This window comes from Polypterus senegalus, chromosome 1 (genome assembly GCF_016835505.1).
Source record: "Polypterus senegalus isolate Bchr_013 chromosome 1, ASM1683550v1, whole genome shotgun sequence".
In the NCBI taxonomy this organism is placed as follows: Eukaryota; Metazoa; Chordata; class Cladistia; order Polypteriformes; family Polypteridae; genus Polypterus; species Polypterus senegalus.
In genome coordinates, this window is record NC_053154.1 from 305,900,750 (window position 1) to 305,961,697 (window position 60,948).

The 60,948-nt window shown below is 39.4% G+C and overlaps 1 protein-coding gene across 1 annotated transcript; it reads left to right on the top strand.

Moving 5' to 3' along the window:
- Positions 1-17,662: 17,662 nt before the first annotated feature.
- Positions 17,663-52,728, top strand: LOC120514597 (alpha-1A adrenergic receptor-like). Its single transcript, XM_039735076.1, has 2 exons — positions 17,663-18,888; positions 51,847-52,728. The coding sequence occupies exons 1-2, from the start codon at positions 17,970-17,972 to the stop codon at positions 52,203-52,205; spliced, it is 1,278 nt and encodes a 425-aa protein (XP_039591010.1). The 5' UTR covers positions 17,663-17,969; the 3' UTR covers positions 52,206-52,728.
- The last annotated feature ends 8,220 nt before the right edge of the window (positions 52,729-60,948 follow it).

Here is a 60,948-nt window from a genome sequence, read left to right on the forward strand (position 1 = left end):
AGATAAGCAGCTTGTGCCTTCCTGAACTGAATTAAGGACGTTTAAAAATGAATGGCTTGATAGACTGATATGCATTACATTAGAATTAGGGTACGGCTGACTACAGTATTTATTTTTTCAGTACTGCTTTTCAGAACAGGTAATATTAATGGTAGGCTTGTAAACCATTATCAGTCTAACATTTCACGTGCTCTGCTGTCTTGTGCACTGTCACACTGTGTGATGGACATCAGGGATGGATGGGCATCTTGACTGGGATGGTTAGTGTTTATTGTCCTGCTTCGGAGCCCACCATGGTTGGAAGACATGGATGGATGGGTATTCCAGAGTCATCTTTTCTCTGTTGCAGATGACACCAGTATTTGGTGTGTATTTAAGGAAGAAGCCAACTGAGGACATGTAAGAACGTTTATTTCTTACACTACACACTCTGCTGTCCTTATGAAGTTATGCACCAGGGCCTTCCCGTTCTAACTCTGTCCTGTTTATCCAGGAAGCCCTCTTCTCTCAAGACAGTAGCAGACACCTTTGTATGAAATCTCTGTTTCTTGCCTATAAAAACAATAGACTGACATGTTTCTTGAGAAAGCTGTTTCATTTTTGCCAGTTCTGAACTCAGGAATAAATTTTAGGAATGCCAGGACCTGCAATTGAACAGAATAACAGGTTCCAAGAGTGCTAATGCAATTACAAAGGTTTCTCTAATAACCAATTCGAATTTATATGTTGCTAATTAAGGATAAGCTAAGGGAGTTTACCATTAGGACACATGAAGGAATAGCTGTGGAAAATGGGGCTGTGTGGTCAAATGTAAATGATGAATCAAAAATCAGTCTTTTCAAGACATAATAGCCATTAGCAACACTGGGAATGTCTTGGCTAAAATTTAAAATAATTTTAATAGTATCTTGATAAAAAAAGTAATTAGTTTCTGCTGAAAACATAAAAATTTCTAAGTCTGTCCAAACCTTTGACTGGTAGTGTAACTAAAAGGTACTGTACTGAATAAAAGGGGTAACTCACAAGTGAAACAGAAATTATTATTTTAAAGGAATAAAATTAAACAAAACAAAATAATAAAACACGTTTTACCTGTACTGCACTGCTCACACTCATGTCACCACAGTTCTGTCCATCACTCTCTTTCTATCTGGCTTTCTTCATTTCTTTGTTCTCCAGATTCTGGGCAAATGTCCACTATGAGATACTGTAAACAAAACCATTTTAAATTATTTAAATTAATAGGTTGTACAGTATATGACTTCTGTTTTTAAATATCCAATTTGCATTTCTATATCAAATTTTCAATTAAAATGAAAATAACCTTGAACCTTGAAAGCAGAAGCAGGAAGATAACAAACAGACAGAAAACAATATAAAAGATAAAACCCAACTGTCACAAATCCAGATCTTTTATTGTATAAAAATTATTATAATTCAATTAAAAAATCAATTGTTATACATCCAGATTTGAAGCATCAAAGTCCTTAGAGTTTACCATGAAACATGCATGGCCTCTTACTGTACCATAAATATTAAAATCAACACCATGTAATTAATTTCCTAAGAAACTTCCACTGTTTTTAGGTTGCCTTTGTTCTCAGGTCTGATTCAAAAATCTGCCTTGGGTTAATCATTTCAATTTAAAACCGAAGAACATAAAGCATCATTTACACCTTAAGTTGTTTGAATATATCTATTTAATTAATTAGGCATATACAGTATAAATGAAAGACCTATGTGTGTGTGTGTGTGTGTGTGTATGGAGTAGTCCTCTCTGTTCACACTCAACCATAGCCACTAGATGGCATATGCATGCACTTATAAATTTTTTCGTTGCTTGCATGCACCTCAATTCTCACTATGAAAAAGTCCGCTATGCTCATGCTCAACCACAGCCACAGTGTGTGTGAATTCAACAGAAGATGTAGAAGCTTATACATTTGATGGCACATGCTTGTACTTTTAAATTTTTTTGGCACTTACGTGCACTTCACTTCTCATTCAATCCAAGCAGACAAACTCAGCTTTGTGGTACATGCACTTTGTACGTTCAGACATCAAGCTACCATATGTTTGCCTGAGACAGATTTCACCAGGTCCCATTCAATTTGTGCCACAGCTGCACTCGACTACACGTCCATCTCAGATAAGATATGATCTGTACCGGACCACTAAGCTGACACCTCTGCAAGTTCACCAATATAGTAAAACTGCTAAGGAGTATTCACAGATAGCTCATGTATAATATACAATTTCAATCTTCTATCTGCACACTTAACATTAATAAAGTGTCTGTGATTAACCCATTTTTATCCATATTTCTTTTATTTTTTTAAAATGAAGTGTGATAATGGGGACATCATAAGAAAAAAAAATGTACAATTTTATATAGCAAAATAAAACCAATAATCTAATAAACAAACCCAAAGTTTATTCATTTTGTTAATGTTTCAGCTTTCATCCATCCAAAAACAGATCTAGTAATCCAACCATGCGGCGGGCTGGCACCCTGCCCAGGGTTTGTTTCCTGCCTTGTGCCCTGTGTTGGCTGAGATTGGCTCAAGCAGACACCCGTGATCCTGTAGTTAGGATACATTGGGTTGGATAATGGATGGATGGATAATCCAAACAAAACATTCATTTTGTTAATATCTCGGTTTTCAATTATGCACGTGAACATGCTGGACAGATTTGATCTCAACATTGTCTTAGGGACACCCAGAAAATCCTCAAAATTAGCAGCAGGAGCAGAGAGGACCGGGGGACTTTACCAAGACTGGCTGAGTAAACGGTGGTGGCAAATCTGAATTAGCCTCAACTCATAATTGATTATGAGAAACAGAACACATTTTGACTGAAAAATGCCCATCCTCAAGCCAATAACTGGATGTTGACTGGCCATTGATTTGGAAATCTGCACCAACATGCTCGTAAAAAACGTTCAACTGCACACTGGTCACAGCTTTTTATGTGATTTGATGCACTACTGTGGCTCCTGACAGTAGCATTGGTTCTTCATCAGCTGTTCCTGACCAGCACCAACTGGAATGTGCAACTGTAGAAGAACAAATCAAGTTAATCTTGTTATCACCACCAACCTGAAAAATGTTTAAAGAAAATAAAAGTATAAACACATGTGTAGTGTTGTATAAACAAAGAAGAAATACCACATTGCTGGAGTATGTTTTGAGAATATTTCTACTTTACCGAAGTAAAAAATATTTTCCGTCCACTTTCAATTTTGCTTCAATATTAAACCATAATATACAAGGGCTATGCAAGTATGCACAATGTTTTACTCACGCATTCAGTTATCTAAAATACCAACTATCTCTGCTAAAATTTGCATATACAAAGAATCTGGGATGACTTTTAAATATGCACCCCTGGCACTAACACCTTCTGAACTACACAGACACCTTGCTGCACCTCACTGCAGTCCACAGAACAGGACAGGTCTGGATGTTTGGGGCAGGGATGGACTAATGATACGCAATCTCAGTCTAAATCACTCTTAGTTCTGATGCAGCCTCCAAAACAGGGTGGGGCTGGATGTTTGGGGAGGGGCTAGATGTTGGAGACTTGTAATCTTAGTCTGTTATTTCCAAAGCTGGTGCTGTTGTGTTCAAATGCTGTCCTCATGTCAGCCTGATGAACAGGGCAGGGCTGATCTGTGGGCTATAGCGAGATGTTCTTGAGCCTTCATGATTTGTGGTTTACTCACCATGTCACATGTCTTTTCACATTATCGTGGGTATCATAACTCCAAAACAGAATGTGAACTAGTTGGAAAAGTGTGAAGGAATAATCAAAAGGCTTCATTTTTGAATATAAAACAAGAAGTGACAAAGTTTATGTAAAACATTTTATTAAATATTATTAAATAAAGTGCAATTCCTATTTAGGATTTGTTTTGATGACTGTGACAGTGTGGACAGAATTGCAAGAGCTGCTTCAAAATGTTCTAGGTACTTTAAATAGTACTGTCCATTTGGCATAGGAATACACAATGGCTTCAAAAATAGATGGAGACTTATTAGCAAGTAGCCTCTAAAGATTTGAAATTGGACATCAGAAAGATATGAAATACTGGGACTTGGGTTGCATGCACCTGAAAGTAACTGCTAGAAAGGTGGTGCTAAAAACCCATCACTTTAACATGGCTTTCTCATAGCTTCATTTTAGTTTAACCCTGATATTCTGTATATGCATTTAATTATCTTTTTTTTTTTTTGTTGCGGCTCCAAAATCCGTACTAAACCCTACTTTCTCTGCTGTTCTTTTTCCAATTTTCTATGGTACTGATCTGCATCACCACCACCCGATCAAAGCACCGTGATGTTTCTATATTGGTGGAGTTCCACATGACCATCATCGTCTAATTCTTCCACATGGAGCCTGAAAACCATGAGGACTGATTGAGACCATTGATGTTAGGTAGAATTTCCTAGTGGGGGCTGGGTGGTCTAGTGGCCTGGAACCCCTGCAGATTTTGTTTTTTTTTCTGTTCTCCCTGCCCATAGGACCTTACATTTATTCTATGTTAATTAGTATTTCTACCAGACGGTTGTGGCGAGTGCCCTCTTCTACGCGGTGGTGTGCTGGGGTGGCAGCATAAAGATGAAAGACGCCTCACGCCTGGACAAACTTGTTAAGAAGGCAGGCTCCATTGTAGGATTAAAGTTGGACAGTTTAACATCTGTGGCAGAGCGACGGGCACTAAGCAAACTCCTGTCAATCATGAATAATCCACTGCATCCACTTAACAGTGTCATCTCCAGACAGAGGAGTAGCTTCAGTGACAGACTTTTGTCACTTTCCTGCTCCACTTACAGACTGAGGAGATCGTTCCTCCCCCACACTATGCGACTCTTCAATTCCACCCGGGGGAGTAAATGCGAACATTAATTTTATTTTAATTCTTTTCATTTTTATTACTATTTAATTTAATATTGTTTCTTTGTATCAGTATACTGCTGCTGGATTATGTGAATTTCCCCTTGGGATTAATAAAGTATCTATCTATCTATCTATCTATCTATCTATCTATCTATCTATCTATTGCCTAATTTATTTTTATATTTTGTCTTTTTTCTCTTTCTTCATCCCGTAAAGCACGTTGAGCATTTGTATGAAAATGTGCTATAGAAATAAATATTGTTGTTGGTGGTGATGATTCTGTCATTGCATTAAGCTGCAAATATGTTTTGTTATCCTACTCCCCTCCACAATGCTTTGTCAAATACTCAATAGGGAGAAGGAATGAGCTCGATGTGGACACTGGGGGGACACACAAACCACACACAAAAAGTAACCTAAACCAGGAGTTTAAATCTGATTCAACAATGCTATCCTTTATTCTACCATTGATTTATTACTTTTTATTATCTGGCTGATGCCTTTATCCAAGGTGACTTACACCATTTGAGATACAATTGGTTACACTTCTTTTGTTTTTTTTGTTGGAGCAAAGGCAGTTGAAGTGACTTTCTTGTGGTCACACAGTGCCAGAAGCAGGATATGAACCCACAATCTCATGGAATGAGGACTAAAGTCTTAACCACTACACTGCACTGTCTGTCTGTGGAGCGTAGAATCTATGGCATGGATTCAACTCTTCCATCCATCTTATGAATCCATTAATTCCACATCTGTGCGATACAGAGCCATAGTTGATCCTCGTTAGACTCATTAAGACAAAGAGGTGCTTAATAATTTTTTTTTGTCTATTTTTCTTGCAATAGTAATTCTGCTCTTAGGTTGATAATGATTTACAGACGTCCACCACTGATGACATTTAATATGAAAACATCTGCACAAATCACTATTATATTATATGTTTCAGTATTGTCACATGCACAGAGTACAGTGAAATTGTTGCTTGCATGTGGTAAACAATACATCAATGGCCATCTCAGGGACCATGATCAGTGACTATTACATGTACTACCTTACCTCATATCGTAACATAACAAATACTCTTAGAATAGCAGCATAACTTGAACAGGCAATGTCCCACTAATGCACCATTTACCATCATTGTCAGTGAGTAAGATGTTAATAACTCAAACTTTGTCCTCCTTTGCGAACAAAACTTTGCACCAGTTATAAAACATGAACTTGTGTGTTTTCCACCAAAATGGGTGATAGGCAAAGGACCAGGAGATGAAAGGAAAAAATTGTGGGTCAGAAAACAAGGAAAGATCTTAACTATTGCCACACAGATGCGTTTGGGAGACAATGCCAGGGCTCAGTTGATAGTAACTACCCTCTGAGCCAGGAGGTGGCACAGTCATCTAATGCTCCTCTTCTACCTTCCTCTGCAGAATGAACGATTAACAGACTGGCATCCGATGATGTCACTTCTGATTTATTGTCTACTGAACTCACCTCTTCCTCTGAGTTTCCTGTATAAATCACTATCTTGGGACAGTTGGGAGATGACCATCCCCAAATAACTAGGTTTTGTCCTTTTTATTTACAGAGTATCATCAAAATATAAGGGGATCACCTTGGTGCCCCAAACCTTTATGATCTCTTTTTGTCTCTTCTTTAACACCATAATTTATCTATATAGTTGTGCTTGAAAGTTTGTGAACCCTTTAGAATTTTCTATATTTCTGCATAAATATGACCTAAAACATCATCGGAGTTCACTCAAGTCCTAAAAGTAGATAAAGAGGAACCAGTTAAACAAATGAGACAAAAAAATTATACTTGGTCATTTATTTATTAAGGAAAATGATCGAATATTATATATTTGTGAGTGGCAAAAGTATGTGAACCTTTGCTTTCAGTAAAGTGTGACCCCCCTTTGCAGCAATAAATGCAACTAAACATTTCCGGTAACTTTTGATCATTCCTGCACATCGGCTTGGAGGAATTTTAGCCCATTCCTCCGTACAGAACAGCTTCAACTCTGGGATGTTAGTGGGTTTCCTCACATTAACTGCTCGCTTCAGGTCCTTACACAACATTTCGATTGGACTTTGACTTAGCCATTCCAAAACATTAACTTTATTCTTCTTTAACTATTCTTTGGTAGAGCAACTTGTGTGCTTAGGGTTGTTGTCTTGCTGCATGACCCCCCTTTCTTGAGATTCAGTTCGTGGACAGATTTCCTGACATTTTTCTTTAGAATTCTCTAATATAATTCAGAATTCATTGTTCCATCAAAGAAGGCAAGCCGTCCTGGCCCAGATGCAGCAAAACAGGCCCAAACCATGATACTACCTCCACCATGTATCACAGATGGGATAAGGTTCTTATGCTGGAATGCAGTGTTTTCCTTTCTCCAAACATAACACTTTTCATTTAAACCAAAAAGTTCTATTTTGGTCTCATCTGTCCACAAAACATTCTTCCAATAGCCTTCTGGTTTGTCCATGTGGTCTTTAGCAAACTGCAGACGATGTTTTTCTGGAGAGCAGTAGTTTTCTCCTTGCAACCCTGCCATGCACACCATAGTTGTTCAGTGTTCTCCTGATGGTGGACACATGAACATGAACATTAGTCAATGTGAGAGAGGTCTTCAGTTACTTAGAAGTTACCCTGGGGTCCTTTGTGACCTCGTTGACTACTACACGCCTTGCTCTTAGGGTGATCTTTGTTGGTCAACCACTCCCGGGGAAGGTAACAATGGTCTTGAATTTCCTCCAATTGTACACAGTCTGTCTGACTGTGGATTGGTGGAGTCCAAGCTCTTTAAAGATGGTTTTGTAACCTTTTCCAGCCTGATGAGAATCAACAACACTTTTTCTGAGGTCCTCAGAAATCTCCTTTGTTTGTGCCATGATACACTTCCACAAACATGTGTTGTGAAGAGCAGACTTTGATAGATCCTGTTCTTTAAATAACACGGGGTGCCCACTCACACCTGATTGGCATCCCATGGATTGAAAACACCTGACTCAAATTTCACCTTCAAACTAACTGCTAATCCTAAAGGTTCACATACTTTTGCCACTCACAAATATGTAATATTCGATCATTTTCCTCAATAAATAAATGACTAAGTATAATATTTTTGTCTCATTTGTTTAACTGGTTTCTCTTTATCTACTTTTAGGACCTGAGTGAAAATCTGATGATGTTTTAGGTCATATTTATGCAGAAATATAGAAAATTCTAAAGGGTTCACAAACTTTCAAGCACAACTGTACATGCAAAATTGAACCAATTTACTCCCACTTAGCTTTAGTACAAGCTGCAAGGTAGATATCAGCCATAGACAGGCTAGCAATCCATCACTGTGCAATAACTCAGGGAGCTATGATAGAGTTGTCATTTCAGTAAACCAGCACTTTATTGAGGTAAAGAAGGAAAAGGTCTACCTAGACACAGGGAGGACATGTAGACTGTGCACAGATAACCTGCAAATCAAATGCTGTTTCCAAAACTTGTGAGACAACACTCCCCACTCCAGCACTTTGGCTTTTAACATTACTTTTTTTCAGTAATATAAATGTATCTTTAAATAAGTTATAATAAATAAGCTCTAATGCATGAAAACATTAAATATAAAAGTTGACTTTTTTTGAGTTCACACACCTATAGACTGTCTTGCAAAGAACAATCATTTAAAAAAGCAAAATTGGCACTGCTGTTTCCAAATAAACTTTATCTAGTCATTTTAACTGAAACTGCATTTAGAATGACAAAAATAAGTACATAATCAGAAATTAAAGGAAAGAAATCAATATCAAAATCTAAACAATTACAAGAAATATCTGCAAGCTTTTAAAATGAATGACGCACACCAGCTTTTATCTTTGAAGGGTATTAATTAGCTAATGGGTCCAGCTTTCAGTCTTGACATCCTTTAATGTATATTTAGCCTTACCATTACAAAGAATCAATTAAAGACAGCTAAGTTTAAAAGCTTCTTGGACTTGCATTCACATATAAGCATGCCTGAATAGAGAGTGAGCAGAAAGTCATAACATATTAAAAAAAATTATAAAGAATATATTAACAAATTGTAAGATAACCAAAAGAGAGGCTTTCTGAATTCAGAAAAGTACAATTTACGTGTTCCTTATATAATGATGATGATGATGATTAGCAGTAGCAGAGTATATTCAAACATACTTTTTAAATTATATATATATTTGCAGCTGGAGATCCACAAAGGAAGAAAATGAATCACATATCAAAAGTAGTTTTTTATTCATATATATATATGTAATTTCTTAAAAGAGATTTTATTGGCATGCCTTCTTTCTGTCTAATATTTCCCATTAAAATGAAAGTGAGATTTCTATCAAAGTGATGTTAAAACTATTATGTCCTTTGTTGTCAGCTTCATTTGTGTCATTGTGGTAGGATCGTTGTTGAGTTTTGAGAGTAAAGTCTCTGTGGCCAGGGGAATTTGAATCATGGTTTATAGCAACATTACATCAAATGAGACCATGATTTCAACATCATCAAAGGATATATTATTCGGGCACTGCAATGCCATCTCAGTACTATTAATGAAATAATCTGAATCATATATTAAATGTTTGAGCATTTGATAAAGTCTTATGGATAAGTTTTATGTTGGCCCACCTGTTAGGCTGAGCAGAGGTCAGAATTTCAAAGGGGTTACATGGATTTTTGGGCAGGTACAGGAAGTTATATATATATATATATACATATATATATATATATATATATATATATACATATATATATATATATATAGATATATATGGAAGAGAAGGTCTGTGATACGGTTTGCATATTTACAGCTGGAGATCCACAAAGGGAGAAAATGAATCATGTATCATAAAGTAGTATTCCTGAGCTTTCAACCCCTGCCAGGGGCCTTCATGAGAGGATAATGCTTAGACTTACAAGAATCAAAGGCAATATATAGCAAAAATTACATGGAGGTGGGGGTGGGGGGTTAAGTCAGTGTGATGGGGGGTGGGGTATTGGTTATAAAGTTTTATTTTAAGATTTAAACTCATCAATAGTTCGGCTTGACTTAATGTTGGAAGGGAGACTACAGTACAGTAATCCCTCCTCGATCGCGGGGGTTGCGTTCCAGAACCCCACAGCGATAAATGAAAATCCGCGAAGTAGAAACCATATGTTTGTGTAGTTATTTTTATATATTTTAAGCCCTTATAAACTCTCCCACACTGTTAACATTATTAGAGCCCTCTAGAAATGAAATAACACCCTTTAGTCAAAAGTATAAACTGTGCTCCATGACAAGACAGCGATGACAGTTCTTTCTCACAATTAAAAGAATGCAAATAGATCTTCTCTTCAGGAGCAGAGAATTTCAGAGAGAGAGAGAGAGAGAGCGCTCACAAAGAAAAGCAAACAATCAAAAAATCAATATGTGTGCTTTTAAGTTTGCTGCTGCATTTTTAAAGGAGCGTCAGTATCTTCTAAGCAAACAGCCTCTGTGCAAACAGCCCCTCTGCTCACATCTCCTCCGTCAGGCGCAGAGAACGTCAGAGAGAGAGAGCGAGATTAAAGCAAACCATCAAAAAATCAATAAGTGTGCTTCTGTAAGCACCGCGATAAAGCGGCATTTCTTAGAGGTGCGTCTGTATCCACTAGGCAAACAGCTTCTGTGCAAACAGCACCTCTGCTCACAGCCCCTCCGTCAGGCGCAGAAAATGTCAGAGAGGGTGAGAGAGAGGCAGAGACAAGCAAACAATGAAGCTACGCACTGGATGCATATCTTATAGCATTGAGGAGTTTTAGTTAATATGTAATACATGCTCTGATTGGGTAGCTTCTAAGCCATCCGCCAATAGCGTCCCTTGTATGAAATCAACTGGGCAACCAAACTGAGGAAGTGTGTAGCATAAATTAAAAGACCCATTGTCCGCAGAAATCAGCGAACCAGCGAAAAATCCGTGATATATATTTAGATGTGCTTACATTTAAAATCCGCGATAGAGTGAATCCGCGAAAGTCGAAGCGCGATATAGCGAGGGATTACTGAATTCCAAAGGGTTTCGGCAGCTACAAAGAAAGTCCAGTTTTGAGACGTGAATTAGGAAATGTGAGGAGCAGTTGTGAGGATGATCTAAGTGACCAAGGGGGCCAAATACGGTATGGAGTTGAACAACTGGGAGAGAAACAACATCCTCCAGCGGGACATGAGAGGACACTTGCCCTGGCTGGCGATAGGGCCACAGGAGCAGAGCTTATAAGCTCAACCCTGTGGGGGCTCCATGGCCACTGCCAGGGGGCGTCTGGAAAATCCCAGAACCCTGGACTGCAGGAAGTGCTGCCTGGAAGAGAATCCGGGTGCACCTGGTGTGCTTCCGGGTGCCCATGCAGCACTTCCTCCACACCAGGAAGTGCTGTAGGTAGATCGTCAGGGAGCATCCGGGTGCAACATAAAAGGGGCCACCTCACTTCATTCATGACAAGGACGCTAGAAAGTTGCAAAACTAGAGATGAATCAGTCAGAAAGGAGAAGGAGAGAGTGATTGTCTGTGGCCAACACCTGCAGAACCATTCCCTTTTTGGGGGTTGTCTTGCTGTTGCCTCTCCATGTCAAATGTCACCTGTTGTCACTTTCATTTGTACTAAAGCAGGTGAAGCTGATTCACAATCACTTCTGCTTCCTAAATGGACAGACTGATATCCCTGAAGATTCACTGACGTGGGTTAGACTGGGACAAATTGTGTTTGTTAATGGTGAAGCTCATTTGAAAAATTGTATTTTTAATGTTATTTAAGACAAAGCAAAAAAGCTGCATTGATTAATAATTTTATTAACTACTTCATTCCTTAACTGCCACCATGAGTCAAACGGCAAAGTTAAATGACCTTTTATACTATGCATTCAAATATCATCATGTTCTCACACAACACCCCAAGAAATTCTTTCTCTCAGATTTATTAAACTAAAACTAAATACTGTACTTCCATTGGCAATGAAACATCTCAGAAATCCAATCCCATTTTTGAATGATAATAGTTGCTTCAGGTTTAAGCCCCAGGTGCTCTCTATGTGGAGTCTGCGTGTCCTCTCGGTGTCAATGTGGGATTCCTCCTGGTGCTCTGGTTTCCTTCCACTGTCCAAAGACATGCAGAATCTGTCTGTGTTTTGGATAAATGTGTGTGTGTGCGTGTGTGTGTGTGTGTGTTCACCCTGTGATGGAGTGGCATTCTGCACAGGGTTTGCTCCTGCTGTGCACTCTATGGTTGCTGTGATATGCTCCAGCTGCCTTCAGCACCCCTGCTCTGAATAAACACATTTGGAATATGGATAAAAAGAGTATTGTTTCAACAATATGTTAGTCCCCCTTTTTTCTCCTTTAGTAATATTCATGTGAGAAAATATGCTTGAAAGGAAACAAAAATAGTTACTTTATATTATATGGCCATTGTTATCTGTCTCTTTATGACTCTATTGCCACTTGTGATGAAATAATATTCACACAAAAACAATAAAGTGATGGGGAATTGCCCCGTATATTGCTTGAAAGCAAATTGGTCAAAAAATTGATAAAAAACCAAGACAATCGACATTAATGGTTTGTTGCAAGTCATTTATATACTGTAGAAAATGGCTGAAGGGAGTGATTTGGTAGGAAGTTGCGTATAACGGAAGTGACGTCATCAAAGATGGACCGGAAGTGACGTCATCGAAGCTGGAACGGAAGTGACGTTATCAGAGATGGACCGGACGTGACGCCATCAAAGCTGGACCGGAAGTGATGTCATCAGGGCTGGACGGAAGGGTTATTGAAGAGGAGCCATTTTCACCAGTGATTTGGTTTGATAGTGCGTGGGTCTGTTTATTTTTCTTCTTTATTTCTATAAAGGTAGAGAGAGAGGCATCATTACCACAGCTTAATCCCCCATCTGTTACAGTATCGCTCACCTTTGGGCTTGTTGAATGCCTCCTAAGTGCGCATATGTGACACACTATAATAATGGTCCTCCTCTTGGGTCCCAGCATGGCACATATTTTCTATTTTAGGTCCTCACATTAAAAGGTTTAAGAACCCCTGCCATAGAGGAACCATTTTTGGTTTCCAAAAGAACAATCCACATAAAGGTTCCAAAAATAAACTTTTTTTTAATCATTTTTATTAATCACAGGCTCCATAAACAATCATAAATAGATGATAACAGATTTGTAAAGTATCAATGGGATTATGATTTTAAACGGGCTACTAAGTTCATATTTTCTTGGTTTGTGAGTATGGTTCTGAGTAGCCTATTATACTATACATTAAAGATTTCTGTTTTGTCCACATATTAAGAGGCTTCCCAAAACCCAAAGAACCAAATTCATACACAAATAACCTTTCCCAAAATGAAATGGATTTTTGTCAAGCACTGGTTATATGAGAAACCACACCTTCCAGTAAAGTGCCATTACAGAACTGTTATTTTAAGAGTGCATAGCGAGACTTACTGAATGGGAGTTTCTCTATGTGTTAATCTCTTTCAGTTGCACACTGCTAGTTCAAACAGAGGATGATCTCTTGCTGACGATATTTTACATCATAGTCTCCTTTTCGGATGGTATTATCTCAGGTGCGCTTCTTCCCAAAAATTCCAATTATTCACCTTTTACTTCCAAGATCATCCATAGCTGCAGTTTTAAAAGGGTTCTGCAAGGTGATGATCAGTATGGAGTAAGCACATTTTGAACAGGTTTTCTACCAAATCTCAATGACAGAGTGAGGCTCTGAGTGAGGATTTAGCCTCCAGTTATCCAGTCTTGATAAATTCTACCTCCTCTTTTTATAATGAACATGCATGGGGCATTTAGGAAGTGGACGACGACGACAACATCAGTAACAACAATAACAGTAGTTTTGGTACCACATCCAAGATTGGTTGACACTTTAAATCGTGAATTTCTAGAATATTTATTGATGAACTGGATAAATGTGTGTATAATTAAAAAAAATACCACCGTTGTTTGGACTGCTACATTGTGTCTTTTCACCTGGATCAGTATTCTATTACTGGTCGAGTGGTATGTTGGTTTACATATTCTCCAAGTCTTCTAATACGTTTTCCTCCAAGCCTTGACCCACCATGTTCTTATCAAGTTAACAGATGACTATAGTTGTGGGTTTGAGGGCAGGAATGAATGTGTCTTGTGGTTGGCTAACACAGGGGTCACCAACTCTGGTCCTGGAAGACCACCGTGGCTGCAGGTTTTCATTCTAACACTTTTTAATTGAATTCCCTATTTGTGCTGCTAAATTAACTTCTTTTGAATTCATTTTGATTGAATTGCTTTTTTAAGATTTGTTGCCCTGAATTTCTTCATCGTTCCTCTGAATTGCTTCATTTTCCTTAAATGGCTCTCAAACAGTGAGGTAGGAAGCCAACAGAAGACCAGCTAAGTCAGGGCATCAAACTCCAAAAACTTTCACTCCAACCAGCTGCTTAATGAGGAAGCAATTCTTGTTGTTAATTAAACCCGTTCTTTAATTTCATGGTTTGTTGCTGCTCTCGTGGTGCATTAGCAGACATTTCTGAAATTGTTGATTTTCTCTTTGTAAGAGCACTTTTAAAATGTTTTGGGGACCTGAACAGAACAACATTCCTGAGACCTTCATCGTTCTTTATTTTCAGATATTGTATGATGGACACCAGTTGTTTTGGCTCATTTTGTATCTCATTATTCAATCAATCAATCAACATTTATTTATATAGCACATTTTCATTCAAAAACATGTAGCTCAAAGTGCTTTACAAAATGAAGAATAGAAGAATAGAAGACACAATAAAAAATAAACATAAGTCAACATTAATTAACATAGAATAAGTAAGGTCCGATGGCCAGGGTGGACAGAAAAAACAAAAAAAACTGCAAAAGCTGGAGAAAAAAAATAAAATCTGTAGGGATTCCAGACCAAGACACCACCCAGTCCCCTCTGGGCAATCTACCTAACATAAATGAAACAGTCCTCTTTGTATTTAGGGTTTTCATGGAAGGACCTGATGATGATGGTCACGTAGACTTCTGGCTTTCAGTCCATCAATGTTGGAGCATCATGATGCTTTGAGTAGGTGGTGGTGGCGCAGGCCGCCACCACAAAGAAACCGTAAAAAGAAACAGAAGAGAGAGTTGGGGTCAGTATGGATTTTAGAGCCACCAGGTATAGTTATTATGATGAATTGAACATACAGAGTATCAGGATTAAGATAAAGTGAAGTTATAAAAAGGCCATGTTAAAGTAATATGTTTTCAGCAGTTTTTTAAAGTGCTCTACTGTATTAGCCTGGCGAATTCCTATTGGCAGGCTATTCCAGATTTTAGGTGCATAACAGCAGAAGGCCACCTCACCACTTCTTTTAAGTTTAGCTTTTGGAATTCTAAGGAGATACTCATTTGAGGATCTAAGGTTACGATTTGGATTATAAGGTGTCAGGCATTCCGATATATAAGATGGAGCGCGATTATTTAAGGCTTTATAAACCATAAGCAGTATTTTAAAGTCAATCCTGAATGACACAGGCAACCAGTGTAGTGACATTGTTTGGCTGCTAATTAAGGGGCCTGAGTCTTCAAGAGCAAGTCAATTAAAATTAGTTCAAAAGAAGTTAATTAGCAGCAGAAATAGGTCACCAATTAAGAAAAGGATTAGAATGAAAACCTGCAGCCATGGTGGTCCTCCAGGACTGGAGTTGGCGACCCCTGGGCTAACATACAGTATACAATACGGGCTTGATTCCTTCTTTCTAACCATTAATGCTGGTAAAGGCCTACTTAGGTGGGTTCAGAAAATTATTATAGATCATAATAATATTAATAGTTAATGATGGATCTAAATAACATTTAATCTTTTCTGTAAGTTTCTAGAATATGTGTGTCATTGGGTTTGAAGGTACTTCTTTGGCTGATGTGACAAGCAATTAATACTTGACTGACGCTATACTGAATGGTTAAGGAGAAGGACATCAAAATGCTGTGAGGTTACCAATTTTTACTCATCGTCTTTATGAGGTAGCCTGGGTCCCGGGACTCAGAATATTCATTCATTTTCCACATAAGGCCTGGAAGAGACACACGTGTTTTGCAGGGCCCACTCACACAAAAAAACTGCCTCAGTTTGTCAATCAGACTAACCTGCGGGTTTCTGGGATGTCACAGGAGAGGCTCCACAGATGGCGGCTGCAGTTATACTCTTAACAGTGCTGGTTCTTTAATGGCACTTTACTGGGTTGTGTGGTTTCCAGTAGAACCATTTCATTTTTGGATGGGTTCTTTGCATATGAAATGAGTTCTTTAAAACATTTCCTAATATACTGATAAAACCAAAATCTTTACTGTAATAACAGATCAAGAAAAGACTGTGTTCTTGTATGCAACAAAAGTAATTTTCAAATCAGAAGCCCAGTGATATTTTATAAGTCTATTAACATCTTTTCATGATTATTTCTGGAACTTGTTACAAATCTAAATAAAAGATTCAGGCACCTTCATGTGGATGGGTCTTTTGAGAATCAGTAATGGTTCCCCTATAGCGTCATTCTGAAGAGCCACTGACACATTTATTTTAATCAGTATCTGATTTTTTTCACCACCTATTAAATTCACATATGTGCTTGTCTCGTTTGTGTACATTTTTAGTTTCTTGTACATGCAAAACGTAGCCACGGAGCTTATGAATTTATAAGAAGCAAATAACGTTTGTGCTTGCATCTCTTATGTGAAGTGAATGTTAAACAAAAATCACATATGTATAAATTTTCACTTCACTCTATCAAGTGTGAACTCCTCAAAACAAGAATTTATACTTAAGCGCAGAATGGTTTGTTAATTGTGTTCACCGCCTTTTTAATATGAAATACTATTGTCAAACCGGTTTAATACAATTTGGGGTCGCTACCTAAGCGCTGCGCCATCTTTCCGCTCTGATACTGTTTGTTTAATACTTTGGTGTATCTTATTATATTCTTCTTTTGTTTGCGAGGAGGTATGCGGTTTTTGCGATGTAGTTTACATGGTGGCACAGAAAATAAATATATGTGTGAATACAAAGCACATAAAAAGAAAGGTATTTGCAATCCGGTTATGGAACAAACTTGCCTAAAAGCACAATCAAAATATGAATTAAAAAATATTTTCTAATAAAGAAACAAATAATCAAATACTTTTCACGCGTGTATTATACGATTATGACTATTTTGTGATAGCTTATGTGAATATTAATTCTAAACCTATTTTGCACATCAAACGTGTGTGTTTCTCGTCTATTTTTGTTGCGATGTTCTTGAATTAACGGGCGTATACTGCTGCTGCATGAGCTCCGTTCTAAAATAATACCATAAAATAAGCAAAGAGTTAGTACTTCAATATATTTTTTTCATATTACAGTTTCTTTTGTTTGTAGCTGAGAGCAAAAACTAATTAAATCAAAGCGTCTGAAATGACAAGTCCACCCTCTCTGCCACACTTCACAGGTTTAACTGTTTATCGTACGTGTTGTTTACGAATTGGCCTGCACGTGTCAGCCTTCGCATCCAATCTGCCACTTTTTGATTTGGTGCTAATGGGTGGGCAGTGGCATCTCCTGATTCGCTAAAAAACAAAGTGTGCCAGGAGGCAACACTACTCAGAATCTGGGGTTGGTGAAGAGGAAAGTTTCTTTTCAATCTGAGAAATGCTTAAGGAGATAAACCGTGATGGTCTCTGATTGTGTAAATGCAGCGGGCTGATCGCAGTTTACTAATCTGAGGGCACATTTCTTTTTGTACTCATTTTATCAGCTGTACAGGCAGCGGTTTAGTCTTTGCAGATTGCTCCTTTTACTCTTTTCATCACCTGTATGGACAGCTGCTTGGATTTATAGTTGGTGTGGTCTGTATAATCAAGGTAGCTGATCAGACTATAGGCTTGACAATTCGGAACACGACTGTCATTTACTTCTTTCTTGCTTTTGTAACTTTTACGGCCGAAACTTTAACTGACAAAAGTGACGTTTTGGTGTCTTCTGCAGCTATGAAGGACAGGCGCTACATTTTAAGCTGACATGGTTTCTCAGTGTAACAACCAGACCGCGACTTCGTTTCGCACTGAAGTCTCAAAGAACCTGAGTGCTGGGAGCGCCGAGGTACCCGTGGACACGGAAAGGCGAACGATCTTTCTAAGTATCATCCTCGGTGCTTTTATTTTCTTCGCCGTTATTGGGAATATCCTGGTCGTTTTATCTGTCGCCTGCCATCGTCATCTTCGAGTGGTCACCAATTATTTCATCATGAATCTGGCAGTGGCGGACCTGCTTCTCAGCACCACTGTCCTGCCGTTTTCGGCCTCACTTGAGGTCAGTGGCTATTGGCTGTTCGGCCGGGTCTTCTGCACCGTATGGGCAGCTGTGGATGTGCTGTGCTGCACTGCGTCCATCCTCAGTCTATGTGTCATCTCGGTGGACAGGTACATAGGTGTTAGCTACCCATTGCGCTACCCGCTGATTATGACCAAGAAGAGAGGACTCGTCACTCTGGTGGGGGTCTGGGCTCTAGCTATGGTCATCTCAATCGGCCCTCTGCTTGGCTGGAAGGAACCCGATCCGGAAGACGACAGCGTGTGCAAGATCACAGAGGAGCCCGGCTATGCTCTCTTCTCGGCCCTGGGCTCATTCTATGTGCCCCTCATCGTCATCCTGGCCATGTATTTCCGAGTATATTTGGCGGCTAGGAAGGAAACTAGAAGCCTGTACTCGGGGTTCAAACGAGAGACGCTGGGGTCCGCAGACGAGGAGGTCACGCTTAGAATTCACAGAAAGGTCTCCGCCAGGACTAGTTCATCTGAAAAGAGAAAGAGCCTAAGGAGTGCCTTTTCGTTCCGTATTCACAAATTTTCTAAAGAGAAGAAGGCTGCAAAGACGCTGGGAATCGTGGTGGGGGTGTTCATCCTTTGCTGGCTTCCATTTTTTGTAGTGCTGCCCCTCGGTGAGTGAATTATGGGTACGACATGGGTATGGGGTCATAACACGATGCCATGCTTATGTCTCGTCTTTATCGGGACTTATGCTCATCCATGCATTTGTTGAAACAGACTGATCAAGTTGCGCTTTGTGAAAAACGGGTGCAAGGAAGGAATAAGTCCTGGTAGCGAGTCGGTCCATGACAGGACATACTTACGTACGTGTTCATAAGCAATTCACAGATAAATCACTAATTAAACTGACACAATTCAGTATTGAAGAGGTCACTAAAAAGCCATTTAAGAGTGTTTCGCGGCGCGCCTAAAACGGCGTGAGTGTTGCGTGTTTAAAATTTGGAGTCTCGTGGTAGATATTGTAAATTGCGACTTGTTGTTCATTCTCACGAATGAAGTATCTATCCGGGTAAATAAGAACAGAAGGACTCGCAGCTGCCAGGGCCTCTTCGAATTTATTTTGCCTAAATCGGTTCTGCACAAACGGAGCACAATCGTTGGCTCCGCTAATCTGGGTTAGGGAGCACAGCTCCAGAACTTGAAGCGTTTATCAAAGCCCTGTAGCTTTCCCCTCTCACTGCTTTACGTTTCCGTCCACTTCACTTGTCTCCACTGTCTGTCCACTTTTGGCTCCTTTCTCTTAATTCCCTCAACCCACACTTCAGCCCCCTCCAAGAGGTGTGGTCGTCCCTCACAGTTAGAACCCTCCTTCCAGCCCTTCCTTTCCCTCGGACAAAGTTAGAAATTGAAAGTCTGCAGCTGCACATCACAATATTCATGTGATTTTACAGGTATTTTCACAGAATATTGCTGTTTTAATAGTTCACAGTAGTTTACTGTTAAACGCGATACGTTCTATAGTAAGCAGTTACTGATACTACTATGTCTAACTTTAACTTTAAGTTGAAAATAAACGAGCTTCTAATGAAACCTACTGCACACCAGAAATCACAAAGGCAAATGTATCTTTTCCTCGAGACAACATGGCTTAAGAACCAACTCCTGAGGCTATGGGTTCCACTCCCATTACTGACAACTGTGCGCCTATATGAGCGCATCACTTCACCTGCTTGTGCTCCGACTGGAGTATATAAAAGAAATCGCCCTGGATAGGCGTCAATTGATATATAACTTAAAATGAATGGCTTTTCCCTCCAATATTATTTTTGAGTAATATGTTACTACCGAAAAATAGGTTTGTGTGGATTACCTTATACCGTATTATGCACATTTTCAGGACATTTTTACATTTCCGGTGTATTTTTAATAGCAGAAAATCCAATATTTGCATTTAGATACATCATTTGCACGTGGAAACACCCCGTTTGTACTAAAGGCGCAAAAGGTTCCCCGTGATGCCCATAACTTTAGTCATTGCGGAAAGAAAATGAAAAATAGTACATGTGCATCTTCCCAGATGTTTTGTGTGGTTGTAAAATGATTTATGGTTGGTTGTTTTCAGTAAGCTAATGCACAGCCAGCATTACGAACGTATCCTCCCCAACAAACAGAAGCTTTCCACTCGAATTTCTTTTGTTGTCTGCAATAAATTAGACTTGCGATTCCACCCCAGTTCAACATATATATATATTTATCCATCCATTTTCTAACCCGCTGAATCCGAATACAGGGTCACGGGGGTCTGCTGGAGCCAATCCCAGCCAACACAGGGCACAAGGCAGGAACCAATCCTGGGCAGGGTGCCAACCCACCGCAGGACACACACAAACACACCCAGCACACACTAGGGCCAATTTTAGAATCGCCAATCCACCTAACCTGCATGTCTTTGGATTGTGGGAGGAAACCCACGCAGACACGGGGAGAACATGCAAACTCCACGCAGGGAGGACCCGGGAAGCGAACCCAGGTCTCCTAACTGCGAGGCAGCAGCGCTACCACTGTGCCACCGTGCCGCCCTTATATATATATTTATGTTTACTGTATATTGAACCCAGCATATGTAGGTATAAAAAGAACCTTCCAATAATAAAATGACTTTATGACCAACACTCTCTTAACCCCAACTTATCAATCATCCCTTACAACATATCCACCACCACCCCTCCCACCCCATTTGCTATATATTGCCTTTGAGTCCTGTATCTCTAATCATTTTTCTCTGATGAGGACACCTTGTAGGTTGTCAAAAAGCTTAGGTTTAAAAAAACTATCTTAAGATATGTGACTCATTTTCTCCCTTTATATATAGTAAATCACTTATACTGATATTTATGGTACTTTACTGTGACCTATGCCAGGGGTTCCCAACCTCCAGTGGAGACTTATGTTAGGCTGAGGACTAGTAATTTGACTTAAATTAAGTTATTTTTAACAGTGATCTCACTCCATAGAGGACCCCTTACCTATCAAAATCCAAAAAATAACATATCCCACATGTCTACAATACACCTACTACCTGTTGCATGTAAAACTATATAAAACAAGGTACTTTATGGGGGAATAACAGACTACTCATAATAAATATACAGTATTAAACTTCAGACTAGTGTGACATTTGGGCTTGGATGTTCTTGCACAATTTGTCCACTCTGGATTGCAGCTGCGTCTTAGGGACAACGTCAAATCACTTTCCACATTTAAACGGGCTCTGTTTTTGGTTTCCAGACTTTCAGTGGAGAAAAATCTACCTCGCACAAGTATGTTCTTACAAATGGTAAGAGGCATCAGATGTTTTTTTTCGCTCAACACTGGGTATTCCTTTCTGAGATTGCTCCAAAAATATGACAGGGGAATGGCAGAGAATTGCATTTTCAAACTTCCATCAGTCTGTTTCAATTATTTCCTCTTGTGGCCTCAAGTAAAGACAATCCTCTTCAGTTCAGGAATCAAATGGAGTTCTGATTCAGTTTAAATGACGATTGCCCAGCTCTGGGATGTAGTCGCTTAATTATCCCTTCAGGTGTGTCAGTTGTGATAATATTTTGGACAGGACTATGACTGCAGGCGCATTGGAAGTTCCAAGCTCCTGGTGAAGGAGTGGGAACACTATATTATTTCCTTCGTTTATTTTTTTTCTTCCAAAATTCGATTTTTTTGTATAAATGTATGAACTTTATATTTAAAATTAAGTTTGCTGTGATCATGCTTCTACTGTTTAAAAGTTGAAATATGTCACGTTGTAAAACTGCCCCGCGAGACGGCCACCGCACCTCAGAATGCAGCTGAAGGCTTTCAAAACTGGCGCCCATGTCACTATACAGTTTGACAAACAGCCTGTGTTTAAGGGGACGTGCTTTCATACTATTTACAACTTTAACAACGTCCTCAGGCACTTGCTGCAATTCGCCCTCCAACCTTTTTACAACAAGTGCATCTCTGTGAAGTATGCGCTGTGCAATCCACGGCATCTGGAGCGCTGGCCTTTATTAACGCGACGACTCCACTACGCTTGTCTGACGTGTCACCGGCGCCATCCTTACAGACGCACACGCAATAAGACCATCCATTTTCCAACCCGCTGAATCCGAACACAGGGTCACGGGGTCTGCTGGAGCCAATCCCAGCCAAGGTGGGTGCCAACCCACCGCAGGACACACACAAACACACCAAGGCCAATATTAGAATCGCCAATCCACCTAACCTGCATGTCTTTGGACTGTTGCAGGAAACCCATACAGACACGGGGAGAACATGCAAGCTCCACGCAGGGAGGACCCGGGAAGCAGCTGCGCTACCACTGCGCCACCATGCCACAGCAATAAGACCAGTCAATTAAATTTGCCTGCATGGACATCTCCAAAATTTGAAAAATGTCCTGACCTGTTGTTCCCTCAACAAACTTTCTATCTCCAATAAATCTGACAATAAGCTGTACTACGTTAGCTATATCTCTGCTTTCGTCCAACTGCAACGCAAACCAAGGGCTGCTTTTCCATGTTCCAGTAATTGGTCTGTTACATCCACAGCCATGTCACATATCCGTCTGCACACAGTGCTGTCTGACAAAGGGCCGGTGTCAAATTTATAGGCAGCTTTCTCCACAATCAATATATATATATATATATATATATATATATATATATATATATATATATATATATACAGTATATTAAGCCAAATACCACTGACTCACTCATCACGAAATCTCCCGAAACATGAGGTCTTGGGACTTGAAGTTTGGAATGTCGGTTACCCTTGACCTATAGGTACTCGCTAAGAAATGGTTTTAAAGAATTCTTGGTTGAAGCGCGTTCAGTCTGTATGTCTGTCCACTTCTCACGAGAGAATTACTTAACGGATTTAGATCTGGTTGTTTTCTATAATTTGCTTGAACTTGCCGGTTGATTTTGCGACTTCTCTCATCGCGCTAAGCGCCATAGTTCGCTTGCTGTACCGATGTATTTATGCAAATCCAAGAGAGTGGCTGTGGGCCGAGAGCAGGGGGGCGGGCCTTCCTCGTTCATTCACAAGCCTCCATTTGAGTCGCTCTACCTGTCGCCACGTGTTGGAGTGCACCTTGCCCCCGCTTAGCTAGCGATGCTTGTTTGTTCAACAGTCATTATCATCTACAGATTGCTAGGAGTAATGTTTGACGTTTTTAAGAGAGAGATCAGAACTATGTGTGTTTTAGAGGAAGCTGCTGATTGCCAGGGATATCACAGCCATGTGCTTTTCTCCCCACGCGGGGATCGCCCTCCCATCAGAGCTGAACACGATTAGATATCGTGCCAACGTCTATTGATTTGCAACGTTTGTCCTGTTTCATTACTGTGCGAGCTTTCTTCACACGGGCAATGCGATGCAACTCCAAAAAGACGTCTTCAATGTCCTTTCTGAAACCGTTGCTAGCTGTATGAAAGTGCTGGCTTGTTTTACGAGCAGTGCTGCTCTCCTTTGGAAAAAGTCAGTATGTTTCCCAGCATCAGCTGGATGCCTTTGTTGTAGATGTCTTTTCAATTTAGACAACTTTAGACATTCGTTTGACAGTTTCCTGACAAAGAACGCATTTTGGGTAATCAAGTCCGTCTATTATTTTAGCCAGCACAAATCTGAACTTTAAGTATGAAGCTTCATACTTTCTAGATCCGGAATTTAATTAGAATATAACTCATTTGATGAATTTAAAGCAGAACTATAAGATGAGTTTTCTTCGGAATGTTTCCATTAAAAAAAAATAAAAAATGTTCAACATTATGTTCTTGCTCTACCTTCTTCAGTTGCACCTGCACCTCCAGCAAGCTTTGCATTCTCCCACCGGACTCTGGCTCCTAGAATGAAGGCAGGAGGCTTCTTTTATGCTGCACCCGGGAGTACTTCAAGTGGCCGGTTAGCATGGTCCAGAAGCACTTCTGGGTGAGGCAGAAGCCAGACAAAGTAGAGCTCCGCAATCCCGACAGCACCCAAGGAATCCAACAGGGCTCTACTGAACACCAACTCCCATGGAGTCCTGTGGGGATCTGAGGAACTGCTGCAACCCAGGTGGGCTGACATCTAGTGCTCCGGGAAAGATAATACTTTGTGCATGCTCTCTCCCAGGTTATTCCTTTAAGAAGGCATCCTAGCCAGGTAAGGGCCCTGGCATTCACCATAAATATATATATATACACACACACAGTACATTAAGACAGTATGCAGACCACTTCACTTTCTCTACACTTTATTATGCAGTACAGTTAATTCTGAAATGGATTCACTTGCCATTTTTGACCCTGCATCAATCTACACTCAATGGACCCTAATGACAAAGACAAAGCATGTTTTTAGAAAGTTTTGTAGATTTATTTGGTATTAATTAATATCATATTTGTCTATCCCCTTTTCACCATTTTGGTTTATTCTACCCGGCACTTGGCGTTTTTGGATTGTTTTCACATGGCCATGTTGTTGCCAGTCACTATAATAATTGCCTGTAAAGTAATGCAGGAGTCATGACTTCCAGCCTATATAAAACTGTGTTGTTCTGCTCCCAGTACCTTAATACGCAGTCAAGACTTTAGATGTTTTCCATTATTTTGATTGTGGTTAGCATATTGGGTTTTGGTATTCTTTATAACCAATAGTATTATTTGGTTTGGTTTTAACCTCTTGCCAGTTTCCACCTATGATTATTTGCTCCTTTTGTGGTGTCATGCTATTGCAATCAATCCCTTTGCACAAGATGTTTTTATCTGCTCAACAACATTCTGGAGGGTGAAGGGTGGAGGAGAGGTGCAATACAAATTCAGTGACAGACTTTTGTGTCACTAATCTGGTGTCAAATGACATCATCAGGGTCAGGCGGACTTTCCCATAACTGATCTGCCGAGGAAAGAGAGAAAGATTATTACACTTTTCCACCCTCTGGTCTCGCTTGGAGTTACCTTCGTTTGAGTTCTTTAGCTGCCTCTTATACGCATGTGTATGACACCAGATATAATATGCTTTGGAAATGGAGACTGCTCTCTTGGATGTGCAGTATCATTTCCCTGGGAGAGATTGAACCAGAACTTCTGGGTCACACAAGTAAAAGCCTCTCCCAGAAGCAATGAACATTATTAGTCAAGAATGAACTCTAGACAAGGTGCCAGCACACAGCACAGTAACACCCACTCAAATACATAGCATTAAGCATTTCTGTCAGTCAGTCATTTTCTAAACCGCATTGTCCTGAACAGGGTCGCGGGGGGGATGAAGAGGCTGAAAACTGTTGGAGTCAACCGGATTAGCAACACTGGTTCCAAATTGCTCAACTGAGGGTGGCCTCTCTGCATAGGTGTGGGGATACTCACAATCCATGGGCTGGACAGCATACCGTGGTGGAGATTAGACTGGTGGACAAGAGGACTACTTCAATGCAAGTTTGAGATGCAAAGGATAAAATGCTGCTTTTTTGTGAGAATGTGTCTAAAAGTAAAAGCCTAGGACTATATAAACTCTTAAATTGTTAATTTAACACTGGCGATTTTCACGTGATACACATTTATTCAAAGACACCTGCACAGCACAGGCTCCCCATATTTATATGATAGGAACAATATGGTTTAATAGTTTTCCTCTTCTCCACTGTCAACTGCCTTGTCTTTAATTTTAGCACCAGTTCATCACAGGGCCCACTCACTCAAGTTCAGTCCCACACTCACACTATCTAAAATGTACATCTTCAAAGAGTTTGGGGGAAAAATACTCATACAGATGCAGGGAGAACGGACAAAGTCCAAAGGATGTGGGCTCAGTCTGACACTATAGGAGTTAATTTACAACTGATAACTTTTCTTTGTTGGCATCACATTTATAGATTGATTTCCATTTTTGCACCTTATGATGATTAGTGTAGACTGCAGCTCTCCAAGACCCTGAGCTGTAAAATGTGTGGGGATATGGATTTGTGAACAAACATCTTTAAGCTTTTCCCAGACTGTATTATTCTAGTGGAATCCCCAGTGTCTCAAACTGTATACAGAAGTTTTTTCACTATGTGTAAAACTGGCTTCAAGTTTGCACACACCTGAGCAAGTCTGAAAAAAAAAAATTGATTTTCAGGACGTTCACCAATGACTAGCATAGACTGACCAGCTCCTCCTGTCCCTAGCAACTTCCTTCAGGTCTCACTTAAGATTTTTACTGGAAAACTGAGTCCTGCTTGCCTTGTTGGACATCAGTTGATTTGAAGATCCCTAAAGTCCTGGCGGTTCATGCATAACGCCGGACGTAGAATTCACACTATAACATGGCGTACGGACAAAAGCAGAAATGTGCTTACGCACAAAAAATCCAGATGCATAAATCTATGTGAACGCCAACTTCCTCATTCTTCTGCTACATAAATCCCGGTCAGCGTGAAAAGTAACGCATGTGCACACGCCTGCTGCCCCACCCCAACTCCTCCCAGAGTTACACCTCTTTGAATATGCAAATCAACATAACTAGCCAGTAAAAAGCCAATGGCAAAAGCATATGGGGAAATAGAAGAATTTCAGCAATTACAGAGTGGAGGCAGTGAAAAACATACTTTGTTGGTTTAAACAGTGGTATAAACAACAAAAGGAAGTTGATCAAGTGACATAGAATGTTGGAGAAACTCAAAAGCTCAAGTTCACAAAGTCGCACAGTGCCCGAAATAAAAAATAAGTTGTCACATTTCAAAGTCGATGTGAAAAGGCGAGTCGTAGCCTACCATCTGAGTGTCACATGAAAGCTTATTAGGGTACAGAAAAAAAAAAAAAATAGGGACACAGTGGGAGAAAAAAGCTTGAAATGTCAACTTTAATCTCAACATTTCCACTTTAATCACGTAGTTTATTTTGTCATTAAAGTAGAACATCATAAACTTTATCTTAAAATCGCTTAATTTACTAGTTTCTCAAATCCCATCTTAACTAAAGTAGCACGTTAAATGCTTTGTTTTGTATTTGTTCTTCTATGTGCTCTGTGTGTGTGAATCACTACGTGCTTCTTAAACCGGCTTTCTCTTCCTCCGACAGGACACAGAATCCATTACATTCGTGATATTACAGCTCTCTGAATAATTAAAATACTGAGATGTATACTTGATATCTTTTTCATGATGATAGGAGTTAAAGCATATTATTAAACTTGGGAACACGGTGGCACAGTGACTGTTCCTGCCTCACGCAAGATGCTTGCTGCGCCATGCGTAACCTTCAATGAAATAATTTATTGGAGCAGTACTGTCTCTTTCAAACGTACTAACCTCCAATTCCTGTCCTTCCTTTTCTTTCTCCAAGTAACCAATCACCACACAATCAGCTCTGTAATAGACGTTAAGCCACCTGTAAGCTTAGAACACAGATTCTTCAAAACTTTTAAGGAACATTGAAATATCTTCATAGTACATGTTTAATTATTCTATCCATCTATTCTTCCGGTGTCGCGCCAGTCCCAGCAAGAATACAGCACGAAGCAGGAACACTCGCTGAATGGGCGCCAGCTTATCGCTAGCGCTGCGACACCATGTCCTCACATGTTTAATTATTAACAATATAGATTATTTAAATGATAATAACGTCTGTATAATATAATAAATATATTTTTGCTGCATTAAATCTTAAAAATTATATCGTCATCATATTGTAAATACGCGCTTTATAAAGTGGCTTAGGTTGTGTAATATTATAACTAAAGTGCAAGTTTACAGTGAGTTGATTGTAATTATAAGTACAAACAGTTCTACAAGGAGCACTTGATGGACTGATTGAGTGCATTTAGAGCTCTTGTGATGAAACTGTTTCTGAACCACGAGGTCCGTACAAGAAAGGCTCTGAAGCGTTTGTGTCATATGAGAGCAGTTCAAATAGGCAGCATGGCTGAGGCAGCGTTTGCTTGATGCTGTTTACCGATAATTTTCTTTCCGATCAGCTGCTGCAGATCTGTGATTCCACACTCAGATGCAGTGATATTAATATTCCAAGTGGTGCAGTGAGAGTAATATGGAAAAAGATGATCCGCTGTGGCAACCCCTAACGGGAGCAGCTGAAAGAAGAAGAAGGTGCAGTAAGAGTAACAACGCTAAAGCAGTTATGGTATTTAGAATAGTTTGACCATTCTGTGGACCATTATATTGTTACAGGTTAATTACAATCAGATGCATTAAACTAATAAACAGTATGCTGTTAATTTCAGTGTATTTATAAAGCTGCATCAGGGATGTGGATCTAAAAAAGAAAAGGAAACCATACTGGAACAGTAGCACTGCTTTGACGCTGGGTGCCGCCAGTCTGCAAAACCGAGCAGAGAAATTGCGTACACCAGGGTATCGTACGCTATCGTGGAAATGTGCGTGGCTTTACACAAAGTTTAGGCTTTATACATCGTGATTTGAACGTGGAAACGTTCATATGCAACATTTTTATCCGTAAGCACTGTTTATACATGAGGCCCCTGGTCTTCACTACTTCACTTCGTCATTTATTGCATGTGTTTATGGTTCTTTGCATGAAGAAAAATTTCTTAACATTTGCACAAAATCTGTTCCTAAAATTTCCAACTGTGTCCCCATGTTCTTGATGCAGAGTTTATTTTAAAATAACAACTGGGATCCACTGTACTAATTCCTTTCATAATTTTAAACACTTCAGTCATGTCACCTCTTAATCTCCATTTCCTTACACTGAAAAGGTTAAACGTCTCATATCTCTTGTCATACCTAATGCCTCTCTGCCTTAGTCACTCTTCTTTGGACTTTCTCTAGTAATGCTATGTCTTTTTTATAATATGGAGATCAAAAGTGTACCCAGTACTGAGGGTTGGCCTCACTAGTTTGTTATATAACTTAAGCATAACCTACCTTGACTTGCACTCATCACATCATGCTGTGTAAACTCTCATCCTATTAGCTTCCATGGTCACTTCTGTACACGGCCTTGATGTAGATAACGATCAGTTGACTATGACTCCCAGGTTCTCCTCATAAGCGGTATTTTTCAGGTTTAGACCTCCCATTGAATATTTAAAAATAACATTTTTACTTCCTATGTGTAATACTTTACATTTATTTTTATCACATTTCATCAGCTGCAAATCAGTCTAAGCCTGCATGCTGTCCACATCCCTTTAAGGGACATCACCTACTCTTTATCTGCCACCTAGTTTGATATCATCTGCAGACTTAACCAGCTTGCAGATTATGCTGATTATATTCTTATCCAATTAGGGTGATAGGACTGGTGAGCGCTGCTAGTCTGAGTTGCTTGTTCTCACAAAATTGTTATGAGGTTCTACATCATGTAAGTTTAAGAACAATAGTTACAATTAATGAACATTTTATTTGTAGAGTCATTCTTTGTATTTGGTTATGTTTACTGCAATAGGCATCATAGGGGAAAAAAAACAACTGATCAATTGATTGCTTAGTTAAATAGTTGAAAAATCAATTAAATAATTTAAGCAGAAAACATCTGGAAAATAATTAGTCAGTCATTATCCAACCCGCTATATTCTAACAGAGGCTCACAGGGGACTGCTGGAGCCAATACCACCCAGGACAAGGCGCAAGGCATGAACAAATCCCGGGCAAGGCTCCAGCCCACCACAGGGAAAATAATTATCTATTCATTAATTTTAAAAAGCCACTTGCTCTAGTTCACGGTCATACAGGATGTGTTGGGAAGAATGAACCATAAGTGAGGCGCCAACGCACAGCACACTAACACCAACTCAAATATGTAGTGGAAAGCCTTTCTGTCAGTAAGTAATTTTCTAAACCGTGTTGTCCTGAACAGGGTTGTGTATGTGAGGCAGGGGGTGGAGGGCAGTGCTGGAGCCTGTCCCAGCTAACATAAGGTGCAAGGCAAGAACAAATTCTGGACAGGGATGCCAAACCATCACTGGTCGATCACACACACAACCCAGCCACACACTAGGGCATCCACTTAACTTGCTTGACTGTGGACTGTCAGGGGAAACTGGAACACCCAGAGGAATCCCACACAGACATGGGGAGAACATGCAAACTCCACGCAGGAGTTGGACGTGAATTCTGGTCTCCTTACTGCGAGGCAGCAGCTCTGCTACCACAGAGCCACCAAAACCTTTAGTGTATATAACATTTTGTGGCTAAGCAGTACATGAGGAACAAAAATAAAAAAATTCGGACATGAGAATCAGTAGTCTTTGCACCCTAGGAACCAAGTTACCCAAACTATTCAATAACATTTCGGTAATTATTTACCACTCTCATGCTGATCTTTCTGATAATAAAATAGGTTATTAGGGTAGCAATTGACAAGAAGAATTCATAATAAATTGCAGAATGACGGTATTTGACGGTTTCTCTGGAGTGCCTCTTTTTCTCGCACGATTTGGCTCAAAAACTAATCAGCACATCGTGATCTCATAACAGGCTTCAGTTTCGCGTTTGGTATTTTTCAATCCAGAAATTTTATCTCTAGACTGTCCTCAAGAAAGTGTGACAGACAGACACACACAGCCATCATTGAGATATCAATGTTTTCAGTATGACGGAACCCTGAAATGTCGAGATCCATCGAAAACCGGAGATCAAACTTTTTGACGAATCTAAAGTTATCGGCCTTTCCCCCCCATAGATAATAGGTTTTGGTGGGGGAGGGAGCAAAGCAAAAATTATCATCAAACTAATTTGCTTTAAGCGAAGCAGAGTAGTGCTGCTGGTTCAGATTCTGCACCCAGGTTATAAATGCTGCATCTGGATATTGTCCATGTGGAGTCGAACGTTGTCTCTGTGTGGGGTTTCCTCTCACGTCCCCAAAGATGCTCAAGTTAGGTTGACCATTTATTCCAAATTGATCCCAGTATGAATCTGGGCGATGGACTAGTGTCCTGCCCATGGCTATTTTTGCCTTATGCCAAGAGCTACAAGCATAGGACCCCTGCAACCGTGACCTAGGTTGATTGATTTTAAGAATGCAGTGAATAAATGAGCTTAGTTGCTTAAGTATGTAATAACTGTTTATAGGAAATGCAAGCATATTGATTTCTTTGAAATTTAAAAAAACTACATTATGATTTATTAGCCACAGTACCATGGGTAACAGAATAATTTAAAAATATTTGGTACCCCTTGCCCTACACGTATCTTCAGCACCTTTCTTTTGTATTCACGTATGTGAATGTCTCTTCATCGGCACTCCCCCTCTCACGCATGTTCCCATGAAGCCTGCTTCTCAGACTCTGTCATTATTTCTGAGGCACCATTCTCCCCTCAGGTACTGGTTTTCTACGTTCCATCTTTGAAGGTGACTTTCTTAGCGTGCACCTTCACTCCTCCCTGTGCATCTCACACTTGCATTTCCTTTTTTGTTGCATCGCCAAAGCCAAACTGACCAATCAGACTGCTCAGAGGGACTGGATACAAAGACCTTCGAGTTTTATCAATTGTTTATTCTTTTCATTTGCACAAGTTAAAATTCACATAATGTATCACTTTGTTTCATATTCATCTATTGCTGCTATTACATTTAATGTTGAAACATGGTTATTAATCAATGCTTTAGATGAAAAGATTTTTTGGCTTTGGCGTTTAGAACTTTTGGTTACATTCACATTAAATGCTCTTCACACAGGACACTGCGTGCTCTTGAATTCAAAAGGCCTGTCGCTTGACATCAGAGGAATGTGTGGAATGAACTTGTGGCATAGCCTTTTAAGATGTAACTTCTGTCATTTTTGGCATGACGTTCTTCGTGTACAGCCTAATTCTATTGCACGATGTAAGCAGGTCAAGATCACTAAGTAACTTTATTCAGTGTTTTAAAATTGAGTTGGGCAGCAATACAGCTTCTATAGAATTGGGGCAGTCTAAAAGCAGCCTGCTAGCTATTGATGACAGCGTCAATAGACTTGGGCAGCTGAGACTCATGACTCAAATTCTCATTTAAAGTGCCAAAATCGCTCATCTGTATTGTATTTCAAGTTGTTGCAAATGTTCTCAAAGTCCTTCTTTTCTAAATCCAATGGAAATTAATTCAGCATCTGTAGGAAATTTGACCTTAACACACCCCATATACAGTGGTGTGAAAAACTATTTGCCCCCTTCCTGATTTCTTATTCTTTTGCATGTTTGTCACACAAAATGTTTCTGATCATCAAACACATTTAACCATTAGTCAAATATAACACAAGTAAACACAAAATGCAGTTTTTAAATGATGGTTTTTATTATTTAGGGAGAAAAAAAATCCAAACCTACATGGCCCTGTGTGAAAAAGTAATTGCCCCCTGAATCTATTAACTGGTTGGGCCACCCTTAGCAGCAATAACTGCAATCAAGTGTTTGCGATAACTTGCAATGAGTCTTTTACAGCGCTCTGGAGGAATTTTGGCCCACTCATCTTTGCAGAATTGTTGTAATTCAGCTTTATTTGAGGGTTTTCTAGCATGAACCACATTTTTAAGGTCATGCCATAGCATCTCAATTGGATTCAGGTCAGGACTTTGACTAGGCCACTCCAAAGTCTTCATTTTGTTTTTCTTCAGCCATTCAGAGGTGGATTTGCTGGTGTGTTTTGGGTCATTGTCCTGTTGCAGCACCCAAGATCGCTTCAGCTTGAGTTGACGAACAGATGGCCGGACATTCTCCTTGAGGATTTTTGGTAGACAGTAGAATTCATGGTTCCATCTATCACAGCAAGCCTTCCAGGTCCTGAAGCAGCAAAACAACCCCAGACCATCACACTACCACCACCATATTTTACTCTTGGTATGATGTTCTTTTTCTGAAATGCTGTGTTCCTTTTACGCCAGATGTAATGGGACATTTGCCTTCCAAAAAGTTAAACTTTTGTCTCATCAGTCCACAAGGTATTTTCCCAAAAGTCTTGGCAATCATTGAGATGTTTCTTAGCAAAATTGAGACGAACCCTAATGTTGTTTTGCTTAACAGTGGTTTGCGTCTTGAAATCTGCCATGCAGGCCATTTTGCCCAGTCTCTTTCTTATGGTGGAGTCGTGAACACTGACCTTAATTGAGGCAAGTGAGGCCTGCAGTTCTTTAGATGTTGTCCTGGGGTCTTTTGTGACCTCTCGGATGAGTCGTCTCTGCGCTCTTGGGGTAATTTTGATCGGCCGGCCACTCCTGGGAAGGTTCACCACTGTTCCATGTTTTTGCCATTTGTGGATAATGGCTCTCACTGTGGTTCGCTGGAGTCCCAAAGCTTTAGAAATGGCTTTATAACCTTTACCAGACTGATAGATCTCAATTACTTCTGTTCTCATTTGTTCCTGAATTTCTTTGGATCTTGGCATGATGTCTAGCTTTTGAGGTGCTTTTGGTCTACTTCTCTGTGTCAGGCAGCTCCTATTTAAGTGATTTCCTGATTAAAAAAGGTGTGGCAGTAATCAGGCCTGGGGGTGGCTACGGAAATTGAACTCAGGTGTGATACACCACAGTTAGGTTATTTTTTAACAAGGGGGCAATTACTTTTTCACACAGGGCCATGTAGGTTTGAATTTTTTTCTCCTAAATAATAAAAACCATCATTTAAAAACTGCATTTTGTGTTTACTTGTGTTATATTTGACTAATGGTTAAATGTGTTTGATGATCAGAAACATTTTGTGTGACAAACATGCAAAAGAATAAGAAATCAGGAAGGGGGCAAATAGTTTTTCACACCACTGTACAGTGGCTTCAAAAAGTATTCAGACTCCTTCACTTTCTGCACACTTTATTTTGTTGTACACTTAATTTTAGATGGATACATTTGCCATTTTTTTCCCATAAATAATAAATCACAATGACAAAGTGAAACATGCTTCCAGAGAAGTCTCTCTATTATATAAAAAAATCTTGGGACGAGACGAGACTTTTCGGAGAGATGAGACATGACTTTCTCAGATAGACACTTTCACGTCCCTCAAGACAAAGAGTAGATGACAAAGTAGAACGTTGTAAAGAATTCAAAAACATTGGTGCGGTACACATGCAGAGATAGCTTAGAGATAATGGAAGTACAAAAATTCGGAAGTTTCCAAAAAATGATAGTAAAGATCACATTAGTGCAAACAAATGGAAATAATTATTCTGTGAAAAAATGGAACAGCAAAAAGAGATCAAATATATTGTTCGGCTTTAAACTTTAAGTTGGAGACTTGAAGATCATCTAATTCGTGTTGCCATCAGGGAAAAGTAGTGTTTCTTCCCAATGAAGAGAAATCTTCTGCGAGAATTAAAAGATTTGTTGTTTGGTGAAAGTGAAATCCACATATGTCACGCTTAGGTCGCAGAGTTGCACAGATACACAGGAGATTTTAGAGATAAAATCGATATGCAGACACTTCAAACAAACATAAGACTCTTTCAGGAGTGAATTGAGCTCCATGTGTAGATGGAGGGGACAGTTCCGTCTTTCAATTAAAAGAATTGAAAATCTTCCTCTTCACAGGGGCGCGCCTTGGGAGTGGGACCCCAACAGGAGCAGAGGATGTCTGAGGGAGAAGAGAGACAAGGCAGTGAGACAAAAGGACAGCTGCTGTACAGGCTTTTAAATGTTCGAAGCGCCGCACAAGATGCAGATCACATGGCATGGTAGCAGCAGCAATCCAGCAGCTGATCGAGCAAAGAGGAGGTTAAAAAAAAACTTGTTGTTTCCCATTGTATCAGTGTATAAGAGGAGGTTTTGGAGGAGCGACCGCGTCTGTTTGGGGTGCGTTCAGCCTCCCTCTCCATAACACGAGCGGCAGAGATACGAAGCGCAAGCCTGGATGGTGTCAAGCAAAGTGAGCAGGGGGTGAAGCCCCCTAGTATTTTTAAAAATCAAAAACTGAAATCTCTCGTTCATGTAATTATTCAGACTCTTTGCTGTGATGCTCCTAATTGTGCTCAGGCACATCCTATTTGCTTTAATTCTCCTTCAGATGTATCTAGAACGTGATTGAGGTCCACCTGTGATAAACTGACCTGATTTGACATCATTTAGAAAGGCCCACGTGTATCTGTGTATATAAAGTCCCACAATTCACACTGCAAGTTGGGACAAAAATAAACAAGCCATGAACCCCAAGAAATTCCAAGTTAGACCTCAGAAATTAAATTGTGGTGTGACATTGATCAGGGCAAGGGAATCAAACCCTTCCTACAGCTCTGTGTGTTCTCAGGAGTACAGTAGTCTTGATAACTGTGAAATGGAAGAAGTTAGGAACCACCAGGACATTTCCTATAGTTGGCCATCTGGCTAAAATGAGTAACTTGGCAAAAAAGGCCTTGGTCAGGGAGGTGACCAAAAACCCAATAGTCACTCTAACAGCTTCAGAGGTCTTCTGCTGAGGATGAGAGAACCTGTTGAAAGGACAATTTTAGCAGAACTCCATCAATCAGGTGTTTATGGTATAGTGATTAAAATGCATATGACACCCCACTTGGACTCCGATGAAATAATAATTGAAAGTTTTAGGCAGAACTCCAAGCACTGTGTCTGGTGAAGACCAGGCACAGCTCATCTCCTGCTTAATACTGTCCCCATGGTGAAGCATGGTGGTGGCAGCATCCTGCTATAGGGGTGCATCTAAGCAGCAGAGAGGGGGAGACTGGTCAGAATTCAGAGAAGGATAAATGCAACCATATACAGAGAGGTCCTTTAAGAAAACCTGTTCCAGAGTGCATGCCACCACAGACTGGGGTGACAATTCACGTTTCAGAACAACAAAGGCCCAAAACACTGTATAGAGCCAAAATAAGGCTGGAGCGGCCCTGACACATGTTTCTGACTGCTCTTGATTAGCCCAGCAAAAGCCCAACTACATCAACCACATTGTTTTCTACAGCGCATACACAAGATGTACTTCAAAGTGCTTTACAATAGGTCAAAGAAGTAGTTTACATGCAAAGTAAAGCTAATTAAATTTAGATATAGAATAATAATAAATAATATACAAAACATAAAATATACACACTCACATGCAATAATTATAGAGTCCATAAATGTAAGTTTCTAAAGGATAGTCTGATGGTAAGGGCAGTTAACCAGGTTGGACAGAAAAAAATGTAAAAGCTCCAGTTATGCTGCAGAAAGAGCAAAACCTGTAGAACCTGTAGGGGTTCCAGGCCAAATGATTGCCCACACCCCACCATGCATTCTGTCTAACATAAATGTTCTTAAGTAGTTCTTTATTTGGGTGAGTATTTTTAAGACTTTGTCATAGAGGATTTGACACAGTAGGTTGAGGGTAAGTTGGGGTTTCTGCTTTCATTCAGACATCACAGGTAGGACTTTGACCAGATGGTGGTGCGAAAGACATAAGCCTCATAGAACATTTGTGGGTAGACTTGAAGATGGCACTGTACACACACTTCCTACCTAAACTTTAAGGAGCCTCTCGGGGAAAAATTCGATGAACTGTTCAAATCCAGGTGTTGCTTGCAAAGATTTACCCAAGGAGACTTGAAGTTGTAATTGCTGTCAAAGGGGCTTCTACAAAATACTGAACTAAGGATCTGAACAGTTAAATCAGGGGTCTTAAGTCACGGTCCTGGAGGGCCGCAGTGGTTGCAGGTTTCAATTCCAACTAGTCTCCTAATTGAACTCAGTCTTTGCTGATAATGTAATTTGAAATTTAACTCTATGCCTTATTAGTGCTTTCATTCATCAAAGACAATTTTTAGTTACATCATAGATCAGAGGTCCTCAATTACAGCCCTGGAGGTCCGCAGTGGCAGCAGGTTTTCACTTCAACCAATTTTTTAAATAGAACCCATGTATTTACTACTAAAGCAATGTGTTTTTGAGCATAATTGTAGTTATCCTGCCTATTTTTTTTAGCAGCTGCATTTAAGTTTTAATTGTTGCCTGTTTTCTTCACCAGACATTAGTTAATAATAAAATGCAGACAGCCAATAAACCTGTGCATGTGCACCATTAAGCATCTGTGTTTAAAAAAAAAAAAAATGTTTAGAAATCAATGAGAGGATAATTGGAAGGACTTTGAAGTTTAAATCTGTTCTGGTCCATAAAGCACATGGAACATGTTCTCAGAAAGGGGAACTCTACAGTGCAATGAAAATTTTTCTTAGATGAATGAAAGCACTAACAAGCCAAAGAGTTAAATACCAAGTTTCATTATCAGCAAGGGCTGCCTTCTAATTTGGTAACTAGTTGAAAGAAAAAGCTACAGCCACTGCGGCCCTCCAGGACCATGACTGAGGACCCCTGACTGAAATCAAGGAGAGATTTCAGTTTTTGATATCTAAGAAACTTGCAAGCCTTTCTGAAAACATGTTTCTATTTTGTCATTATGGGTTATTGAGTATATAGGTTAACAGACAAAAATGGGAAATTTACCAGTTTATAATTAGAGCTCTGCGGCGGGCTGGCACCCTGCCCGGGGTTTGTTTCCTTCCTTGTGCCCTGTGTTGGCTGGGATTGGCTCCAGCAGACCCCCGTGACCCTGTAGTTAGGATCTAGCGGGTTGGATAATGGATGGATGAATAATTAGAGCTACAGTACAACACAATAAAACATGCATAAAGTGAAAGAGTCTGAATATTTTAATCCACTGTGTATATACAGTTTTTTATTTTATTATAATCATTCCATACAAATCAATCAATTTGTTACAAAAAGTAGGATTGAGAACAAGCCAACCCCCACCCCTGAGAGACAGAGCATGGCCAATGGGGTAAAAATTAAGGCTTGTAAACATACCTAAATTGATGAGTTTGATAAGCATTAGAGATGAATGGAGAAGAAAAAGAAATACAGAAATAATTGGTTCTTCAGTGTTTTAAAAGCTTATTCTAAAATATTATTAATTAGATCCTGCCATGTTTTGAAAAAATCTGTACAGATCCTCTGAGTATTTGATTTTTTCCAATTTCAAATAGTATAAAACATCGGTTTCCCACTGACTTAAAAGAGGAGAGTTAGGATTGTTCCAGTTTAGCAAAATAAGTCTGAGTGCCAAAAGTGTAGTGAACGCAATCACAGTTTGTTTGTCCTTCTCCACTTTAAGCCCATCCGGAAGAACACCAAACACAGCTGTTAATGGGTTAGGAGGGATTGTGACACCAAGGCTGTCTGAAAGGCACTTAAAAATTTTGATCCAAAATAATGTTAATTGGCTGCAGGCCCAAAACATGTGACCCAGTGAGGCTGGGACTTGATTGCAGCATTCGCAGGTTGGATCTTGCCCTGGAAACATTTTGGAGAGTTTTAGTCAAGACAGATGTGCTCGATATATAATTTTGAGTTGAATAATTGTATGCTTTGTGCATATGGAGCTCGAGTGAATTCTCTGCATTGCTATTTTCCACTCCTTTTCTGATATATTAATTGAGAGGTCATTTTCCCAGTGTCCTCTTGGATCTTTGAAAGGGATGGACTGTAAAATAATGTTATATATTGCAGAGATTGAGCAATATTTTTTTCCAGCATGGACGAGGGTGCAAGACGAGGAAAATCGGGCAGGTTCTGTTTAACAAATTACCTAATTTGAACATAGAAATGTGTAGCTTGAATGTTAAATTTGGAATGTAATTGTTCATAGGATGCAAAGATGTTGTTTATATAAATATCTCTAAGAAAGTTAATCCCAAATTTTTTCCAGATATTAAAAACTGCATATGTTTGCAAAGGTTGAAAGAGGTGGTTCTCTTGCAGAGGTGCCACAAATAAAAGTTTCTCCATCTTAAAATGCTTTCTACATTGGTTCCATATTCTGAGTGAGTGAAGCACAATTGGGTTATCAGTATATTGCCGATTACTTGCATTTATTGGGGCACAAAGCAGGGAATATAAAGAAGTACTGCAGGATTTTACTTCTATTGCGGACCAGGGGCCTCATGTATAAACGGTGCGTACGCACAGAAATGTTGCGTAAGAACTTTTCCACGTTCAAATCACGATATATAAACCCTACACTTGGCATAAAGCCGCGCATTTTTCCATGGTACCTCATACTTTGTCGTACGCAAGTTCTCCGCTCGGTTTTGCAGACTGGCGACACCCAGCATCAAAGCAGTGCTACTGTTCCTGTGTGGTTACTCTTTATTTTCCTGACGCGGCTTTATAAATACACTGAAACTAACCGCATATTGTTTATTAGTGTAATGCATTTGATTGTAATTAACTTGTAACAATATAATGGTCCAGTGAATAGCCATAGTATTCCAAATACCATAACTGCTTTAGCGTTGTTACTCTCACTGCACCACCTTCTTCTTCTTTCAGCTGCTCCCGTCAGGAGTTGCCACAGTGGATCATCTTTTTCCACATTACTCTCGCTGCACCACTCAGAGTATTTAAATCACTGTATCTGAGTGGGGAATCACAGCAGCAGCTGATCAGAAAGAGAATTATCGGTATACAGCATTAAGTACATGCTGCCTCAGCCACAGCAAAACGCTTCAGAGCCTTTCCTGTATTGACCTCTCGGTTCAGAAACAGTTTCATCCCAAGAACTTTAAATGCACTCAATCAATTGCTTCTTGTAGAACTGTTTGTACTTATAGTACAATCACCCGAATGTAATATTGCACTACAGTTATAATATTACATAACCTGAGCCACTTTATAAAGCGCATATTTACATATGATGACGATATCATTTTTAAGATGAAGTGCAGCAAAATATGTTTATTATATTATACAGATAAAACTTTAACTTCATTTAAATAATCTACATTCTTCACTGGGAGTGTCGTGAAGGACAGAATAATTAAACATGTACTACGAAGATATTTCAATGTTCCTTAAACGTTTTGAAAAATCGGCACTCTAAGCTTACAGATGGCTTAACGTCTATTACAGAGCTGATTGTGTGGCGATCGGTTACTTGGAGAAAGAAAAGCAAAGACTGCGGGGCAGCCACACCAATATATATTGAACATAAAACAGAAAGAGAAAATAACGACACAGCTAAAAATGCAACGGCAAATTTTGACAAAAGTTAAATGCTTGTGTCATGAGCACGAGGCAGCTGTGAGCCACAATGGAAGTGGCCATCCATCGAAGGTCGCGCACAATCACTACACCGTGAAACCCATGTTTAATAACGTGCTTTAACTCCTATCATCATGAAAATGATATCAAGTATACATCACAGTATTTTAGTTATTCAGAGAGCTGTAATATCACAAATGTAATGGATTCGTTGTCTAGTCGGAGGAAGAGAGACGGTTTAAGAAGCAAGTTGTGATTCACACACATAGAAGATCAAATACAAAACAAAGCATTTAATGTGCTACTTTAATTACAATGTGATTTGAGAAACTGGTTAATTAAACGATTTTTAGATGAAGTTTATGATGTTCTACTTTAATGACAAAATAAACTACGTGATTAAAGTGGAAATGTCGAGATTAAAGTTGACATTTCGTGCTATTTTCCCCACCGTGTGCCTTTTTTTTCTCTGTACCCTAATAAGCTTTCATATGACACACGATGGTGGGCTATGACTCGCCTTTTCACTGCGACTTTGATATCTGACAACTTCTTTTTTATTTCTCGCACTGTGTGACTTTGTTTACGTGAGCTTTCAAGTTTCTCCAACACACTATGTCACTCGATCAACATCCTTTTGTTGATTATACCACGGTTTAAATAAACAAATAGTATGTTTTTCCTTTGCCTGCACTTGGTATTCGCTGAAATTCTTATATTTTCCCCCGTGCTTTTCCCATTGTCTTTTCACAGAAGGCTGAACTTAAGGGCAATTTATATTCATTTGCATATTCAAAGAGGCGTAATTCTGGGAGGAGTTTGGGCGGGACAGAAGGATTGTGCACGAATGTTACTTTTCACGCTAACCAGGATTTATGGAGAGGAAGAAGTTGGAGTACGCACAGATTCCTGCATCTGGATTTTTCTGTGCGTAAGCACATTTTGGCTTTTGTGCTTACGTCATATTATAGTGCGAATTCTACGCACGGCGTTATGCATGAGGCCCCAGGTCTGTGTATGTTCTATTTGTGTCCAGGTTTTTAAAGCTTGTATGTTTGCTGCCCAGTAATAAAACTGAAAGTTAGGTAGAGCCATGCCACCTTCTGCCTTTGGTCTTTGTAGGGTTGCTCTTTGGATACGTGGATGTTTTGAGTTCCAAATAAATGAGGTTATTGTTGAATCTAGTTGGTTAAAAAATGATTTACTGATGTATATTGGAATGTTTTGAAATAAAAAAGAAGCTTAGTGTATATACATTTAAACAAAAAAATTGTTAAATTGATATGAGGACTGGGTGTTTATTACATAATAAAGCCGGCACACAAGAAAGATGCCTGAGGAAATTACTGCAGAACAGGTGCCACTAGCCGCTCCCCGGAGGAATCTTGGTCAATTAAAACACCATGAAAATATTCTCAAAATCTTTCTTTTCTAAATCAATGGAAATTAATTCAGCATCTGTAGGATGCAGGGAAGAAAAGTGTTTAATTTTATTAAAAACTACCAAAATACCCGCACTTCGCAGCGGCGAAGTACTGCCTTAAAAATTTTATTAAGAAGAAAATTAAACCTTTTTAAACTGAGGGAAAATATACCAGTAATTATTTGTTAAGGATCTCTTTGTATACATTGTGAGGTCGGCCCTCCGGTTGTATTAGACCAAGCTGTGCGCTGAGCTTACTCTTGAGCATGCAACGTACAGTTGGCCATGTGAACAGTAATCTTGTCTCATATCTCACAGCTTGGATTGCTGCTGTCATAATTGGTTTGAGTTTCATGGTTTGTTTCAATTACGATAGTATTTGTAGGAGTTGTGTTGAAGTGACATTCGGCATCTGTCAAGCATTGTAAGCATACAACCGGTTTCATCGGTAACTTCACATCCAGCTTTTGAGAGTTTAAACATTCATAAACATCAAAGTGTCCACTACTAAAATCGTCACCTGTGAATCTAACATGTTTAAGAGGCATTGGCGGTTGTCGAAAGGTGTAAAATATTTGGCCATTTCAGCACACTTGAAAGTGACAACCGAACAATTCAGCGGCAGCCATCAACTCACATGCAGAACCATAGGTGAAGGGCTTAAGCATTTCACTCTTATAATGCTCCTGTGTAGTATAATTATCTCCTGTACCGTCAGCAGTCCACACCTTGAACCTGTCCCAGTCATTCAATACATAAGACACAATGTTCCTCCGGATATCAAGAGTGAGCCTGATATGGCCGTGCAATATGTAACAAAGAGAATGGAAAAGGCAGGAGCCATCTCCGGGCATGGAAACTACTCGGTGAGTGACAGTTCTTTGATCGATGGTGATCACCTCGATAGTCATGTTAATGGGGGTACGGTTGGAATGATAAAGGAAATGGGTGCCTGAACAATGCAAAGTAAGTCTAAAATACCTACACAATAACTATAATTGTAATAAACGAACAATAAAACAGTGGAGAAGCCGTGGATTAAATAAAAAGGCTGTAGTTATCGGCAGGGAGACGTGAATCCCGTGGTGAAGCAAGGAAGGGAATGTAGAGACCGGAGTGACGGACGGCCTTATATAGGCAGACAGCCAACAACGTGGGAGGCGTTGGGATGGGGGACCCAACGCCGCCTCACACGGTGACTGAGCTGCAGGCTATGGACGTATATATGTATGTAAGTAGGATTCAGTTAGCGTTGGGATCCTGCGTACCAAATTTCTTGAAGATGGGCCCATAAGTAACAAAGACCGTTGAAAAGTTCGATATGGTGGCCGACAATGGCATCATACCACCGAAATAAGTACGTACATCGGTTTCGGTTAGCGCAGGGAAGCCGCCTACCAAATTTCGTGAAGATGGGGCCATAAATAAGAAAGTTCAACATGACGGACATTGTCGACCGTTATGACCGTTACATGTAGAATTTCGTAATGAAACCTGCTTAACTGTTGTAAGTAAGCTGTAAGGAATGAGCCTGCCAAATTTCAGCCTTCTACCTACACGGGAAGTTGGAGAATTAGTGACGTTGGAAAGTTCAATATGGCGACTGACAGTGGCATCATACCACCGAAATAAGTACGTACATTGGTTTCGGTTAGCACAGGGAAGCCGCCTACCAAATTTCGTGAAGATGGGGCCATAAATAAGAAAGTTCAACATGGCGGACGTTGTCGACCGTAATGACCGTTACATGTAGAATTTCGAAATGAAACCTGCTTAACTTTTGTAAGTAAGCTGTAAGGAATGAGCCTGCCAAATTTCAGCCTTCTACCTACACGGGAAGTTGGAGAATTAGTGATGAGTGAGTGAGTGAGTGAGGGCTTTCCCTTTTATTAGTATAGATCAAAAACTGAAATCTCTCATTTACATAAGTATTCAGTCAGTCAGTCATTGTCCAACCCGCTATATCCTAACACAGGGTCATGGGAGCCAATCCAGGGAGCAAGACAGGAACAAATCCCGGGCAGGGCGCCAGCCCACAAACACACACCAAGCACAGTTTAGGATCACCAATGCACCTAACCTGCATGTCTTTGGACTGCAGGAGGAAACCCATGCAGACACGGGGAGAACACGCAAACTCCACACAGGGAGGACCCAGGAAGCGAACCCAGGTCTCCTTACTGTGAGGCAGCAGCGCTACCACTGCACCCCTGAACAGTATTCAGGCCCTTCGTTATGAAACTCATAATTGTGCTCAGGTGCACCCTATTTGCTTTAATTCTCCTTGAAATGTATCTAGAACTTGAGTACAAGAAAATATCTTTGTCAATTAAAAGACCAGGGGCCTCATGTATAAACGGTGCGTACGCACAGAAATGTTGCGTAAGAACTTTTCCACGTTCAAATCGCGATGTATAAAACCTACACTTGGCGTAAAGCCACGCACTTTTCCACGGTACCTCATGCCTTGTCGTACGCAAGTTCTCCGCTCGGTTTTGCAAACTGGCGGCACTCAGCGTCAAAGCAATGGTACTGTTCTTGTGTGATTACTCATTATTTTCATGACGCGGCTTTATAAATACACAGAAACTAACCGCATATTGTTTATTAGTGTAATGCATCTGATTGTAATTAACTCGTAACAATATAATGGTCCAGGGAACAGCCATAGTATTCCAAATACCATAACTGCTTTAGCGTTGTTACTCTCACTTCTCCTCCTTCTTCTTCTTCTTCTTTCAGCTCCTCCCATTAGGAGTTGCCACAGCTGATCCTCTTTTTCCATATTTCTCTCACTGCACGACTCGGAGTATTTATATCACTGTATCTGAGTGTGAATCACAGCAGCAGCTGATCGGAAAGAGAATTATCGGTATACAGCTTTAAGGACACGCTGTCTCAGCCACTGCAAAACGTTTTAAAGCCTTTCCTGTACAGACCTCGCGGTTCAGAAACAGTTTTATCCCAAGGACTTTAAATGCACTCAATCAATTTCTCCTTGTAGAACTGTTAGGACTTATAAGTACAATCACCCCACTGTAAACTTACACTACAGTTATAATATCTCACAACCTGAGCCACTTTATAAAGCGCGTATTTACATATAATGACAATTTCATTTTTAAGGTGAAATGCAGCAAAATATGTTTGTTAAATTATACAGATAAAACTTTAACTTCATTTAAATAATCTATATTCTTCACTGGGAGTGTCGTGAAGGATAGAATAATTAAACATGTACTACGAAGATATTTCAATGTTCTTTAAATGTTTTGAAGAATCGGCACTAAGCTTACAGATGGCTTAACGTCTATTACAGAGCTGATTGTGTGGCGATCGGTTACTTGGGGAAAGAAAAGCAAGGACTGCAGTGGCGGCTACGCCAATATATATTGAATATAAAACAGAAAAAGAAAATAACAACACAGCTAAAAACGCAGCGACAAATTTCGGCAAACGTTAAATGCTTGTGTCATGAGCACAAGGCGGCTATGCAGTGTAGTGCAGTGTCTCCATGCATAAGATAACATATTGACATTGGCCGACGAAGGAGCCACCGATTCTTCCTCTGCCCAGTGCCACCACAAGCCTAGAGCCGCCCCGGAGTACTGCTGCAATAAATTATTTCATCGAAGTGAAACATGTTTAATAACGTGCTTTAACTCCTATCATCATGAAAATGATATCACGTATACATCTCAGTATTTTAGTTATTCAGAGAGCTGTAATATAATGAATGTCATGGACTCTGTGTCCAGTTGGAGGAAGAGAGCCAGTTTAAGAAGCAAGTAGTGATTCACACACACAGAGCACATACGAGTAGAAGATCAAATACAAAACAAAGCATTTAACGTGCTACTTTAATTACGATGTGAATTGAGAAACTGGTTAATTAAACGATTTTAAGATGAAGTTTATGATGTTCTACTTTAATGACAAAATAAACTACGTGATTAAAGTGGAAATGTTGAGATTGAAGTTGACATTTGTGCTTTTTCCCCACCGTGTGCCTTTTTCTCTGTACTCTAATAAGCTTTCATATGACACTCAGACAGTGGGCTACAACTCGCCTTTTCATTGCGACTTTGATATGTGAATTCTTTTTTATTTCCGGCACTGTGCGATTTTGTGAATGTGAGCTTTCAAGTTTCTCCAACACGCTATGTCACTCGATCAACTTCCTTTTGTTGATTATACCACGGTTTATTTGAACAAATAGTATATTTTTCATTTGCCTCCACTTGGTATTCGCTGAAATTCTTATATTTTCCCCCATGCTTTTCCCATTGTCTTTTCACAGAAGGCTGCGCTTAAGGGCGATTTATATTGATTTGCATATTCAAAGAGGCGTAATTCTGGGAGGATTTGGGGCGTTACATAATGCGCGTGCACGAGCGTTAGTTTTCACGCTGATTGGGATTTATGTAGCGGAAGAACGTGGAAGTTGGAGTATGCACAGATTCCTGCATCTGGATTTTTCTGTGCGTAAGCACATTTCGGCTTTTGTGCTTACGCCATGTTATAGTTCGAGTTCTACGCACGGCGTTATACATGAGGCCCCAGGAAATTTCTGTTTTATTTTTCTATTCCTTTTGACAAGTATCTGATAGTACAGGAATTCCCAAACTCGGTCCTGGGGACCCACTGTGGCTGCAGGTTTTTGTTCCAACCAGTTGTTGTTTTTAAGTGGATTCCTGGACTAATTAAGTGAAATGTTATTTCCCAGATTCTGTGTTTTGTAAACAATGTAGAAATTGAAACAATTTGATAAAATACATATATATATTATACTAGCCATTCCCCATGGCTTTACCCGTGTATTAGTGAAACAGGACAGAGCTCTCTACTCCTGACGTCACTCTTCCCCCTCCCCTCGGCCCACAGCCTCTGTTTCGGATTAGCACGAATATCTCGCTCCTGCAAGCGAACTATGATTTTTAGCACAATGAGAGAAGTCGCAAAATCAACCAGAATGTTCAAGCAAATTATAGAAAAAAAAAAGATCTAAATCCGTTAAATAGTTGTCTCGTTTGCTAACTAAGCGGAGTTAAGGTAATGCCCCGAGTCAATGAGTAAGGAGGCCACTGCAGCCCGATGAGTCTCTCTCAGATTTGCGCTAATAAATCAGTACCGCAAGCAAACTATGATACTTAACATGTTGAGAAAGTCGCAAAATCAACAGAATGTTCAAGCAAATTATAGAAAAAAACCCGCTCTAAATCTGTTAAGTAGTTCTCTTGTGAAAGCGAACAGACATACCAACAGGTCTAAAAAACTATAAGAAATTTTGTGCTTGGACCACATAATTATTAAAACCGTTTCTTAGCGAGTTACCAAAGGGTAACCTACATTCCAAATTTCAAGTCCCAAGTCTTCATGGTTCGGGGGATTTCGTGATGAGTGAGTTAGTGGTATTTGGCTTATGCTGTGTGCTTAGTCCACTGCTCTTCACCCTGCTGACTCACGACTGCACAGCCACGCACAATACCAATCACATCATAAAGTTTGCGGATGATACGAAGGTGCTGGGACTGATAAGCAGGGATAATGAAAGAGCATACAGAGATGAGGTGAAATGGCTGTCCGCATGGTGTGAAGACAACAATCTATCTCTCAATGTCGACAAGACAAAAGAGATAATCGTGGACTTCAGAAAATCACGTCCTGCCCACATCCCGCTCAGCATCAACGGTTTAGATGTGGAGATTGTTAGGAGTACCAAGTTCCTCGGTGTGCACTTAACTGAGGAACTTACGTGGACACATAACACCTCATCATTATCAAGAAAGCCCAGCAGAGACTACACTTCCTGAGGCGGCTGAAGCAAGCACGTCTTCCCCCTTCCATCCTCACCATGTTCTACAGAGGCACCATAGAGAGTGTCCTGACCAGCTGCATCACTGTCTGGTATGGTAACTGCAACATATCTGACCGCAAGCGCCTGCAAAGGATAGTGAAGACAGCAGAGAACATTATTGGGGTGCCTCTCCCTTCACTACAGGACATATTTTACAAACGCAGTGTCCGCAAGGCCTGCAACATTGTGCAGGACCCCTTACACCCCTCACATGGACTTTTCACACTTCTGCCATCCAAGAGAAGATACTGCAGCATCAAAGCCAAATCTGCCAGGCTACAGGAGAGTTTTTACCCCCAAGCTGTTAGACTCCTTAACACCAGGCTGCCCCCTTGGGACCTTCCACACGGCCTCAACCACCACTAAAAACAGAACTTTTATACATGAAAACCACTATCCAGCAAAGATGAGTGTGCATGTAGAAAAGAACTGAAAATCTCATACTGACCTTTAAGGATTTTGACACTCTTGATATCCTTCTGCTATGAAACATTCTGACCTGTCATTGTTTACACACGTCTTAAACAACTATTATCATACACTGATAATTTCTGTATTATCTATATCTATTATTTATTATATTACATATCTTACACATCAATATTGCTGCTACTTCTTTGTCCTATCTTCGCACAATGTCTTGTCTTGTTTGTGTTTTAATTTTAAATTTTTTAAATTTTTATTCTATTTTTAACTTACTATTTGCACATCATGTTGTTACACTGTGGACCCTGAGCTTCGCAATTTCATATATCTGTATACTTGTATATGGTTGAGATGACAATAAAGTTCACTTTGACTTTGACTTGATAAATATATAGATTAAAATGTACTAAGCCAGGGGTTCTCAAAGTCAGTCCTGGCGACCCATTGTGGCTTCAGGTTTGTGCTGATAACACTGATCTCAATTAATTAGCTGATTTTTTTTTTTTTTCTCTTCTCTTATTCTACAGTACATTAAGAAAGCACAGAGGGATTATTTTATATTTATAAGTCATTTAGAAATATTTCAATTTTTGCTATAAATTTAAATGCTTAACTCCCTTTTGTTGCTTTCATTATATTTTGTCCTTTCTCTGTGCAATTGGCTCTCTTCATTGTGTCTTGTTAATGACAATTAAAAACGAGCAGAGCGGACACTCTGGCAAACAACATGGAATAATCAAAGGCTGCAATTACTTTAACATCAGACCTACTAATGAGTAAATAATGGATTAATTAAACAATTAGAAAACCTGGAAAATACTACTAATTAGTAAATAATGGATTAATTAAACAAATAGAATACCTGGAAAAATAGAATGAAAATCATGATGAAAATATTGTTAAAAAGAAAAGCAATTCAGCATTCCCATATAACTGTTCAGTACATTTTAATAATTAGTTTTTTTCCTTCCAAACTTAGTAAATTGTTCCCAAAACACAGAATCTGGGAAATAACAGTTAACTTAATTAGTCCAGGGGTCCAATTAAAAACAGAAGCTGCTTGGAACAAAAACCTGCAGCCACAGTGGGTCCCCAGGATGGACTTTGAGAACCCCAGTGCTAGTAAAATATTAAAACTATCATAAAAGAAAATGGCATCCATGACAAACAGTTTGGCAAACTCCATTGTTTTTGAACTCAGAACAAAAGACCCAGAATAACTGCTGCTTTCTATTGGAAATGATTTCTAAATCAAACCTTTGTTCTTGCTGTTAATCTCATACAGTGAATTCAAAATGTTTTCAGACCTCCTCACTTTTTACACATTTTACAACCAACACTCAATACCTCATAATGACAAAGCAAAAATGGGACTTTAGAATTTTTTGCAAATGTATTAAAAAAAACAAAAAAAAACTGAAATATGATATTAACACAAGTATTCACACTCTTTACTCAATACTTGCTTAAATCCCCTTTGGCAAGGATTCTACTCAGTAGTCTTCTTGGGTTTGATGTGACAAGCTTCACACACCTGGATTTGGGAATTTTCTGCCATTCTTCTCTGCAGATCCTCTCAGTCTCTCTCAGGTGGATGGAGACCATCTGTTCTGTGGACAGCTGTTTTTGGATATTTTCACGAATGTCTGATTAGGTTCCAGTCTAAGCTCTGGCTTGGCTAATTAAGGACATTTCCAGAGTTGTTCCTAAGCCAGCCCTATGTTGCCTTTGCTTTGTGGTTGAGGTCATTGTCCTGTTGGAAGGTAAACCTTCAGCCCAATCTGAGGTCCAGAGCGCAGTGGAGTAGGTTTTCATGTAGGACAGTTCTGTACTTCGCTCTGTTCAGCTTTCCCTCAGCTCTGAGTAGTCTCCCACCATTTTAGCAAACTTCAAAGATGCTCACATGTGCCTTTTACTGAGGACAGATTTCTGTCCAGCCACTCTTCATAAAGACGAGATCGTTGGAGTGTTGCAGTGTTGGTTGTCCTTCTGGGAAGTTTTTTCGCATCTTCACACAGGTTCTTTGGAGCTCATCCAGAATGACCATCAATTTCCATTTTGGTCTCGTCTCTTACAATGACCCTTCTCCCATAATTTCTTAGTTTGGCTGGATGGATAGCTCTAGGAAGAGTCATGGTTATTCCAAACTTGCCCGGATGAAGTTATTCTTTTTTAAGGAATGGGTCCACAAGGAACCACACAAGCAGTAAAGTGTCGTTAAAGAAGTGTTATTTTTATGAGTAGACTTTTACAGATATATACATAAATGAAGGTTCTTTCGTGTGTATGGTTCTTTAGATAACCAAAAATGGTTCCCCAATGACATTGCTTTGATGTAACCATGCCATAGGGGAACCATTGTTTCTAAATATTAGGTAGTTTTTCAAAGTACAAAGAAGATAGATAGATACTTTATTAATCCCAAGGGGAAATTCACATACTCCAGCAGCAGCATTAAAAAAACAATATTAAAGAGTGATAAAAATGCAGGTATAACAGACAATAACTTTGTATAATGTTAACGTTTACGTCCCTGGGTGGAACTGAAGAATCGCATAGTGTGGCGGAGGAACAATCTCCTCAGTCTGTCAGTGGAGCAGGACGGTGACAGCAGTCTGTCGCTGAAGCTGCTCCTCTGTCTGGAGATGATACCATTCTGTGGATGCAGTGGATTCTCCATGATTGACATGAGCCTGCTCAGTGCCCGTCACTCTGCCACAGATGTCAAACTGTCCGGCTCCATGCCTACAGTAGAACCTGCCTTCCTCACCAGTTTGTCCAGGCATGAGGCGTCCTTCTTTATGCTGCCTCCCCAGCACACCACCACATAGAAGAGGGCACTTGCCACAACAGTCTGATAGAACATCTGCAGCATCTTATCAAAGAAGCAACTTCATATGCAAAAACCGTTCCGAGAATGAAATGATCCATTAGGAAACAATGCTTCTAACAAGGAACCACACAATCCAGTAAAGAATTATAAAGTGCCAGCAGGACCGGCGCAACCTCTAAGGAGAATTAGGCAATTTCCCAGGGTGCAGGTCATAATGGAGGGAAAAACTCAGCTGCATGGGTCAGCTACTGAACAGTCAATTGGCACACTAACAAGCTTGGCCTAGGGCACAACATAACCTAGAACCAGCACCATTATTTTTAAAAGTGCACTTTGGCTCCTTTAATTTGAAGAATGTTATGTGTGTGAACATTATAAAGTACCCATTTTAAATAAAATATTTAAATTGAAGAGAGAGATAAAGATTTAAGAAAATGGCAATACCGACTCTCCTATGCCGTTTCCAGCAGTTTTTCTTAACTAGCCGTTATGACGCATAGCTCAGTGGGAAGTATAGCTTATTAATTCAGTACACCCAGTTCAAATCCTACCCCCGGTCCTTGTGTGAAGCCTGCAACTTCTCCCTATGCGGTCGTTGGACTGCCTCCTAGAGCTCCACTTTAACCCACATGCGTCAAGTTAATTTGCGGTTCCGGAGTGCCGAGTGTGGATGTGCGTGTCACAGGAACCCGGCGAAGGGCTAGCGCACCCTACAGGGCTGTTTCCTACCTTGCACCCAATGCTGTTAAACCGGCATTTGAAATATCATGTTTTCAGGAATTACGAGCACAGTAGTGTGAAGGAAATAACTAATTTGTTAATTAAATTGTATGTTCCTCAAATACCCTGAATTATCTATTTTACCGAGGACGGAATTGAAACACAAAATACCGGGAGGTGTATTTAGCAATCGTAACCGCTGTGCTAAGATTTATATCCCCGCTCCTCTTTACGCGATTTATTTTCAATTTGAGTGTGGCTTTTATTGATCGTTTCTGTCACTAGCCAACAGAATGTGGAAAACAGATTGTGAAACCGTGGTGGGAAGGATCGCTGGATCAATCCAGGAATGCCTTAACGACGACTGTTGTTCTATAAACTGCTCTCCTTTTTCTCTGCAGGTTCTTTTTTCCCTCAATACAAGCCTCCAGAAGATTTATTTAAAGTCATTTTCTGGCTGGGCTACTTTAACAGCTGCATCAATCCCATTATCTACCCGTGTTTCAGCCAGGAGTTCAAGAGAGCTTTCAAACGCATACTGAGAGGGCAGTGCAGAAGGAGGAGGAAAGAGCGCGAGCACCACTTCACCTACCGATCCAGCGTCAAGACAGCGATCTGCACTCTCGATTGCGAACCGCTGAAAGGCAACTTCCGATTCCGTTCAATTCCTGGGAGCAACGAGCCTCGTTCGTATTCGCCAGATGACACCGATTGGAAGTTTTCATCGTCTCTTCAAGACTTGCATTCACTGAGCCGATAGCGCAGATCATCGACGACCCAGGGGGAATCGAACAGGAGGAAGCAGCAGTAGGATGCCTTTCCCAATTGCTAACCCTTTTCCTTATATAGTGCACTTCATATTATTCGGCTGGAAAAGAAAATAAAAGGAAAAATTGAAGGGGAATAAAATACGTAGCAGGGTATTTTTTATATATATATTTAACAATGAAGCTGCTGCAGAGTTCCAGACAGTGTTTAAGATCATCAAAATAAATTACCAGGTCCAGCTGACAGTACTGGAATCTCACCTTCTCCCAAAACAACTTCAACTCATATCTTCATCCTTCTTGTTTATCAGATTGTGTTCTTAAATGTGTGGGTCTTTTATTAAAGCCAACCAGAGCCAATCGTGCAACGGCCAGCCATGCCTGCACCAAGTGCGGCCGACATAGAAGACTCAGTATAAAGACACATTTTGTTCACTCTCATTTAAAACCTAACTACCTTCTGAGACTGTCAAAAATGTTTGATCTGTACCTCCGGGGAAACAATCGAAATGATCTGATCTTATTTTGTAGCAAATTAATTTACTTACTACTGTACGTTGCTTTTGATGGTGTGTGATATCTCCTATAAATAAGGTGTTTGTGTATATAGACTAGTGAACGCCTTTCACTTGAGTTTAAGTTCATGTCCTACACGACACAACAGTGTTTAACAATTATTTGTATTCTTTGATATTTTTCAAATGAGTTTATGAAATATTTAGAAAAATGGCCGATGCCTGTTTTAGAACGTGTAGTATTTTTTTAAAATGTCCCAAAATACCAATGAGGAAATTACCAAATTCGTTAGTCTATAGTTTATATAGGGCCTTTCACAAAACAATTTCACAAAGTGCTAAAGATATTCGAGCAGACAGTCTGATGCAGTTGATTACTCCTTCTGTTGATGTATACTGTGATTCTCGAATGGGTGGGATGGTGTAGGCTGCCACACCCCAACTCAAACCAAAGCAGAATTCAATTCAAGTGGGTTTATTGTCATACTGTCCATACACAGTACTACATCATAGTCATTACTGTTGTTTTTTAGTTTTACTGTTATTATTTATTACTATCTTTTCAAATTATTAATATATTAACTCACCTAGTATTTTTTAATGATCTAGTTCTTTACCTGTCTTGCACTTGTCTCGTGTTTATGTATATTTCCACACCATGTTCTCTTCCTTGCTACAAGATGACAGGAAGCTATAAACTGCGTCGGGGCATTTGGTCAGGGTTACGTGTCACAAAGGGCTGAATAAAATAAAAAATCTAAATTCTCAGACTGTTAAAAATTATATATTGGGATGTTCATTTTATGTATCTAATTTAGGTTACTTTACTTAATAACGTTTTCTGTCATTACTTAATTTTCTAGTTACATTGACTTACATTTGTTAGATGTCATACTAACACAATTAAGTTATGTTGAAAACAAATTAATCAGATTATTTTCTTTCCAAAGAAGAATAATTTGTCTCAGGAGATTATTATTACTCACTTATTTCATGTTAATCTTACTCAAAAATAGTACTTTATTAACACGTTATCCCCGTTTTTCCCATATGCAGTTACATTTGCATACACTTTGTATAGAGAACCGCCCCTTTTTGTTGACAACACATTAACACCTTTATAGTTGGAAAATACGTTAAAACTTTTTCTTTTCTTTTTTTATACAGTCGCCCACCCTACGTTCTTAAAAAATTAAGTGCCAAAGTTGTTCTTTAAGGCACTGCCATAAGACGATTTCTTGCCGCAGGAATTTTATTTTCAACAACCAGCCACTTTCAAGTATCGCCTTCCCACAATATTACAGAAGCTGTTTTTTTTTTGGCAAAATATGTAATGTGCAAAGAAGAGTGATGCGGAGCGAAGTGAGGCATATTCGGTAATTCAAGAGGTAAGCGATTTCTGTGAAGTTCATTAAAGCGAATGCCTTTTGTAAAAGATGGTTGCTTCGATGCGGTGCTTTGTGCGATGTACCAGGAAGGCGGTTTAAAGAGTCGTGTGGTGCAATTGGAAGTTCACGAGAACATTTTTGCTTCGATGGGTTGCATTGCGAACCGCACCGGGAAGTGACTATGAAGAGTGATGCACTGCGAAGTGTGGCGATCAGCCTTCACTGATAACTTTTCCGAATTCGAAACTGCTAAATTGGCGCCCATGTCAACCAATCAGCACAACTCATTGATCGAGCCCCACCCACGTTAATTCCTGATTGAAAGAAAAGTACCCACCGTGGTGTATTTAACATTTAATCATTAACATCTGCAGATATCGTCAGTTTTAAATATGATATCAAGAGTTTGGTATTTGATATTTAACTTTACAAAAATTCATATCAACGCTTAGAAACTTGATATTGAACTTTTGAAATTTGATATCGTTTTTAAAATTTGATTTCCCGCTTTTGAAATTTGATATTATGATTTTAAAACTTTACACCAAAAAAAAGAGGTTAAATGCTAAGATGCATATTATTATATATGAAATTTTCAAATTTCAAAAACTTAATATCAAATTCTAAAAGTGCAATATCAAATTTTAAAAGTGATATCAAATTTTATAAGCCTGATATATTTAATAAATGTGATGTCAAAATGACAAAATATGGCAGTTTAAAATCAGCATATATATTAGCATTTAAGCTCTATTTTTTATGTTAATTTTTGAAAATTTGATATTAGATTTCAAAAGCGCATATCAAATTTTAAAAACTTTATATCAAATTTCAAAGGCATGATATCAAATTTTGAAAGCTTGAAATCAATTTTTATAAGCCTGATATCAAATTTCTAAGTGCTGATATCAAATTTAAAACTCATGATATCAAGGTTTTGAAAACAGATATCAGATTAAAGGAACTAAATGTTGAAATGGCTTGCCATAAAGTAGGAGCTAACAAAGTGAGACAGGTCCAGCCGCAGACCTCCACAGCTTTGCGATTTAGTAGGTCTGCTGGACAGCCAATTGGATTGCAGCTTCCTGTCATTTAGTTTACTTGATTTGAGTCTAATAACCCTCCCTCAACCCTAATCTTAACCATACTGTAACCAGGTGTTGTCACTTATGTATAATATAAAGCGACAACCTCCTCAATGGAGTGGAACTCTGGAGGTGCGCAGGTAGACTCTGATGAAAAATTCACCAAGAACAACAAATGTTCAGGGTTTCTGCAGTATGAATGGTACAAAAGTTTCCAAGGTTTCTAAAAAAAAAGTTCCTGTGGTAGGAAAATGCCCACAGAGGAATCATTTTTCAATCCCCAAAAGCACCATGCACATGAGAGTTCCAGAAAGAACCTTTATTTATTCACATCCATAACAGGTTCCATAAACATCCATAAACAGGTAAACGAATTTGTAAAAATACCAATAGTCTCCTTTTTTTAAAAGGACTCCCACTGCATACGGTAACACAGGTTTTCTTGATCTGTTAGTATCCTGCTAGGTAGCCTGCTATATCTTAAAGATTTTTGATTTCTCCAAATATTAGGAACTTTTTCAAAGCTTAAAGAATTAATTTCATTACCAAGAACCCTCCACAGAATGAAATGGTTATTTGTCAAGCAATAATTCCACGAGGAACTAAACAACCCAGTAATGTGCCATTAAAGAACTGTTATTTTTAAGAGTGTACATAACAGGTTGTCTTTGTTTCCAATACAGCAATGTAATTAATGCTAAGAGAACATGAAAAATACCATCAACCAATATCACTTGTTTACTTTATGTATTAATAAGTGATTCACTACACACTTAATAAATGGAACAGTATAGATACAGAGCTTCAATATTAATTACACCAGATGTATGTATCTAGCTTGAATGTAACCTCACTGAAATTATCAATGATCTTCATTAATTTCAAATAACTATCAAAATAAAGTTATTTGAATGTTACTATTTTATTGAAGTTCAACACAAATGTTAAGTGAAATGTAAGATTTTTGCTTAAATGGAACTCAACAAACTATTGTAATTGATACTTGATTAGTTGTTGTTGGTTTACCCAAAGCCAGTTTAGTTGTGTTTACTCCATTAGCACATCTTATTTATTTATTCAAGTCATTTTCATTGAACTGAGTTTAGGTTAGTTAAACTATTTGTTTGGTTTTTGTTTTTTTTTTTTTTTTTGTTTTTTTTTGAATGCATGAAATTGATTCTTTGGGCTTTGATAAAGGTTCCTAATATGTGGACAATACAGAAACCTTTAATGTCTAGTAGGTTACCTAGCAGGATACGAGCAGATCAAGAAAATCTGAACTTAACCAAAGTTATTGTAGGAAGTGAGAATCTTGTTAAATCATGAACCCACTGGCGTTTCACTAATCTGTTATCATCTGCAGTAGTCATGGTTTATTGATAGAGCCGGTAACAGATCTAAGTAAATAACAGGTTCTTTCTGGATCGTTCTTTTGGAAAACAAAAATTATTTTCTTATGGCATTGCTCTGAAGAACTACTTTAGCACTTTTATTTTTAGGAGTGCAGATACCCTGACTTAGCTGTGGTGTATTTTGCCTGCTTAAATTTGAGATGCCCCTTCATTCAATTCAGTCTGAAGACTCTCTGTTTTAGTGTAACTTACCCCACTGATTAGTGCTGCCAATATGATTACTTGTCCATATTTCATTTCTATTTATTAGTTATTTGCATTGAAATATAAGCCTTAGAAATCACTCCAAAATATTATTGACCCATTTCAGTTCATTTCCTCTTCTTGAACCCCTGCCATAGCATTTGGTGCTATTGCTATATTGCCACGTTACTCCTACTTGCAGAGATAGTGGCCACCTTGGAATCACAAGATGAAAGGATTGAATCTTCTTATTACACTGCCCAGACCACATACTGTGCATATGTTGTAGAATGGCAAGAAGGTTGTGGCCAAGTGACTGAGGTCCATGTAACTGTGGTTTTATGTGACATTGACTGTGCCTGTTAAAACCGACGGCAGACTCTTGCCAGCTGTAATGTAGTTAAATGGGGTTTTTGTTATCCTCTCCCAAGTTGTCTGCTGGCTATAGCTCCACTATAATGTTAATGGATTTTTGTTATCATAGTTTTAGTCTGACTAGATTGAGATTTGATTGGTTTTGTGTGTTCATCCTAATTTATGTGTCCATGTATGTAAATAGTTTATGGTCTGAAGAGTTACTGTGTTTGAAGTGTAAGTGCTGTGAGCCTGTTCTGTGTGTACAGTGCTATACCAAAATAATTTGAATTGAATCGAATTTGGGTATTTGAACTTGGTTTCCTAGATTTGAATCCCTTGTCTGAATGTTGTCTGTGTGGAGTTTGCAAGTTCCTCCTTATGTCTAAGTGGGTTTTCCTCCAGTTACTACTTTGTACATACGTGCAGGTCAGGTTGTTTGGCAATCCAATCAGCGCTTGCATGAGTCTTCTCTTGAGCTATCCTGCCTTGAGCATGCACTGTTTAAATCAGCTTTGAATTACATAAGTTTGAAAATTAGAGTCTAGAACTGCAAATTAGACTAATACCTATAAATATGGAAGATGTGAGGAAAGCTGGAGTACCTGGAGTAAGGATAGTGCTATGGGGAGCACAATGAGTGTAACTGCACCTGGGCTTTTATCTAAAGCTGATGGCACATTACATGACTTCTATCTTACATGACAACTGAAGTTGCTGATCTCATCATTAGACCGTGTCAGATTACATGACTAGCAATAGTTGGGCATGTCAATTTAGAAGTCTTCATGATGACATTCCAGTACAGTTTCATATTTCCAAAGTATTGCAAGTTCATCCCTTTTCCTGGCAGCTAATAATGTGCTCCCTGATAGAGCCAGTTCTTGAATGACTGCTTCTCGGGTATGGCGAGTTCAGTTACAATCCCCTGGTATTTTTTTTCTTTTCCATTCCATCATAGTACATAAGACATCAGTCTGTCGAGCCACTCTTTTGTTTGTCAGTTGTACAGTGGGCTGAGCGCTCTTTGATTCTTAACTCTCACACACATAAATCCACCCCTATAACTTAAGATAATCAGTCATATTCGGTTTTTTCAAGGCAAGGCACCATCTGGTTTGACAGGGTTTGAAGTGGAACCAAATTACTGGCTGTACTCGTCATTATTTTGTTCTTTATTTCGCTTTCTACAATTTCTTGTATTAGGAATTTGTTCGTTTTCACATACCCCTTGGGGTCAGAGCTCAGGGTCAGCCATTGTACAGCACCCCTGCCCTTAATTGCAAGTTAAGGGCCTTGCTCAAGGACCCAGCACATTAGGATCTCTTTTGGCAGTAACAGGGGTTCAAACTGGCAACCTTTTGGATACCGGCGCCAGATCCTTCGCCTCAAGGCCACCACCTTTCAGTGACATCAGAATGCCAAGATACGTCAACACAAGATTGAAGATTGTGAGAGGAGGGGAAGATTCGTGAAGAGGTTTTGGGGCTCATTGGTACAATGCAAAAAAATAGCGCTCATACGGTATGTTGAAATTAGAAGAGGCTGACTTCAAGCACTGGTCATTGGGAATGTCAGACTACATGAGTGAAGATCAGGAGGGCACACCATGACTGCCTCCTTATATAAATTAAGACCACTGACTGAAAATCATTGAAAAAGGCATATACAGTGACAAAGTCTTTGGGCTCATAAGAAGCTAACATGTTATTTTATTATTATTTTTTTGTTTATGAGACTGAGAAAGAGAGAGCAATCTATAGAAAAGATAACTTTAACATTGTATATGGTGACCATATTGGTTTGGTATTTTTTAAAATAAAATACAGTCATTAACTGCAAAATACTGGTGTGCAAATAATGTTTCATTTAGATCATTTTAAGCATGTCCTATCCAAACTAGGTAAATACTATTGGTTAATACATTATCACCTAATCCATGCCCTTGACTGAACAATAAACTACCTTACTTTGTAGTTACTGCATGCTTGTTAGTGGGCAGCAGCTGGTAAAGATGATGCAAAAGTGTATGTTGGGTAGTGAGAAAAGCAACGGACAGAAAAGACAACTAGAAAACACACTAAAGAGTGTGCTGTTCCTGTGTCACAATTCCTCATCATGTATCAATAAGTGCAAAAGTCAGTTGACAGACATTGATTCCCAAGGAAGAACCAACTTGACCAGAACATCCAACAAACCAGCTAATTACAGCAAATAATGCCACCGAGGCACCTATGGCTGAAGCTGTAAAAGCTGTGAATTCAGTGCAAGGTAGTAGGAATAATTCTAACATGAATGATTTTTGACACTGCGGTTTGGCAAGAGTTACTAACATCTCAGAATGGATAAAGTGAAAAACAAACTCTTGCAAATCAAAGATTTTACATTTTTGAAAGCTGATGGATGGCATTTCACACTAGCTAATTATTTTCATAAGGTGGGCTCTCAGACCCTGGTTAGTTTATGCCAGGACTAAAGAAGTTGTTTGTTTGGAATGTTGTCTTTACTTAGAGTTTTTAGAAAAGCTTGTAAGGTAAGCCCAAGCTTTACATACGATGCATTCAGAAAGAATTCAGACCTCTTCACTTTCTGCACACTTTATTCTGTTGTAGATTTCATTTTAAATTGATTAATTTGCCAATTTTGCCCATCATTCTACACTTAATATCCCAAAATGATAAAGTGAAGATGTTTTGAGAAATTTTTGCATATTTCTCAACAATAGAAAACTGAAAACTCGAATCTTTGTAAGTGTTCAGGCAATTAATTTTGTACTTTCTCAAAGCCTTTGGCAGACAATTCCAGCATCAGGTCTTCTTGGGTAAATCTCTACATGTTTTGCAAACCTGGATTTGGACTGTTCATCCCATTCTTCCTGGAGGATCCTCTAAAGGTCTGTTAGATGTGGTCCTGCATCCTGTAAACTGGCATCTTCAGTTCTCTCCACAGATCCTCCATGGGGCATCTCAAAGACAGTCAGAGACTTGTCTCAGAGCCACTCAAGCAGTGTCATGGCTGTATGCTCCAGGTCACTGTCATTCTGAAAGGTGAACCGATTGCCGCAGTCTGACGTCACTTGTACTCTATAGCAGGTTCTCCTCAAGGACCTCTCTGTCCTTACCTTAATTCTGACAAGTCTCCCTGTCCCTATTGCTGTGATGCTGTCACCACCATGCTTTGTCCTTGAAGATGGTAGGCAGGCAATGAGCAGTGTCTTGTCATAGTGCTTGGAGTTCTGCTGAAAGAGTTCAATTTTAGTCTCATCAGACCAGTGAATCTTCTTCCTTATGCTTTCAGAGTCCAAGAAGGCCTTTTTACTCAAGTAGCTTTAATCTAGCCACTCTGCCATAAATGTTTGTTTGATGGAGTGTTGCTGAGATGGTAGTCCTTTCAACAGTCAATTTGGTCTCAGTAGAAGACTTATGAAGCTCTTATGGTGACCATTCAGTTCCTGGGAACCTCCCTGACCAAGGCCCTTCTTAACTGGTTACTCAATTTGGCTGGAAGGCCAACTCTAGGAAGAGTCCTGGTGGTTCAAAATGCTTCCACCTACTGAGACTGTTGTGTTCCTGGGAACATTCAAACCTTTACAAATGGTTTTATCTCTTTCCCTGATCTACACCTTACCACAATTTGATCACGGAGGTCTATGGAGAGTTCTTTGGACTTCATGGCTTGGTTTTTGTACTGACATGCAGTGTGAGTTATGGAACCTTATATACACAGGTGTGTGCCTTTCTAAATGATGTCAAGGACAGGATCTCTTTTCACTTTGACGTTAAAGAGTCTATTTCTGTTG

What these genes read in the sequence shown, in the direction of transcription:
- LOC120514597 (XM_039735076.1), top strand. Translation starts at nt 17,970, where the DNA reads ATGGTTTCTCAGTGTAACAACCAGACCGCGACTTCGTTTCGCACTGAA. An exon ending in TTTTGTAGTGCTGCCCCTCG is followed by an intron (nt 18,889 to 51,846) that starts GTGAGTGAATTA and finishes TTTTCTCTGCAG; the next exon opens with GTTCTTTTTTCCCTCAATAC.